We start from the raw sequence: 71,702 nt of genomic DNA on the forward strand, positions 1-71,702 counted from the left end.
GGAAGCCAGCCTTGCCAACTGGGAAACCTTCAAGGAACAGCTTCTGAAGACCTTCACAAACGTCGTGCGAAAGGAGAGAGCCCAGCAGCTGCTACAGTCTCGCATACAACACACACTGGAATGATACGTGGCAATATTATGGCGTTCCTTGCCACTGAGACTTATTTTTATTTCACGAGCTGGCATTCCCAAGGAATACGCTAACTCCAAACTGCTCCAAACCCTTGTTCATGGCGGCGACTCATTTGGCTGAAATATGTTTCAAAGAAAAAACGTATGGTGCAGTTATTTGATCTATCTTTTGTTATCCGCTAGTTATGCACTCCAAAAGGATAGGACACGTCCGAAGACATGTCGCCTTTTTGAGGTGCCACAGGACAGGGTATAGAGCTAACACATGTCTGCGGCCTTTTTGGCAAAAAACCGAATAGGTTAGATCCGTTAGCCATCAACAAAAGGAAGAACCTGTGCATAGCATTCTTTGCCGGTCGCTGAAACCGGAAAAGTGCAGCTGGCCAGAGGAGAGCTTTTTACTCTGACGTTGTTCTTTTTGGTACAATAAAAGCAGAGCTTTTATCGTTTCGTTTCCGCTCAGCAACGCAAGTGAACTGAGAGGACATCCTGTTGTTACTTTTTTAGGTCATTGTACGGTGCGTCCCCAGACACCCTCGATGTGAGAGAGCATTACTTTTAGAATTGTGTGACCCCGCTGTGTCTCGCTCCGAACAGCTGCCTGAGCTTGCTTTCGATCGACGACAAAGAGCCCTTGATCGAGTGAGTGCTTCTAGTTCTGCTGTATTTGCATGGCGACATTTTACGAATGTCAAAATTGAGGGAGCAGGCTTGCTAATGCTGCGTAAAAAGCACGAACAACGAAGCCCTACAGACAAAAAAAAAATCCTCTCAGGACGGTTACCACTTCGTAACGCGTGACTGAGCGATAGCTGTTGGTGTATTTTGCTTTAGCAATTTACTGAGGTAAAGAGTTAGATGGTGGCATGCATAAATGCATGGTTAGAGAGTATGCTTTTTGGTTTTCCACACATCTCATTCTGCGACGATGCCTCTCCGGCGCTCGGCGCCATCGCCGCCGCAAACGGAGCAGTAACCCTCCTCTTTCCCCTGGTTACCACCCCTTGGTTCCACCGAATACTACTACTACTAGTACTCCTCCTACTGCAACTACCATTGCTAATGAAACCACTACTACTGCTTCTATGCTAACCTCTTTACGAGCGGGCCTGTAAAAACTGTAGCGCTCGAGGCAAGGACACAACGAAGACGACAACGCATGCGCTAACATTGAACTGAATCTTTAATATTTATTCATGCTACTTTGAATAAAGATTCAGTTGAAAGTTAGCGCATGTGTTGTCGTCTTCGTTGTGCCCTTGTCTCGAGCGCTACAGTTTTTTCATCATGAGCAACCAACTCGCCCAAACATCCACCCTGATCAAGGGCCTGTAAAGGCTGTCGTTGTGAGAACACAAGATGAGGGCGTCGTAGTATGGCTTCTGAAAGTACGAGTGGTTCTCCCTATTGTAACACAACCATGCGCGTCCGTTCTTTCCTGTCTAGTCATTAGTTTTCTGTGCCTTATGTCTAGCTCGTCACGTTACAAGTTCGAGCCCGATGACGTCTTTGTGTGCAGTTAAATGAACACTACGTGGTCCCCGGGAACAAGACAGGAAACTTACGGGCAGAGGCGGTCGATTTTAGCGTCAGAGGCGGGCTTGTTTTTATGTACGAACTATTAAACAAAGAGAGAAAAACACACTCAGAGAGGTAAAGCAAGATACGAGGCTACAGAGCGCTCTGACACGAGTGTTGCTGGTTCGATTATTAGTACGTTCCTGCATTGTACACCCATTATTCTGCGTACTGAGGGGAGATGTGCTTTGAATGGTCATGCTCACAGAATGCGAATGTTTTCAAGAAACATTCATACCTACGAAATGCCTTTAGATGAGGTAGAAAAGCCACAGCCGGGCATATCGAATGGAAATTTGAGGAGCTTCTGCCTTGAAGGCGATGGGGAAAACCATTGTGTGGCTTCAATTTTCTACCAGTAAACGAAGCTGAAGTGCCTCTAGGTCGTCTCCTGTTTCGGGATGTGTACCAGTTCTCTTCTCCATCGCTATGCTATAAATGCAAACAGGCTGAGTGGTAATTCGCTAGACTAGTGACAACATAAGACAGACCCTACATATCCTTGTAATGTGGAATGCCTTGCGCCGATTGAAAAGAGTCAGGCTTAATCAGTAGTTTCAATTGAGCAGTCCCTTGGTAAGAGGTGAAGTTCAAATATTGAGTTAATTATCTGGCTACTTTCAGATGGTTACAAAAAGTGAATGCCAATGAAGAGTAATTTTGTAAAATTTTCAATCTGTTCAACCTTTCAGAGATTCTCTTAAATTGATTGGGGGTGAGGTTTACCGTAGATATTTCAGTTATTCTGGATGGGCAAGTGGTGATGCCTCATTATTACTTGTAGGGGAACACTGCTAAATCCTACAAGAAGAAACATGAATATCGGAGCACTTTCGAAATAGTACATTGCGCGCACTGAGGCTGGTTAGTTTCTAGCGTGAAACCTGAAGTCTGACTCAGTGATACTGGCCGCAGCACGCAGCAGCGTAGTCCTAAGAATGTCGAGTGATTTTGACCAAGTAGCCCCACTGACTTTGCGCATAATTTATTAATCAGTAGGAAATAATTTCAACATCCTATTGAGCCGTTGCCATGAAACCGACTTTGACCAACGAGGTGGCAAGGTCACCGTAGACACTGTTTGCGTTAAACAGAGGTTTAGGAGGCCTATTTTTCGAAACAAGAGATTGCAAACGAAGTCATTCACTTCATCATCATCAGCCTGACTACGCCCACTACAGAGCAAAGGCCCCTCCCATATGTCTCTCCAATGAACCCTGCCCTTTGCCAGCTGCTGCCACCGTATCGCCGCAAACTTCTTAATCTAATCCGCCCACCTAACTTTCTGCCGCCCCCTGCTACGCTTGCTTGCCTTCTCTTGGAATCCACTCCGTTTCCCTTAAAGACCATCGGTTATCTTGCCTTCGCATTACATGTCCTGCCCAAGCCCATTTCGTCCTCTTGATTTCGACTAAGATGTCATTAACCCGCATTTGTTCCCTCACCCACTCTCCCTCTTTCTATCTCTTAACGCTACACCTATCAATTCTCTTTCCATATCTCGGTGCGTTGTCCTTAAGCTGAACCCTTTTCGTCAGCCTCCACGTTTCTGCCCCATAGGTGAGTACCGGTAAGATACAGTAAGGCTTATTGACGGGCTAGTTGGTACATATTCATATTTAAAAGGCTGTGCGCTAAAAAGACGTTCACAGGAAAAAGGAGACGACAGGAAAGAAGCGCAACTTTCAACTTTAATGACGACAAAAGAAGCCAGGCGCACTTATATATCCGCTGCTAACCGGAGATGATCTGCGTGACGGAGAGGGAACCCAACAACCAAACAAAAGAGAGCGCAAAAAAGCATATCTATGTGACATTAAAAGAAACTCAAGAATGTGTACATATCAAACACCTGCTTAGGTAAGGTAAAAAAGTGGGATCCATATCGGCTGATAACAATGCATAACAACACAGGAAAACAGGTGTTTATGGTGTTATCCTCTTTTTCAGTGTCATCTTTCGTACAGCTCTGTTTTCCCATGTTGTTATGCATTGTTATCAGCCGATATGGATCCCACTTTTTTACCTTACCTCAGCAGGTGTTCAATATGTTCACATTCCTGAGTTTCTTTTAATGTCACTTAGATATGCTTTTTTGCGCTCTCTTTTGTTTGGTTGTTGGGTTCCCGCTCCGTCACGCAGATCATCTCCGGTTAGCAGCGGATATATAAGTGCGCCTGGCTTCTTTTGTCGTCATTAAAGTTGAAAATTACGCTTCTTTCCTGTCGCCTCCTTTTTCCTGTGAACGTCTTTTTAGCGCGCAGCCTTTTAAATATGAGTAAGATACAGCTGTTGTATGCTTTTGTCCTGAGGGATACTGGTAAACTGTCATTCATGATCCGAGAGTACCTGTCATATGCGCTCCACCCATTCTTATTCTTCTAGTTATTGCCCTCACTTAGTGGAATGTTCATAAGCAGAAGAACATCTTTAGGTGAGCTCCAGTGCACTCAATATCCTCTCCTACGCTTAAGGTGAAGAGTTCGCATACAGCGGCTTCTTCCCTTTAGTGTATGTATGCTAGCATACGACATGGAAAGCGCCAAGCAGATGTCGCGGAATTTAGTTAGAGATAACTTTTCAACTTTTTGCCCCCAGGACATCTAAAGAGAACAACATGCAAACAGCACAAACATCGTGCATCAAGCCGCAACGGGCTGACCTCTACGACTCTGAGGTGGACCGCTACGCATCAGATAGTGCTGCCATCTTGGAGGCCTTTCACAAAATGTTCATGCCCTGCAGAGAAGAGGAGTCACAGCAGTTTATAGACGTCGGCTGCGGACCCGGTAGCTTCACGATGAAGTATGTGAACCTCTTCATCTCCCCGCGTTCATCTTGAAGTGTAGCTAAGCCTTGTTAAATCTTGCTGTTGCCGCGAATAGCAGCTATATAAGAGGCAGGCTACGGCGAGAATAGGGCAACTTCCAAAAATATTTAAGGCATAGGTTACGCTCATGTATGCATACAGTGAAAGAGGTGGTACCGAATAGCGCGCCAGATACAATCACCGAGGATCTTACCTGCACTGTTAATTATAGAGAGGTCTCGCTCGATTTTCTAGCTTTTACCTAAAACAAGACAACCTTTGACAACTAAAAATTATATAGCACAGACGAAACAATTGCCGGCAGTTTTATTATGGGGCTAAAAACTTGTTTTTTGATGAAAGGAAATGGCGCAGTAAGTATATCGCATGGTGGATAGCCGAACCGCACTGTAAGGGAAGGGAGGAAGGTGAGAGTCAAAGAAGATAGACAGGAAGAGGTGCTACAGTGGAGGTCTCCGGACGAATTTCGACCACCTGGGAATCGTTAACGTGCACTGACATCGCACAGCACACGGGCGCCTTTTGCTTTTCGCTTCCATCGAAACCCGCCAGCCGTTTAAGCCTCCGCTGCCACCATCAACGTCATTGCGCCTCGCACCACGACCAAAGAACAACAAGAATTTAGTACATTCGCATTCGTAGTGTGTTCATAGTATAAGACAAACGGAGCTACTGTTTGTACCTCCTGCGAATGCATCTGCCAATGCAGTGCGGTTGTTCGACCAGCTGCTTTTTTGCTCTCACAACTGCGGATGGTCAGGGCGTTTCCCCATTCGATGTTGGTCATAAGTTTCACCCACTGGTTAGAGGGAAGTGACGTCACAATAGAGGAAAATTCCCATTGGCTGGAAGAAAATGAAGTCACAAGACCGGAACATTATAATTGGCTAGAGGGAACCGATGTAACCAGGCGGGTGTATTCCCATTGACGGGAGGGAGGGGACGTTAACAGAGGGGTATTCATATCAACTTACCGGAAATGGTGTCACTTCTGTTAAATGCATTAATAATTGCTAATGCTCTCGCAGTGACAACATATAATCGGATTAAGCGTCCCTATGAATTGGCTTAATGCATGAAATGCATCATATATTTTGAGGTTCCCGTTTCCGGTTTCGGCCTCCAGGCACACACTCTCCCTCCGTCCGCTTCCATCCAATCGGCTATCCCAATACGTAAAACGCAATTTTCGTTTACTTTTTTACTTTAATTTGAACGGTATTTGTTCTGGGCTTGTTTTCCTCCCTCCGGGCACAATCACAGGTACACCTCTGTAAACCTTTGCTTCTGTGCTCATCCTATACGCAGACTGCACTTACCTAGATCTGCACGTCTCAGTTCTGCATAAAGGAACAATACACAAGTCTTTATAGGCCCAAGGTGTCTACATCCTTGTGAAATTGGGCTAAGCAACGACACTCAGCAGTTTAGCACAATTCCTCATTGGTTTGCCAAATAAACCAAATAACCCGCAACACCATGACCGTGTCCGTGGCCACCTCTACATGATCGCGTAAGTAGGAGGCTGGGTTACCCAGGTGCCTCTTGAATGCAAAGAGGACAGAGTTGTAGACGTAGTTCAAGAGAGTCTCTATAGAATACGTGGTCTTCAGCGGCAGCCTTCCTCAGACCGATAATAGCTTCTTCCAAGCTCACCTAGATAACAGAGGAGCCCCAGTGTAAGCGCAAGAATACACTGCATATACACGATTCCTGGCATCCAGACGCATCCGGGTGAGCTGAGAACGTTGGGACAAATGAACAAAACCGACCCACCGAAACGGACAACCAGGAACACCACTCGCATTATCAAATTACTTGTTAGTGATACACACGTCCGTCAACAGAATGATCTCCGTGGCGTATCTACTTCACTTGGCGCATGCCTTTACTCGCCGTCTTTAGCGACGCCTTCGAAGGGGACGGCAAAGAAAAGAGTGAATAAATGCACCTTGATTCACACGTCTTGGTGTGTGATCAGCAGCGTAAATCGGCGCATCATTATTCGATCCCGGCCACGGCGGTCGAATTTCGATGGAGGCAAAATTCTTGAGGCCCGTGTACTGTGCTATGTCAGTGCACGTTAAAGAACCCCAGGGGGTCGAAATTTCCGGAGCCCTTCACTACGGCGTCCCTCATAGCCTGAGTCGCTTTGGGACGTTAAACCCCATAAACCAAAACTAAACCAATCATTATATCACTACCACAGCGCAGGAGAAGTATGTACAATTGTACCATGCGCTCTCTGTACATGACCGCGGGTGCAGGAGAGGTTATCCATCTTGTATAGGTACGCTTAAAAAAAAAGACGAAGAAGAGGAAGAGGCAATGCACGAAGATGACAGACTCGCAAAATACATGGGTCTCTACGTCTTCACGAGAACCGAAACGAAACGACAGCCTATTATATAAAATGAAGTACGGCACTTTCCTGGATTATCCTACTCAACCTGGCTTGCACGCAGCAGCCTGTAAGCTTTTAGGACGGGATCTCTTGAACAGTGTTTCGCTTCCTTCAAAGATACCTTTACGATGATGTCGCACAGCACCTAGTGCAGTGTTTCGAAGAGGTTAGAGCACTACGCAGAAACTGCCATTAAAAGGACCGCTTTTCATGATCAAAGACCATGCGCCAAGAGCACAGCCTTCATTTTCTGCTGGTACTTCTGAAGGCAAGTGCGAAACACGTTGACTGCATTTCATTGGATTGTTTACACGCCGAGGCAGCTCAGTGGTTAAGGCGCTCAGCTGCTGACCCGAAAGACACGGGTTGCATGTCGGCGGCGGCTGCAGAATTTCGATGGCAGCGAATTTCTAGAGACCCGTGTACTGTGCGGTGTCAGTGCATGTTAAAGGACCGCAGGTGGTCGAAATTTATGGAACCCTTCACTACGGCGTCTATCATAGCCTGAGTCGCTTTTGAACGTTAAACCTCCGAAAACCATAAAACAAACCATTATACTGTTCCAGCACACCGCGGTTGGCGATCCGCCACAGCTATTCGCTTCCGCAGGAAGTAGTATCTGTGCATATGCAGGTGTCTCCAAAGGGCGTACACCTGCCACTGCGCACGTGAAGCAGGGTCACCGCGTAAGCACAATGCGCTGTGCGGTAGCTCTCTATTCTTTTGGTTCGAACTGACCGCGGCGCAACTGCGTTTCCTGCTTTGATTTTAATGCGAAAGCATTATACCTTTCGTACACAACGAAACCAGGCGTTGTCGTTGACTGCAAAAGTGATCATGAAAAGTTCGAGGTGACGTCACCGTGGTGTCAAAGAAAAAAACATTTCTTCGGAATGTTCAGGGAATTGACCCCAGGACTCCCAGACTGCAAGGTGAGCACGAAACCCCCCAGAGGCCACAAAATCCCGTTGATTCTTAACGAAAAGACATTGATGGAACCGCCATGTTCAGGGGGGTTCGCGGGCCATGGTATCGCCCGACGAGTAACACACCAGAACCAGCACAAAGCACCGTTTCTTACGGGCTATCAAAGCGGCACTAAAATGTACAAAATATGCACATGCACTGCGGTTCAAGCAAGGTACAGCTCTCAAAGTTTTGTCACGGCACAGTAACGTGCGAGCTTTCCAAAGTTACAGTGGTCTGCAATCCGCGCTACATGAAACAGTGCTGACGACGCAGCTACATCCACACGCGTTCTACAACGATCAAAGACTGTTGTACGTTTATGGTGGTTTAACTTCCCAAAACAACTCAGGCTATGAGAGACGCCGTAGTGAAGGGCCCCAGAAGTTTCGCCCACCTGGGGTTCTTTAACGTGCACTGACATCGCACAGAAGACAGGTTTCTAGCATTTCGCCTCCATCGAAATGCGATCACAGCGGCTGGGAAGGAATCGGCGCCTTTCGGGTCAGCAGCCGAACATCATAACCACTGAGCTACAGCGGCGGCAATCAAAGACTACTCGACTACACTGCCAATAACAATTCAATGTTATAGGACACAAGATAAAACAGGGGCGCTGTCCGCTCGAACAAACTTCGTAAAAGATACTCAGCTTTCAACGTTACACAAATAATGGGCTGGCGGCGTTGCTGTCACTCTCGCGGGGCGCCTTCGCCGTGCCGGATCCGGTAAGGAGGCCACTCCCGCAAAGCTCGATCTACGAACGTTTCACAGGCAGCTGGTCCGCGCCGTCTGACCACGAAATGCACAGGCAGCGCTACCGCGCTGATATCCCAAGTGCACTGTGAGCCCGGCCTTATCTAGCCGCTGGCGGGATCACACGCATGCTCGCGGCTTTGCTGACAAAGAACGTGCCGGACATGAGCGGTGGTGTCTCACTCGGGTGCACCCGTTCACACACAAATGACGCAGATGGCATGTGGTGTGGTCGCGCAGTCTTATGCGCCAAGCCCTATGGGAGCCGTGAGCTCCACTAGATGGACCTAGTGTATGTGTCGCCTTACGTCTGTATGATAATGGGTAGGTGTGTCATTAGAAACGAAGAGACAAAAATAAAAAAGCAAATAAACGGGTAACAATTATATGGGCGATGGCGATTCTACATAATCGAAAATCTGAGCACAGCGCTGCCGGTGTCTTGGGCTTTGTTGGCTTATTGTTTTGCTTTTCTGGGTAGTCGACACGTTTGGCGACGAGATTAGTTCGATAGCAGTATTAGTTGAAGACGTCCACGATCTGCAATGCAAAGCGCGCGAGAATGTGCATGTTAGTTTGATAACAGTATCAGTTGAATAAAACGACGACGTGCAATGCGCAGCGCGAGAGAGTTGCATGCAGTTTAACACGAGGAGTGATCGCCTCGTGCGCCTTGGTGCGGGGGTTTTATGCTGCTTACGACCGGCCGTCAGAATGACTGCTGGTTCTTGAAGCATGTGAATCTCTCCCGCAATTTAGGTTTGCAGGTGGAGTGCAGTGTACGAAGACATCAGAATGCGTGTCTGCATTGCGGAATAGTATGTGCGTACGCAAAGCATCTGGTAGCTCAGCGGCATTGATTTCCATGCAAGGAAGAGAAATCGGCGGCGATAGTCTAGTGCTCTAGAACATTGGCCAACAAAGTTGATCTGTTCGCGGTGCAGCGGGTTCGAATCCCAATCACGGTAATGATTATATTTATTTATTTGTAGTTTGGGTCAGTTGCACCATCGGTGACGAGGCGGTTCAACCCACGAACCATCGCTTTAGAGCTGTGGTCTAAAGCAACGCTCACTCACTCAAAGGACCTAAGTACTCTCAAGTGCCTTGCGCAGATTTTTTTGTATCTACAGACATGTTTTCTATTAGATATCCAGCTATGATGACAATATATTGTGCTCGCAAAGCTATCATGGACGCAGGCATCAAACCACTTTATCCTCTTTTTCTACCGTCACAGGTATCTGCTTCCATCACTGCCGCCCTGCCGTAGATTGGTTGCCGTGGACAACTCGGAAGCCATGCTGAAGCTAGCAGCCGAGAAGTACTCGCACCCGAAGATACAGTATCTGAAGCTGAGCATCCTCGGAGACGTGGATGGGTTCGTGCGCCGAGAAGGCCAGTTCCAGCGGCTCTACTCTTTCCTCATGTTGCAGTGGATCAGGGACCAGCGTTTGGCTATGGAGAACATCGAGAAGCTTCTGGCACCCGGAGGGGAGTGTCTGTTGCTCTTCGAGCGGAACCTGCACTTTTTCGATCTCTTCGAAGAAATGCTGAAGTCCTCGAAGTGGTCCAAGTACAGCCACGTAGGTTTCTACGACGCTAGTCCATATTTGACATAGGTGTCATTGCGTTTGATTTTCGGGATTTGAGCTTTTTTATTCAGAGATATGTGTGACAGAAAATGAGCGTTGTGAAAATTTGAGGGGAGACTTAAGTATGACGCGAAAGCCTTGTGCGTTAGTTCCAATATACCGGGTGCTTCAGCGAAAGTTTTCAAACATAGACTTTTTGGTGTAAAGTATGGCTTTTGCGGCATAATATTACCAGTCTTGGCGGGCCCGAGAAAACCGATGAATAGCTTTGAATGGTAAAGAGATTTGTAGGAGGCCGTTAGTACTAGTCATATCAGTTTTTAGAATTTCGAAAACGCAATTACCCTCGCCGCCGTGACTCGACAAAATTTGGCTGCGCCGTGCAAAAATACATGCGCCTTGGAAATCATGCAGGCAAAGCAACCCCTCCAATGTACGTAACCAGTCGAAAAAAAAAACAAATTCTGTCGTGCCACAGCGCCAATGATAAGCGCGTTTTCGAAATTCTTAAAACTGATATGGTTAGTACCAACGACCGGCTACCAATCTCTAATGGCAACTAGGCGTCTAACTCTACTAGTTGAAAAGTTAATTATTAAAGAGTAGCTAAGCAGCTTACTACTTATTAAGACAGTTCACCGGTTTTTCGGTGTCCGCCAACACTGGTAATACTATGCCGCAAAAGCCACATTTTTACCCCAAAAAGCCTATTTTTGAATGACGTCGTAAGGTCACGTGACCTAGGTGGCCCACCTGTCTCCTAATTTGCTCTCTGGGGCACACGCATTAAATAAAGGAAGAAGAAATACAGTGGTGAGAACAGCGCTATATTGCTTTAATGTTTATTTCATCTCTCATTGGATTCCATCATAAGTGTCTTGCTTTTGTGTCGCATCCGCAGGCTTAGGATAATACTATGCCTAAGTTTCGCGGCAATCGCGCCGAATGAAAACTTGCCTCTTTTTAGATTCGTCCGCGTAATCACGCACGGTGGATGCAGCTGCGTATTTAATCGTTTCAAATACTTTGCACAACCTGGCCCTAGGTATAGCGTGAAACATTCCTCTCATTGTACTCTCTTGGAAGCCACTATTGGTAGTGACAAAAAGTCCCACTAAATGACGCCGTGGTTGCAGAGCTTCACATTGGTATATATTTGCGATTGCCTTCTCAATGCACTATATTTCTAGCAGCAGCACCTGATGAGTAAATTAAACAATAAGAGAATTTTATATATTTCTTGATAGAAACCGTTCTAACACGCCGTCTTTTGGGTTTGAATCTCACAAAAGTATGACATGCGCTTCCTGCATCTCAAAATGCCTTTAACGTCTGTATACAGTCGAGCCTACTTTTAACGGCTGCAGATATAACCAACGTTCGCTTATTACGAACGAGTGCGGTGCTACCATAACAGTATGCTTTTGGCGAACGGCAATTCGTCTCAGATACAGCGAGCAACAGTGGCCGCACCATTTAAGTGTAGAAAACTAGGAGGCGCCGTAAACGCCCGCCCAGTTAAAAAACTACCGCTTCTAGCTAAGTCCGGAAAACTAAGAGCGTCTCTCAGACACCTAGAAAACTCCCGGAAAGAACATCTTGACCTAAAAAAGGAAATGGTGGCGGAGAGAAGTGCAGCATCATGAATAACAGGGGTTGGATGCATCAGTTGTTGCCCAGGATTAAGTGGAAGAATTGCGCCCAGCAAAGGCACCAACGCATAACCCGGACTTCGTATAGAAATACCAGGGGACAGTATCCGCTGTTAGACAGTTCAGCGAAGAGAACGGAGTCGTTTCAAGGCAGGTCGGTTCACCGTGGGATAGTATGCACACCATCCTTTCGGCGCCTCCGTTCGACACGGGTGAAGTCTTTTTTTTTTCCCCCACCTTTAACAAGACCCTGGAAAGCTCCGCAGTAGGGTCTCCTTTGATGAAATAGAAGCGGAGGGCGCATTTTCTAGGGAACAAACGCCGGTATTGGCAGATTTAGTATTTCGAGCCGTAATACAGAAAGTTCCCTTACTGTGGACATAGGATACAACGAACGCAAACTGCGTGACCATCAGGTTCGTTATAAGCGGGCTCGACTGTAATCAAACGTCTTGTGCAAGTTCCCTTGTTCTATTCGTAATCAGCAGTGGATAAGGGGTGGTACGAAGGGAGGGGGAGATGGTATTTCGACTGATCGCAGGTTTTGCGGGCAAATATATTAGATGGAACTTGCATTGCCATTCGTGAGGTTCCTGGACGGAAGACAACAAAAGTGAGAGGGGTCAAAGTCAGCGCTGACACTTCTCCGTAAGTACTGGCAATGTCTCTACTGCGTAAACTGGTACTCAGCAGTATGGTTTCACACCGTTTGAACCCATTATCAAGCCTAATGCAATGCTAGTATCTGTAAGTCTGCTGTCGTAAGGAAGTGTCAGAGTGGTGTGAATTATTTTAATGTCGCCAAGAGGTTGGTGAAGGCACGAATTTGACACCTATTTATTTTCTACACCAGGTGCTACAAGACCTCATGCCAGAAACACGAAAAATTAAAGACGCGATTTCTTTGAGGACGTATGCAAGCAATCTCGTTGCTTCATCAAAACTGCTTCCCCTGTCCTGCGAAGTTTTCTCTCAGCCCCCTCTGCGGCAATGGGAAAAGGAGAAAATGATTGGTAAGAACTGTCAACCACTCTACATTTTTACTTCGGTTAAAAATTGACATGCGCAGTTTCTGCGCTGAAAATGGCTTTGCTTTTAAGCAGTGTTTACCAGGCTGTTCCTTCAAAGCCAGAACTGAAAAGAAGAAAATGATAGCAATAAAAGTGTTCACATAAGTGGAAGTGAATTAGCAGCTGAGGCGACAGTTGTATACAACGCAAGTCTGCAGTAAAGCTCGGCCCACAATGATGGCTGCCGCGTACTGTTCTCTTGGGTGAAAGGAACAGTTCGTTGTTAAAGCTCTTCTTGATAACTGAACAAAAAGTTTACGCAAGATGAAATTGCAAGAACGAACATTTTGAAGCCTTTGATATTTAATAGAACGAAGCATTTTTTGTTGATTTTGATTATCATCATCATCAGCCTGACCACGCCCACTGCAGGGCAAATGCCTCTCCCGTGTCTCTCCAATTAACCCTGTCCTCTCATGATCCGGATCAGCTGTCACTACCTGCCCTAAGTAGACATATTCTCTTACTACTTCCAGCACCTCGCTACCAATTGCGAACTGCTGTTCCCTTGCTAGGCTGTTGAACATTACTTTGGTTTTCTGCATGCTAATTCATAGCCCCACCGTTCTGCTCTGCCTGTCTAACTGATTGATCATGCTTTGATCATGATTTTGATTATTGCTTGATCAATTAGCGAAACAATAAAGCACCATGCTGGTAAGGAGCAGTTGTTGGCAACGAATGCTTTTTAATTGTATCCTAAATAGAAGGCACATGAGCGGAAATTCTTTTCAAACTGTTCCCGACATATTGCAGTATAACTACAGAGAGGAAAGAATTCTTATAGTTTAAGAGTTCAGTGCTGCCGTTAATAATGAAACCCTTGGTAAACGCTCACTCACGTTATATTCTCTGCAGCATGCACTAGTTAGAGCAAAGGGTCTTTAGCAGCGCGGCTGTAGGCCGCTCTGATTAATGTCTGATGGGCTGCACCGGCTCACCGCCTTGGCTGTCGCGAAAGCCACATAAAAGTCCTCGAGAGGCTAAGTTGTGCAACAAACTTTCCAAACACTACTTTCATTCAAGCCAGCTGGTGCTGATCCCCCTAGCACATCCGTGTAGCTATCTATCCTGTATTTTTAATGCCTTAGCATTACTACCTTGAGTTTCGTAAAATCTGTGCGTCTGATGCTTTGTGATGCCGCGATCCTCTAGAAGACGTCCGCCCGCTTCCCAGTAGCCTTTGCTCTCTACTCATATCCAAACTCCAAAATTCCTCCACCAAATACCGAACTACCTACCTGCACCCACCACCAACTATTCACTTGTATTCTTCAGAAGGTCTCCACCCACTTTAAACGTCCAGAAGCTGCCAGCCACCACTAACAGCCCACCTCCACCCTCCAGAAGGCCCTACCTACCACCCTCCTACATCCTCCAGACGTTTGCCCCCATGAGAAGCACACACAGCACTGAAACAAAACATCGACGGCGAAATGCAGTTTAGAGGCTCAACGGGAAGGTGACCCCTCGTGAAGCGAAATGTACGACCTGTAACGCAAAATTGATTTGTCGCATCGAATCATACGACAGCCTGAACATTTTTTTTTATCATCGGTTAAAATTTTAATACGATAGCGTTAGAGTTGTCGCACCGTAACTTCCCCTTTAGTGTAATCTTTAGCCGCGTTTACAACGATACGTCAGTGGAACATCGTATTTCGTAGCGTATTGCATTGAGGCGACATGCTACTTTTAACACTTGCCACATCAAGTCAGGCGGGACGGTGGCCTTTCCGCAAGGGCCTGCGGGGGACCGGCCAGCCACTACCATTTTGAGCATTATCGGCTTTTTATCAGACTGAGGAGGTATTGTACAGCCACCCCAGGGAGGAGCAGGTGCGCCCCAAACCTGTTTGCATTAATCCCGGAAGTCGATTTGCCCTTCTCGGAGGGGGAGAGTCGCATTTAGCAATGCAAGGAGGAGTGTTTCCCTCTCTTACCTGGGTGGTGGTGGTGACACTCCACCCCTCCAGGAGGGGCGATGACGTCATTCGCATGCCACGTTTCTGCCGCGCCTGTATGCCATGGCTTTCTGATAAGGGGGGGGGGGGGGGTTCGCACAACGAGCCAAGTATTTCTCTCGCAACAAAACATTTATGACCAAGTGCTGATGGACTGAAGCGTGCAGTCTGTACAATTGTGTTTTTACTATCCGTTCAGGTGAACTGATTTGGGACGAAAAAAAACATCCTCCTTAATTTATTCCTTGAGCTTTGATCATTATAGTGAAGTTAAACCGTTCTTTTTTCAGAGGGATTCGTTTCCTTTAACCCGGTATATCCACTTATCAACGACGACGAAAAGCAGGAGCTGCTCAAGTTTACAAGAGGCTTCACGGAAACTCTCTTCACTAAGAACTCCGATGAAAAGAAGGAAAAAAGAATGTTGCTTCTCATCCACGCGTTCAAGCCCCATCAGTAATGCTCTCACTTTGTAGCTTCAATTTTTGAGAATAAAATGCCACTTTGGCACTTCTCGGTCAAGGAGAGCGCTCATTTTTCAAAGGAAGCACTCTAACAACACTTCTGTTTTGCAGGTGAATTTCGGCAGAACACATCATCATCCTTAGCTTAATTACGTTTACTACAGGACAAGGGCCTCTCCAATATCCTTTGAAACAATGCCGTCCTGTGCCAGGTGCTAAGAATATGGGTGAGGCTGTTTTTACAACAAATCCGACTAGGGCGGGGCCTCGTCTTTTTTCACGTGACTAAACGTCACCAACATGTCATCAACGATCGTGGCTCCTCGTCTTGGCTCGGCTAGCTTGTTCCGTGTTGATGTGGTGCCGGGCGTTGGACTTTCTTGCGCCGATTGTGTGGAACAGCAGCATATCGTACGCTCCTTCTAGCTCCGCGACGTAGCAGCTACAGCATATCGTCAACGATCGTGGCTGCTCGTCTTGGCTCATCCCGTTCATGTGGAGTAGTTTGTACGGCAGGTTGCTCACGTACACGTGCCTTTCTAGAGCGCTTGAACGGCGCACCGAGGGGTCAACTTGCGTCAGCTACGACTGGCCTAGGGCTCGAAACAAGACCGTAATCGTGCATCCTCGGGTCGTGTTTAACTGCACAATAGAGCGCGCCGTACGAGCTGCCTGGACAAGTGTGTGGACTGTACTTTTTTTTTTCGCAGTGAATATAAAATACGGGTATCCAGTGGTCAGCATGTCTTTGAGGAGGATAATGAAACAAGATAAGAAAATTAGTTCTGACGGTTTTTTTTTAATGCAATGATGATTGCCACTACGCTCTGAGTAACCTCTAGCTCCCAGCATCTTTCTACACGGACTACAAATTTGTAACGCGAATTCTGAGATTGAGTCGGTGCAGAAAGTTTTGAAATATTCATATTGTGAAGGTGCACCTTGCAGTGTGTTTGTATCATTGAATTCTGCCTTGTTCAACAGTATTATGTGGTATGCATAATTTGGATTTTTCCACGATAACTTTTGTGGATGCACAGCTCAAATCGTTGGCTTTTCGAAGATAAAAGGCTGGATGGCCTTCAACCTTCAGCATAGTTGCACTAGCAATTAGCGTGCAATCAATTTCCCTGGATATTTTTTGTGCACATTCTTGCTAGTACATCTACGGCGACTTATTCGAATTACACTCATTACAGCCTTCTCAAGCACCACAGATTGCTAGAACAAATCTTGGAAAGCTTGGCTTAGTGACAAGCCTATAACTGGTGAAGCAAAGGAAGGCTAAGCATCCTTTAAGTGCTTAATTGGCCTTGCATTATTTAAGTGCTGATGGTGAAAAGCCCTTGAACTCACTTCAGCCCTTTTTCAGCGTGCAGTCTAGCCAGTTCCTGGCGCATGCTGGGGAACGGTGAATATAAAGTGAATAATATAGGCCTCACGCTAATTTCTTTCCCTGTGCCAGTGCTAGCAAAGTTTTTTTTATGTACCGCATACCTCACTGGCGCCGGGCCAAAAATTTGGCAGAAACTGAGTGAGCAAAGCACAAGTGAAACAGTAAGAAAACTTTATTTTTCATCTCAAAATAAAGAACACGGTGTTAGGCCTTCAGTGAACAATACGATGTCAAGCAACAGATCCAGGGCAATGCACATTGCACTTGGAAGAGTAAACCTGACTGTCACACAGATACCATGTGCTTCACAAAAAAAAAGTCTGTTCAGGGTACCTAACACACATTAGGGAATAGCACACGAAGACTAAAGTAACGTTGACTCATCAATGTTAAAAATTGCCCGGAAATCATGGGATGACAGAGCTGCATACTTTCAAGAGACCACAAAGGTTCCTCTTCAAGCTGACATGGTAGTGGTGGAAAAGGTTTATTTGCTCTATTTTACAGTATTTCTTTGTGGCTTCAGACATGAAAATATTGCCCACTGCTCAAATTTTTAATAGTTGCAACTGACTTTGTGACAAGCAGTGCCAACACGATTACAAGGCGAAGTCAGGCAACCTGTGATTCAAAATTCCGCTGTCAGGGCTTGCGTGTGCTGTTGCCTGCAGCCCATCCTCTGACTGAGACGATGACATTGAGCACCAGCATGGTCACCATCGCTATCACAGTGTGCAGATACAGTGCAAATATATAAATATATAAATTGGATTGATAAAAGACAAAGTGAACTGCTGGATATGCTAGTGCTTGTGGGCAATCTCCTTGTGTGTGGCACACTTTGTAGAACTCGTCAAACAGGCACTTCACAGAACGAGAGAATGAACTCTCCTTGTTCTTCTCAATGCTATGAATGCTTTTGAGCTGTGATTAACATATGTACTAAAGAATATTTTGCACCAACCTACCAATGTGTGAAATGCTTCCACATCACAGATCCTCCTAACTAACCAGGCATGCAATGACTAAAACCATAGGATAAGTGAAAAGGAGCTATAAACTCCAGGCAAAAGCATGTAGTGCAGAGACGGTATGCCATCCCTATTAATGAAGCGTAACTTGACAAGGTAGCCAAGAGCTGAATTTGTCAGAGAAATGTGTTTGGAAGAGAGGCAATTTCAAAACTCATTCGAACACACAGCATGTGACTATGAATGCTACTACAGCACACTGTGATGCATCTAGTCCATGGCAGAAAGAAAGTAGGCAGATGGTTTCTTGACACTCACTCGCAAAGTGAACAAGGGAGGGGAAAGCCTCAGGGTGCTTGCCAGCATTTCCACAAGAGGTCTTGTCTTCGTCTGGGCAAAGCGTTCATCACTGGAGGGGTTTAAATAGGGTCTTCATTCCGAGGAGGAACACTTGGCAAGGGGGGGAGGGGTGAAGTGGAAAGGGTGTTGTAAGAGGAGGGTGAATCTTGTCCAGGCATGATGGTTGCTAAATATGAATAACCAGTTGACCTGCAAAACTGTGAAAAGAAAAAGGCCAGCTCAGAAAAACGGAATCCGGGAGTGTGAGAGATAGTGAACTTGGGCTCCCAAGGCTCTGTGTCGAGCTGCGACAGGTTGCTTGGTATGACTGGCTGCATTGACCTGAAACACTCAAGGAAATAGGGCAAGGCAGAACGAAATATCGAGGGAGGGAGGGGGGGGGGGGCAAAAAGAGAAAATGGGGCAAGTTCAGAGAAAGTGCCTTCTCCTTAAAACAATTACAAGAATTGAGGCACTGTGGAACGAGCACCTTGCTGCCATGGCGGCATTCATGGTGGTTGCCTGTCACCTTTCAGTATGGCTTCCACACTGATCAGCAGCAAACATCAGCCACCTTTTTGTGGCACCTGCAATGCTTAGTTGCAGGGTTTCGAAAATGCTGTGCGATGCACCTACCACAAAAAACACGAAAAGAAGTGTTAGGTAAAAATAAGAGCTCCCGAAAAGAGCCACTGAGGAGAACTCCATCAGATTCCAATTGTTAGTAAAATCTGATATTCGGACTTTTTATGGCTATGCTGGCGTCTGCTCAAAAGCAAACATTTATTTCTGAGAAATTTTGAGTTAAAATAGTTTTGCCATCACTCTGATTCAAACTCGATTAGATCCTTTGACTGCGGCCAGGACAAGGTAAGCAGCGAGTAACTCCAGATATCCAAGCTGAACTCGCGCTTGATGTCAGCACAGTTTACACGCAAAAACAGCATTAGGTGGTAACACCTGTCTTCCATCTTTTGGTCTTTCCTAGCTCATAAAAGCTGTCTTCGGTCAAGTTAGTGCCCATGGGATTGAACGTGGTTGTCATTCAACACAGGCAAACATGAATGTATGCCCAGTGCAATTACAAATTAGGGCAAGCACATAAAAAAATTTCATTTAAGGGTAGTACCAACGGAAGCAAAAAGGCCGAGAGAATGATGACATTAATTTTAATGGTGCAAAGAGCAGCATGGCACCAGGTATTTTTCATCTACACAAGTTGAGGTCAAAGGCCTGTTTTCTAAGCATTTCCTTTTCAATATGGACGTCATGAGTTTGAATACAGCGGTGACGAAATTTTTAAATCCTATTTTCTCAGTGACAAATGTGTCTTGCAGTGGTAAACACAAAGATGTTTTAAAGATTGCATTTGTAATGCCCTAACAAGAACATTACTTTGCAAGAAAGCATTATAAAGAACGTATCCTTCTTATATATTGGCACATAGTGGTGATGGCAGTCAAGGCAGTGAGTAAGAGAGCGAAAGAAGGCTTCCAAAAGAAACTGTTTGTTGGGCTGACCAGTGCCTACAATGAACTGAATGACTTGCTGGCAGTGAAAACAACAAGCATGTTTGCCGGTCGTTGAACCGAATGCCCGCTGCTCTCGGCCGTGCTCAATTTAAAGCTGACAACGAACTTTCGAGATATGGCAAGCAAAGTAACCACAACAGTCGAACAACGTAGAATCAGGTCCGCCTGGGTGCGATCAATCGAGATAAAATCTGGTCGTGTTTTTCATCACAAAAAAAAGCGATAAAGTCGCATGCCGGCAGCTTTGAAGAATGAACAAACATACATTACAAAGCTTTGCGTCAATATCAATGCTACATGTGATGAAAAAAGACAAAGCGGACCAGGGGAGACAAGTGTGCATGGTGACACTAAAACTTACAAAGTTTTGTCCTTACATGCCCAAACTACAGGCTTCAGCTGTGAGGCACCCAAATTGGAACTTTCAGTAGTAAACCTTAAAGAACATCACCCTGGATGGCACCCCTATCGAAACAGTCGAAAACATCAAAGCCATAGGCCTCTGCATTTCCAAGAATGGCACTAACAGCATAAAAGTTATCTGCAAATCTGTGCAGAACATTGCCATCCTAATCAAATGCATCTCTAACTGCCACCAGGGCACGAGAGAGGCGGAGGCGAGCTGCCTCAGTCAAGCCTCATGCCTTGTTGAACTACCTTTCCATCCCCTACTTCTCCCGCTCAGAGACGGAGCAGGTGAGCAGCCTAATATGAGCGGCCTACAAAATGACGCTTCTCCTTCCAAAAACCAGAGCTACTGCCAAACTAATCCAACTGGGGGTACACAATACTCTACAAGAGCTAGTCGAGGCACACTTAATAGCAATACCACTGACTCTCTCTGACGATAACTGGCCAGCAACTCTTAAAGGAGTATAACACCTAACCTCTGGGTACATGCTTTCTTATTTGTAATGGTGCGTAAGGCATTATTATGCATGAATTACCACGTGGTATCCTCCTAAGCCTGCTAGACAATTTATAATTGCAATTCTTTCACGTGTTGTTTCGGTTTCAACAGTTGAACGAACGACGGCTGTGATGTCAAAGAGAGGTTATAGGTCACGTGAGGCATGAAAAAAACTGCAATATAATCAGTGCTTCCACATAGGCTGTCATTCTGGCTCTTGAGGAAGAGCTGGCAAAACAATAAAGCAGCGATTATATCGCAGTTTTCTCATATGACCTATAACCTCTCTTTGACATCAAAACCATCATTCAGCTGTTGAAACCGAGATCAAAACAGCATGACAGAAAAATTTTATTATAAATTATTTAGCGGTTTGTAGCCGAATACCACATGGTGATTCATGCATAGTAGCGTCTCCCCCATCATTATATACAAGAAAACATTCCACCAAAATTTCGTGTCTATACTCATTTAATCTGACTAAAAATTCACCTCCCTGGTCAAATCACCACTCTGTATTCCCTTCCTGAAACCATCAGCACAAATATTTACATCCTGCCACTCCCAAAAAACACTCACCCGGAGTACAATCATGAGCGACGCATTGCCAGACCTAAGGCCCTTCACAAGCGTTACCCCCCATCCATCCCTGCCGTCTATCGGATGCCACTGAATATCCTCAGCAGTCTGCATTCGTGATTGCATTGAGAGACAGTGCTCATAACTTAGTTACCAGTGTCACCATTCGGAACCTGACCCAGACGCCTAATCTTCTACACGCCTAACTTTCTGCCGCCCCCTGTTAGGCTTACCTTCTCTTGGAATCCACTCCGTTGACCTTGAGGACCAGCTATTATCTTGCCTTCGCATTACATGCCCTGCCCAAGCCCACTTGTTCCTCTTGACTTCGACTAGGATGTCATTAACCTGCCTTTTGTTCCCTCACCCAATCTGCCGCTTCCGGTCTCTTAACGTTACACTTATCATTTTTCTTTCCATAGCTCACTGCGTTGTCCTAACTTCGGCTGAACCGTCTTTGTTATCCTCCACGTTTCTGCCCCATATGCGAGTACCGGTAAAATAGAGCTATTGTATACTTTTCTCTTGAAGAACCACTCTGAGAACCATGAGAGCTAAGATTTTGTAAACTAGGGACTGTCTATTTAGTTCTGATGGCTGAGAAGTTTAGGCTTGCTACTATGCCGAGTCGCATAAAAAGTAAGCATGCATAACGAACACTCCGCAATTTCGGCGGCATTCGAGTGATGACCTCAATTATAGTACTATGACAGATACTTCAATTGCACTTTGAAATGCATATTAATATAGCACTTCAGTATTTCCACACATAAATTTTTCCCAAACTGCACAACCCAAGGGAATCATTCTAGCAGAGCCAGCCCCGCCACTGAGATAACTGCAAGGTTAAGAGATGGTTGTGCTATGTTGATCAGACAATGCCAAGAAAAAACATTAAAATTGTTCAATAACGCTTCAAGTGGGCCAGGGGCACAGTTTGAGCACTCGTCCAGCGTCCTCTTTTGTTTTCTTTGGTTTTATGGGGTTAACATCCAAAAGCAGTTCAGGCTCTGAGGAAAGCTGTAGTGGAGGGCTCCGGAAATTTCGACCACCTGGGGTTCTTTAACGTGCACTGACATCGCACAGTACACGGGCCTCCTGAATTTCGCCTCCATCAAAATTCGGCCATTGCAGCCAGGATTCAACCCGCGTCTTTCGGGTCAGCAGCCGAGCGTCGTAATTACTGAGCCACTGCGGTGGACATGTCCTCTTTTGTGCCTGCCTTGTGAGCACACTATACGACTTCCTGAAACATAACAATCCTGTCAAAGGGATTCTTGTAAGTTACACTGCAGCATTTTTAAAGTGTATGCATTTTTTGAGAACTATCTGCAAATTTGTTTCCTCCATGTTGCGATATGTACTGTCACCATGAAATGATTAAGGAACTGGAGTGGACAAAAAATTTTTACGGCGCAGGCACACAATCCAGCCGCCTGAAATGAGTTGGTGCATGGAAGCAAAAGCATGCTCTCTCTACTGGCAACAATACCATGCAACTGGGTCACGAGGTAGAGCCGCAATAATATTTTTTTCCGTGAACATACGTCCCATAATACTTTGGTAGTGACGGTATAATGGGGGGGCAGCTGTGTAGTAGCAGTCGCTCATCACTGCAAGAGTACAAAAAGGAAGGGAAAGATGTTGCCAGCTGCGGCAATTGCTATCGAATCTGTTCAGCACCAGAGCCAGAGCTGCGGCCGGCAAAAATAAAGAAGAATGGAGAGGATAGCAAGGAGAAGTACAGAGGGAAGTGACAGCAAGAAAGGACATTAACCAAAATATTTGTCATCAATTATTTAATTGCAATCTTTTCAAGTTCTCTTGGCAGCAAAAGTCCGTGGGATGCGATTTCTTGGGAAGACGTTCATTGTAGCCTCACCTCGCTATCCAGTCACCTGATAATGTTACCAGTGGAAGGAGCATGTAGGCCCCAGTATTCATACAATTCAGGCTTGCGTGACTGAGTTGTAATAAATTTTTTTCTGCACACCCACGTCCCGTAAACTTATTCTGCCAGGAGTACGGTAACGAAGTATACTTATAGGCCAACTCTGTAGGTTTTCGAAACATTAAGAGTTGATAATTGCATCATATTTCTTGGAGTCCCCTCGCTCTGGTACTAAAAACTGCTTTTCAAGATACCAAGAAATATTCAAACAGACCAAAAACCAGGAAACCAAAAATGTGTTTCGACTAAATGATTACTTCATGACAAACTCTCCGATGATGTCACGGATACTGCTGCAAAATCTATCACGTGCAAGCTGACTAGCTAAACAGGCAACAGCAAGTGAGAGCTTGAGGCCATTATTGTGCTGACCAAAAGCCAGATCAAAATTTTGTCGTTCAGCAAACACAGAGCAAATTTTGACACTTCTGCATCCAGTGACATCACACGCACAAAGCTGCCAGTAGAAATCTCCCCAATTGGGGCCACAAAATGGGTAATTTTAAAATTCATTTCTGCTGCAACAAAACAAAGCCCCGCTGCAAAATTCAAGAAAAAAATGCCAGGGTTGCCCTTTAAATACAATGGGATAGCACTGCCAGGTACCCGACATCAACATCGACACAAATGCTTTATGTTTTCAGATGTGGTTTTAGAAAGCGGTGGCCTTATGGTAGAGCATCCGCCTCGCATACGGGACGCGCTGAGTTCGATCCCTGGTGCCGTCCCACCGGGTACCCACCGGTTTTTAATGGGTACAAGATTTCCCCGGCCAGGTGCTCGGCTTTTCTGGGAGGAAGTACTTGGGAAAAGGGTCTCGGACCAAACCATTGCGCTGACGGGAAAGTGATTTGCTCCGCCGTCAAACAACCCAAAATCCGGCCCGTGCCAGCTTGCCAGCTTGTGGCCCTTTTTTTCTTGCAGACAGACAGCCAGAAGAATCGGACTTGCCGAAGACCACTGTGATACTCTGAAGTTTTTCTCCAGAATGAAGGATCGCTTACAGTAGTGTTTGAACCTGTATGTCTTGAGACACGCTGGTTAGAGCGTACGAGCATTGAGTTGAACTCTTCACTTTGCAGTGAAACACGAACCACCTCTGCACGCTGTGTGTTTGAAACTGGGTTTGCCCCCGAAAGGGAGCAGCGGGGTTCGCGGAGCCTCCTCCAAGCGCACACCCCTGATGAAGACGGGCTGGGGCTGGCTTGTACCCATTTTTACCGGTGGGTTTCGAACCAACCACCTCCCGCAGCTGAAGCGGACGCCACTAGGCCACGACTACGGTACAATCCGGATGTGAGCTGCGATGCAAGACCAGCCTGTTCTTACCCCCTCTTTTTCCCGCTCACACTTGCTTTAACCTTCCTAGGTTTGTCCTTGCAGGGTGGATGTCACCCTACGTCACAGATACAAAACTGCTTGCAAGAACCATACCTGCACAATATACAGCAATTATGTAGCACACTGGATGGCTCAACTGACTGCACATGCTGCGCGTGATGGTTGTTTGCATCTGTTCGCAACACAGGTGCAAAAGAGGCACCTGCAGGGGGCTCTGGAGGTGGTGGCAATGTGCATGCTGGTTGGAATGTCTGAATAAATTAAATATAAAGTATAATATTCCAGGAACAGTTGAGACACTTTCAACTTTAAGAAGTGTGCAATGTGGAGATCAGTCACGTCCAAAGTTGCGTGCAGTATAAACAGAGTGAAAATGACACTAAGTGCGCTACAGCACAAATTCAACAGTTGAGCAGATCACATACATTGAGAATGCCGATGGCCTCCACGAGGGCACGGACATTTGTCATCGGTGCTAGGGGTACCTAATGGCAAGCAGTGGTTCTTTATATTACGAGTTCTTCCCTTTTATTTAACGACACTCTTGAAGTTGGAGATATTTTCCATGTCGGTCAGCCGATCTAGGACTCCTTCCACTGTATCTAGACAAGAGGTGTAATCAATGTTGGCATGGTTTGACTAGCAAGCGTATGAAGAGAACAGAACTTTGGACAAAAGCTTTGCAAGAATAACTGCTCGGGCACCTTGGTAATTAAGTTTTATTCAAAAGAAACAAAAAACACGCTTATACCTCCTCAGCAAAGACGCACGAGCGCCAGTGCGCCGTCGTTTTTCGCCCTCTTTTCACTACGCGCTGCTGAAACAAGACAGGCTTGTTCCTACTAAACAGTTTCGGAAGAACCAGGGACGAAGAAATCGACGACACTGCATAAACAGGGCACGAAAGTGAGCGCAATGAATTTCCTTTCGCAGTGGGCGTACCGCGTAGAGGGGCAGCACTGACAGGGGCAGCAAACTCGACCAAACAGCGCTTCATGACATAACTAGCGCGTACAAATTCTGCCACTAAAGTAAATACCTTACTCACCTTGCGAAGCTTGGCGTTGCGTTTCGAAAAACCCGTGAACACAGCTACAGACAAGCAATATCAAGACCACGACTAGCGAGGCTGCAGAAGACGCAAACAGCGCATTGATACAAATATTTGAAAGTAAACATTGTGATGCTGAGTTTCTCCAAAATTTGTAAATACATGATACAAATTGTTTTTTTTAATTAGCAATGACATGTTTTTTTTTTGCACATAAGCTGTGTGTAGATTCGTTCTCTTCAGTTTGATGGCAAACTCTTTGCTCTCGCGCTGTAATGGCGACGAGTGCAAGAAGGCCATGCCGCCCCTCTCCCGCGCGCGCTGTTTAAACTTGGGTGGCATCAAAAATTTTGTCATTGGCGTCGAAAAGTGTGAAATTCTCTCTCAAACTGGCGCATTTATTATTATGGACACAAAGACAACCGTTCTGCGCCAGATACGCATGACTGTTTTCTACAAAACATCTAATGGACCTTGTAGGCACACAAGCGATTAGGTATAGTCATGGGTATAGTGCACGACGTCCAAGCTTCATGTCCAAGGCAGTACAAGGCCATTTCAGGAGCCGTTGGAATCGTGTGCTTTGCTTCAACATTACATAAAACAACTATGTATATGACTTGTGTGTAAAATTTTGAAGACAGCTATACAGTTTTGGTCTTATAAGCGTATGGTAGGCCAATAGCTTGCAGTTGCTAGGTGCGCCTCTAAGTTTATGGCGAAGAACACCAAGTTTACGTAAAGCTTAGGATTTAATGTGGTCTGTATGGTCATTCCATTTGAGTTGCGAGTTTAGTACAATACCAAGGTACTTATACCTTGGCACTTCTTTAACTGAAAACAATTAATGCAATAGTTGAAAGAAAATGGATTTTTGTTCCTTGTTATCCGCAAGAGCACAGTCTTTTGAGTATTTATTCCCATGCCTCATTTTTCACTCCAGGAAACGACACTAGGCAGAGCATTATCTAAATGTTCCTGGTCAGAAACGAAAGATACGGGAGTATATATCATGCAGTCATCGGCAAACGGAAATTAAAAACGTAGGGGTCCGAGCACACTTCCCTGACGTCTTGCTCCAATTCCGACATACTGTTATTTGCGACTATTATTAGGCTGAAAATAAAGAACTCGCAGAGCTGAGCTAGCTACGCAGCTAAAGTTCATTTACCTGTCTTACAGGGGCTTTCAAGAAGGCAATACTTTATTGACACCTGCTTACTATCAATACTGTTACAAATTTTCCTTGTTGGGAGTGACATATCCTTTGTGTGCAACCTTCTAACTTTTCTATGACCATATCTAAGAAAAAAGTAAGCTGAGATGCATTGTTGTTTCCTTGCAAATGGTCAGACTACACTGAAAACACTAGGAAGTAAGTTTGAAATTTCAACTGCGTATATTCTGTTCAATGTGCACATACAAAATGCAGCCCTTTGCAGACATTGTCACATAGTATATAATTAGGCATGAACATATCTGCTGCATGTATTATACTGCACTCAATATGAGCTGCAACTCACAATATGTGGTAGGATCTCAATTCACAAAGCATGTGCAAACCAGCCATGTTGAAAATTTCTGCATTTACTAGACAATAAAAATAAGTGACATTATAGAATGTGTGGCAAAGTTGGGTGCTTTGTTTTAAGGTACATAGATTTGGTATCAAGTGGGACCTTGGTTCGCTCACTGTGGACACAGTGCAAGTCATATAGAGCGCAACAGTACATAAAAACAGTCACACAAAAACATTACGAACATTAAAAGGAAGCAGAGATACACAACACGTACAGCAAGTGTGTGACAATGTGCCATGATTTATGGACTACAGTCTGCACACAGTGTATTTTTACTAGATTAAGACTGTGCCTGGTACACATTCCACTGGACCCAGCTGTAGGAATATGTTAATTGCATTTGTCCCCAGAAGTGCACATATTGTGGCAAACATGCCTCTTTTTAGAGGCACCACGACTGTTACTACGAGGGGGTACCCAAAAGAAACCGGAATAATTTTTTGAATCGGCACAGCTTCTGTGGTACCGCGTTTTGCGCTAGGAACGCATAGAACGAACATTCCAGAGTCAGTAAGCCGAGTGCCGTCGCTGAAGGAGGTCAGACTAGTTTAGGCAGAGTTTTAGAGTGACGACTGTTTTGCGTGAGTGTCGTTTTTGCAATGGCTGATTTTCGTGAACAGCGTGCGCCGGTGAAATTCTGATTTTTTCTCGGAAAAAGTGGAACGGAAACTCTTGAAATATTCAGAAAGACGTTCAAGGACGATGCTATGGGGACAACTCAAGTGTTCCTGAATTAAATCCTGAATCAAAGCAACAGTCATGCCAATGGAAAACTTCAAATTCACCTCGCTTCAAGAAAGCTCGTCAGGTGAAACCAAACCTCGAAACAATGCTGATTTGTTTTTTCGACGTGAGAGGAGTCGTCCATTCAGAATTTGTTCCGCAGGGTCAGACAGTTAACCAGGCTTTCTGCTTGGATGTTTTGAAAAGATTGGGCAACAGTGCTCAGTGGAAGCGGCCTGATTTGTGGCAGTCGGGTGACTGGTTTTTCCACCATGGCAATGCTCCTGCTCACACAGCCCTGTCTGTACGACAAATTCGGACCAAAAATGGCATGACCTCTGTTCCTCAACCCTCATACTCACCCGACCTTGCCACGTGCTACTTTCTTTGTTTCGTAGAATGAAAAGACAGGTGAATGGAAAGCGTTTCGCTGATGTTGCTGAGGTGAAGAAAAAACGTCGGAGGGACTGTCAAGCACCACAAAAGATTAATTTAAACAATGTTTTGAAAAATGGAATGAAAGATTCGACAAACGTATCATTGTAAGTGGAGAGTACTTTGAAGGAGATTGAAGGTCTGCGCTGAAAAGGTGAACAAATAAGTTCAAACAAAAATAAGTCCGGTTTCTTTTGGGTACCCCCTCGTACACACATATGCTTCACTGCATTCCCTATACTGTGGGACGAGGCTCCCAGCTGTACATACAATGTGGAAGTCAGCTGCCTATGATTGCCTGCATCTGTTATTTTCACTTCAAAAACAAGTCAGCGAAACAATATTCTATAAAATCAAGATTCCAACTAGAGCCACTAAGCAAGCATAAAAACCAGTCAGCTATGCAATGGTGACAGAATTGTAGAGTGAAAGTTTGCCCATAGAAAAAATGCTGCATTATAATGAGGATCATGTTGGACAGTAGGGCAGAACATGCTGTGGGCACTTTTGAAAACAAGAATAATGCATAGTCTGCACCTGTTGATAGTCTATCAAACACAGAATATTAACTCTTAACCTGAATAGATCATAGATTCTATACAAGGAATTATGCTAACTCAGACAACTTTTAACGCCAATAAACATAACATTACATCAGATGTACAATACAACTACAACCAAGAATACAGCACAAAAAGGTTTTTTTTAGAAATGGTACTTAATGCTAAAGTTTTGCAGCACTGTACTATTACAGTGGCGTAGACAGAAATATTTTTCAAGGGGTGTTACATGGCACAAGTAAAGAAATAAAAAAGAAAGCCTGCACCCAAACAATATATTGCTCACTTTTCTGCTTTAATAAAGCCGAAGGGTTAGTGGTTTCGTTAACTGCAATATATACAGAAAAATACGAGTTCACGCAGGACTCTGAGGACTTGATTCACAAAGAACAGCTCTTTTCTCTCTCACACACACACACAAAAAACACGTATGATAAATCGTGGCTATTTAGAATATTTCCACATCATCACCATCATCAGCCTGCCTACGCCCACTGCAGAGCAAAGGCCTCCCCCATGTCTCTCCAATCAACCCTGTCCTTCGCCAGTTGCGGCCACCGTATCCCCGCAGACTTCTTAGTCTCATCCGCCCCCCGCTACGCTTGCCTTCTCATGGAATCCACTCCGTTACCCTTAAGGACCAGCGGTTATCTTGACTTCGCATTACATGCCCTGCCCAAGCCCATTTCTTCCTCTTGATTTCGAGTAGGATGTCATTAACTTGTATTTTTGTATTTGTTGTATAATTTCACATAATATACAACAACCCAAAAGCTTCTGCTCTACAACGAAGTCGGCAACTGCGAACAAATAGCATTTGTCAAAACTTCTACACCATGCATGTGAACCTGTGCCCGGCCGCAGAGGCGGTTTAAAAAGAGCACTTTTTATTTTCGTGATAGTTTATGAAGATCTGAGGACAATGCAAAGGGTGAAAAAGTAGGCTGATGCGAGAAGGCATATTTAATTGGATGAGCTGTGCCTTTAATTAAAAGCAGTGCCATATGTATGTCGTTCGATGGTGAAGGAGAGTGACTCTTTTCTGCAATAATTTCCACTTCTGGTTATAGATCCATGAAAACATCAGTCTTTTCGAGAATAAACTGACACTCTTGTTCTTTTCGTTTTTTCATTTTTGTATAAATAGCATTACGGGCAAAGAAAAGGCCGAAAGGAGGGGTTGAGAGGGGATGCAGCGCTCAGAGAATTTCGGGGGGGGGTGTTCTGTCACCGAAACAACCCCCTGGCTGTGCCCCTGCTATATTATTTCTTTGGTGTGGGAGAGGGAGTGCACATCTATCACCCTAATACCCATGCCGCACGCTCACAAGAAATGGCAGTAAATGCTTAAGGCCTTAAGTTTGTTAATGCCATTATTTTCGGAGTTTGTGCTACACGTCCACATTTAATGCCATTATCGAAAGTGACGATGACGATAACGCTTGCAAGGTAGTTAAAAGCTTCATCTGAATATAAACATTGCTAATGAGCACAATATATGGGAAATGTTGTTCAAATGTAATATAAAATCGAGTTTTCAGAAAATACCGCATTTCCTTCTTTACAAGTAGAAAAAGTAGCCATAGACTCGCATGTCAGCACCCAAGTCGAGAGTACCTGTCAATAAGGCTGATAAAAATGGCGCTCTTCGCATCGAAAATGCAGTATAGTTGTCTCATCTGACTGAAAGTTAAGAATTAACTATTTCCTACTGGTTAGGAAGTCGCTACTAACAAAGCTGCATGCTTTTCTGCGTGTGGAATGGGAACGAGAGTAGGCATTGCACGGGCGAATGAGTTGTGGCGAACTCAGTAGGTCGCGAATGGCAGTAAGGCTAATGCCATTAAATTTGTGCGTGTGGAACCGCACGAATGCCATTAAAACTTAAGGCAGTAAGCACTTAATGGCATTAAATCTGTCCGTGTGGCACGGGTATAAGCCAGTAGGCTGAAATGTCACTCATGCTGCAGGCGCCTTCGTTTTGGGAGGGGTTTTAAGGAAGAGCACCCCTTTGTGGGTGAGCTACGAACATGCACACCAGAACATTGTGGCACACTGCTTGCCAGCCTGGCAAAAGCACTGTCAAGCAGTTCACTAACTTCCGACAGCACTTCGTTGCTGTGGCATTGGAAGAGAATCGAATTGCATTTCTCCCACTTTTCAAGAACATTTCTGTGCAGTGCCGAAGGCATTCTGTTTGTAAGTAACGGCTCAGGCGAGGTCAGGTCCGCAACACTGGCTTCGTGTGTACTGGCATCACTGAAGCTAGCTGTTTCTGTTTGTTGTGTGCCAATGTTATGTGTGTCCAGTGTTATGTGTGGCCCATTAAGATATTCATGAGGCAGTGAGAGGAAAGTTCTTCCTTCAACAAATTTGAAAACTGCACAGAAATGCTTGCAGGGGCACTTGTGCTTGCAAAAATGAAGGCATGTGCATGAGGGCTTGTTGAAGTATACAATGTGAGATGAATCTGTACTCTCAGAGCGAACTGAAAATGTCCCATTGATGGGCAGCTCAGCTACATCAGCACGGGTATATTCCTCTGCATTTACAAGCCTTCTCAGCATGTGCTTAATGAAGATGCGTGGGCGTCCATGCAGATATGCAGGGATATTTTCTTTGTACTGCCTGTATAGCGCTGACTGCCTCATCTCTGACTCTATCAATTTTTTCTCGCCATCTGGCAAGTATGCGTAAACGAGGGCTGTGATAAGGGAGGTAAGAGATCGCTTCCCACTTGCACTCTTCACATAGTGTGCCTTGAGCACTCTGTTCTGAGCCTCGATCCCGTTGTTTGTGGTAGGCACAACATCAAATCCAAGCCGGTAGTACAGAACCCACAGCTCTTTCACAGAGAGCCACACTGTCTGAAAATAAGTTTTGAGCTTTTCATTTCTCCAGTGCTCTGAAGCCATGAGAGCTTCCAATGAGCTCTCAAATTCATCTGTGTTAGAAGCGTTCGCTACTCTCTTCATTAGGTTCAGGGCATCATCGGGGTGTGACACACCATTTTCTTTTCGGCGGAGCCACCTCTGCCATGCCTGGCCCCTGTGGAAATCGCAGATTGATATCTTACTTTCGGGGAACACTTGGCGGATGGCACCCATCTCTGCTTGGCTGTAGTCAACCATCCAGTATTCTGGAGATAGATTTTCGCACCATTTTTGAAACACACTTAAAGCTTCACCTATGCAGCAAACAGTCTCAAACTGCACAATGAACACACCAGCAGTTGCATAGCCTAATGGTGTTTTCACTACCAGCATAAAAAGTGGCAGTGCATAGTCACTGGTCTTATGTGTCGAATCTAAACAAATCACTGCAGTGTCATACTTTGCAAGCATGTGTCTCATAAACTTCGACTGGAAACAAAAAAGCAATGTTTCCTCACACTCACTGGCGACATTCTCTTCCATATCATCAAATGTGCTGCAGCCTGAGTTACTGCTTGCGGCATATGGCCGGTACATTATTGAACTCTCAGGCTGTTCAGAGCGGATTTTTTTTATCAAATTAAGAACATTTGTCTGGTCAACAGTGCTGAACCGGTCTCTTCTGAGAGCAGCTTGGATGTGGTTGCTGATGTCCTTAGAAGTAGGGAAAAATGCCCTGCTGCTGCTGTCTGGTTTTTCAGCACATGGAAACAGTACATCATGTACATGGTAATGCAAACATTTTTTAACATCCGACACGGATGTGATCCCTTCTCTAACCAACAGGGCTATCCGCTCAGCTAAGCTCTTATCCATCGTTTCGCTGAACCCTTCAATGTCGCCAAACCCATGGTTAGTGTGGCTAGTGCTGGCAGCAATGGCAACATAAATTCTCTTCTCGGAGACTGCTGCTTCACTTCCTTGCAGCTGGGTAATCTTTGCTGATTTTAATTTTTGTTCTTTCATTCGCCCACATGGGTGAGGTATGTCCACCTAGAAACAAAGCACCACAATTTCAAATGTGTAGGCATAAATGAAAGCACCAATTTGCTTTTCTTAATAGAATTCACAGCACACAGATCGGCTAAATTGCACCCATTGCCAAGTTGGCTCGAATGGGATAAAACAATGAAATGAGAAGAAAAAACTGTGCTGATATACTGGGAAATGCCAGACTTAACAAATGTACAGCGGGTGTTTTTGGCTAAAAAACAAATGAATTGACTGTCTTTTTGGCTGCAAAGAATATTAGCTATGTGCAAAAAAATGTTTTCTCATGTATACGTAATAAATGCGGTGTTAAAGGTTAAACTGAGATGAAATTGTCCGTGCATAAAAAGTTCTCTGCATTTACACCTGCACACATATATTCACAGAATCAGATTACCAAATTTCAGAATTTGGTAAGCAACCTTAAACAGGTGGCAGTTTGTGCCAAAAAAGGTACCTTAAAAATACTCACTCTGGGTTACCCGAATTCGAACCCAACCGCGGCGGCCGCGTTTTGATGGAGGCGAAACGCAAGAGGCACCCGTGTGCTATGCGATGTCATTGCACGTTAAAGATCCCCAGGTGGTCGAAATTATTCCGAAGACCTACACTAGGGCACCTCTTTCTCTCTTTCACTCCTACCTTCATCCCTTCCCTTAAGGTGTTGTTCAGGTGTCCACTGAGATATGTGAGACAGATACTGCACCATTTCCTTTTCTAAAAAACCAATTTATCAATTTTACGGTCTCTCTTTCTCTCCAAAAAGAGATACCCATGACTGGTACAGGAGTCAGTACTCTCATACAGGGTACGGATTAAACGATTATTGGAGTCTCATTGTCTCCCTCTATCTACACATCCATCTATCTGTAATTACAATTACATATAAGTCTGTAATCGCATAACCAGGCCTGGGGTGTGGCTTGATCGAGGTGTCCAGAACCGACAACACACTCCCTAACCAGAACAGTATTAGGCCACCTTGGTGCAACACACTTGACCACAATCGCTTATCCCAATACACCTATTAACCCTCGGCCTTCAGTCCCAAGCAGGTACGGAGCAAGTGACCAAGGCAGCGGTCAGATTTATGACGCAGAGAAGGGTGCTAAGGAATCTCTCGCTCAAAACAGGCCACCATTGCAAACTGAACCTGGCAATGTTTAATACTAGAACCTTATCCAGTGTGACTAGTCTAGCAGTGCTTTTCAAAGAACTAGCTGGTATTAAATGGGACACCATAGGGCTTAGTGAGGTTAGGAGGACAGATGAGGCATCATCATAATCATCATCATCAGCCTGACTACACCCACTGCAGGGCAAAGGCCACTCCCATGTCTCTCCAATTAATTCTGTCCTTTGCCAGCTGCGCCCACCGTGTCCATGCAAACTTCTAAACCTCATCCGCCCACCTAACTTTCTGCTGCCCCTGCCACGCTTGCCTTCTCTTGGAATCCACTCCGTTACCCTTAAGAACCAGCGGTTATCTTGCCTTCGTATTACATGCCCTGGCCAAGCCCATTTCTTCCTCTTGATTTCAACTAGGATGTCATTAACCCGCGTTTGTTCCCTCACTCACTCCGCCCTCTTCCGGTCTCTTAACGTTACACCTATCATTTCATTTCCATAGCTCGATGCATTGTTCTTAACTTAAGCTCAACCCTCTTTGTTAGCCTCCACGTTTCTGCCCCATAGGTGAGTACCGGTAGGATACAGCTGTTGCATACTTTTCTCTTCAGGGATATTAGTAAGCTACCATTCATGATCTGAGAGAACCTGCCATATGCGCTCCACCCCATTCTTATTCTTCTAGTTATTTCCCTCCCATGATCCGGACCAGCAGCCGCTTACTGCCCTAAGTAGACGTATTCCCTTAGCACTTCCAGCATCTTGTCACCAACTATAAACTGCTGTTCCCTTGCGAGACTTTTGAACATTACTTTGGTTTCCTGCATGTTAATTTTTAGCCCCACCATTCTGCTCTGCCTGTCTAATTCATTGATCATGCTTTGCAGTTCATGTCCTGAGTGACTTAGCAAGGCAATGCTATCAGCGAATCACAGATCACTTAGGTATTCTCCATTAACTCTTATCCCCAGCTGTTCCCATTTCAGGCCCTGGAATACCTCCTGTAAACAGGCAGTGAGTAGCATTGGCGAGATGAGGCATATACAGTGATAAAGGGCGGGTACATCCTATGCTACCATAGATTAGTGGAGAGATGAGAACTAGGTGTGAATTCCTCATCAATCAGGATATAGCGGGCAACATAGAGGAATTCTATAGTGTTAATGAGAGGGTGGCAAGCCCCTTAATTGAGCTTAATATGAGGCAAAAAGTGAGGGTGTTACGGGCCTATGTGCCTACATCCAGCCAAGATGGCCAGATTGTCAAAAGCTTCAATGAAGATGCGGAACCAGCAATGAGCAAAGTAAGAACACAGTACACCGTATTGATATGTGACATCAATGCGGAGGTATAGGCAATGAAGCAGGCTGGAAACAAGGCAGTGGGAGGCTATGGCATAGGCTGTAACAATAGCAGTGGGGAGTTATTAGTAGAGTTTGCAGGGAAAAGGTAATATGTGTACTTGAGGCAGATAGAAACTGGAGATTCAGATCACGAGAGAGAAATAACTAGAACAAAAATGGGATGGAGCGCATTTGGCAGGTTCCCTCAGATCGTGAATGGCAGTTTACCAATATGAGTGAAGAGGAAAGTATCTTACCAGTACTCGCTGATGGGGCTGAATTATGGAGGCTAACGAAAAGGGTTCAACTGAATTGAGGACAACGCAGCGACCTATGGAAAGAAAAATGATAGGTGTAACGTTAAGAGACCGGAAGTGAGCAGAGTGGGTGAGGGAACAAACGCAGGTTAATGACATCCTAGTCGAAGTCAAGACGAAGAAATGGGCTTGGGCAGGGCATGTAATGCGAAGGCAAGATAACCGCTGGTCCTTAGAGAAACGGAGTGGATTCCAGGAGAAGGTAAGCCTAGCAGGGGGCGGCAGAAGGTTAGGCGTGTGGATGAGGTTGAGAAGTTTTTAGGATAAGGTGGCCGTAGCTGGTACAGGAAAGGGTTAATTTGAGAGATTAGGAGAGGCCTTTGTCCTGCAGTGGGCATACTCAAACTGATGCTGCTGCTGCTGATGATGATGATGAAAAATGCATCTAATTACCAGTGAAAAAAGCTGGAGGCACAGAAAGTAGGGGATGTATCTTCAACCGATTCTCAAGGAGTGCTTTAACTTATTTCTTGATGACTTTCAGTCCTTTTTTAATGCTTGTTATTAATCCAGGGTGAGGCTTTGAAAAGTGCATCAGAGAGAAAAGTGCCACCAAACCCTGGAACTGACCCGGCATCTTATTGGCAGCACTGGTACGCACGTTAAGAGAATCCTGGAACAAGGATCCTGCATAAATGTTTACAATGACCAGTGAGTTGTCGAAAACAAAATAGAGAGAGAGAGAGATAAAGAGGAAAAGGGAAAGGTGTTGTGCCTGGCTACCCTGCACTGGGGAGGATGGATGGGGGATTGAAAAGAGAAATGGAGGAGGGGTGCAAAGGTATTGTTGCAGCCTGTGTCCCACTGATTAGCCACATGGGCACCTGGCTTTAGTTAGCAACACTGCACCACGACTCTGAAGACTGGAGGGGAACTTTCATTCTCACTATCCAAACATAACTCAGGAGAAAAAAAAATGTAGTTGTGGAGTGAATAGTCAAAAGCAAGCTTATTTGTACTTGAATTTGAGCTCAAGAATAGTACCTAATTTTCAGAGCTTGATTTTCAGAAAAAAAAGTAGCAACAGTTTTTGTGCAAAAAAAAGAAATAGATGCGAATGGTTACAGAGCTGCTTGGCCCGCATACTGATGTGAGAATGTATTATTAATATAGAAAAACATAGCTGAACTCCTGAAATACCCTTGCTTGTTATGCACACATACCTTAAAATCTGGGAACAGTTCAATCCACTTCAGGCTCAAGGTTGCAGGGCACCCTTTTTTTTTTGGTGCCTTGGACATTCAGCCGCTTTTTTTCAAAGGTCTCCTGTGACCAGTCATTCACAGTAGCTGGAGCCTAAATATAAGAATAAATTACTGAAATCAGTATTGTGTCCCCTGAAAACAATGTACTGGAGGAGACTGCAGTGCCACATCATGCAAGTGCATAACTGTTGTGAGCTGCCAACTGATTAGCAACAATTAAGAAATTACAGAGTAAGAAATTAACTGGAACAGTGTGGCATACAGACAAGAGCGATTTGAGGTTGTGGTGAGTGACCTTCATCCTGTGGATCTCAGATCCACTGTTCCAGATGATGACCAACAAAACACACTTGAGGAAGCACTGGTTCATTGACATTACTCTCACACTGGCAGCATCTAGACAAAATCATTAGGGTTCATGATCTACAGTGAAGCACCACCAGATAGGCCATGTAAGCTGCATGCATGCAGCCTGCACGAGATAGATGTCGCTGTGCTGGCTCCTTTTCATTAGTTACATGGCTGCACCTTTCTGCACGCAGCCATATTTAGTACCACAGGGCTATGGCGGAAGCCATAGCCCTGTGGTAATAAATAGCCTGTTTTTTTTTTGTTTTCCACAGTTTTTCATAATGGTCATTTTTGAATGGTTTTGTGACAAGTGGCGCCATGTATGAGATCATAATTAAGATCCCTTATATAGTTTTCCGCGGTCCCGCGAAAGATCGCGGATTTCTGTGTTAGCAGCCATACTCATTTCTTGATAGGGCAGAACAATGGAAAAATGTCAGTTTAGCTTATTTTCACGACCGAGTGGAAGTGTCGCGAGTGGAAGAAAAAGACGAGGAGTGTTTTTCTTCCACTCGCAACAATATGACGCGAGGGGGTTTTCCCCTTAAAGAAACGCATGCAATCAACGGATGCGTTGATATTATTTGAAAGGCAACGCTTCAGATGCACGGGCCACAGTACGTCGAGCCTTTCTTTGCTTTCCCTGCTACACTCGGTGCCTACACTTTCTCAACTACCTGCGCCTCCTGCTTTCCATCTGTTGCCGCCCGGCCTCTCCTTTGCACTTGCTCTACGCACGCAGACTTTACCCCGAAGCCATTTTTAAGGTTTGGCTTCTCCTGGCGGCTAGTGGCGAAGGTCGCCTTAACTATACCTTCGAACTGACACTAGCAACTACAACAAATTTAAAGGGCATATTGGCGGGCTAGTTGGTTTTCTTGCATGTTTAGGGAACAGTGCAGGTACGAGACACACGGAACATTCAAAGCCACACACGGGCGCTGACTATCAACTCATTGAACCTCTCGCGCGCCACGCGCCGATACTTCTTTGATGTACTCAAAATATTTGGCCTTCTCGGGGGCGTTCTGTGCGTGTCCTGAAGCCTCTCTTGGAGCAATAACACAGCATATCATAGAAATAATAATACACGTAGTACATCGCATATTTTCACGCGCCACAGCGCAACATATCCATGTACCCCGGTAGGGTTGCTTCACCGCACAGCAGCATTGACATGCGGCGAATGAGCACATTACAACGAAGGTGCACCATCATGCAGTGACGCTACTACAATAATAATAACACAGGCAATACCCAAATGAGAAGTGTGTACGTACTGGGTTGTCACTTTTCCAGAATTCTTCTCCAAACATGCAGACCTTTACCGTTTCTTTGGTCACTCTAAACGGTATGTCAAGACCAATTTTGTTCCCGCGGTGAATCATCGAAAAGACGAATCGCGCTGGAAAAGAAAAAGGAGAAGAAAAATGGATTATCTGTATTAATTAACCCGCAACAATAAGCGTCTATGGAGCCGCGAAATAATCTCATCAAAACGCGCGAAAGGCTGAGGCAGCAAATTGTTCCTTAACAAAAGAAAACAAAATTTTGCATTTCAGCACTGCAATGAATCTGCATTAAACAGTCTTTGAGCGATTACAATAGTTACGCCATGTACTATATATACAGATATCAAGAAGCATCCTCACCTTTTGACGCCGCATCGAACTCCCTTGACGTCCGCACAGAGTATTTCTCATGGCGAGCAGCCAGAGACCTCTCAAATTGTAGCAAGTCATTTTCAGATTTTAAATACCCGTGCCAGTAGCCGCCTTCATTGTGCAAATTGCTGAGGTAACGCCGCAGAATGAGCTCCTGTCGTTCAGGAAAGTCGCTCATCGCTGCGCGAAAAGTTGGCAAAACGGAGAGAAAAGTTGCAGACGAGGCTCGTTGCTTGGCAGAACGGCGCGAAAAGTTGCAGACGAGTCTCGTCGCTTCGCAAAATGGCGGGAAAAGTTGCTGACGGGGCGCGTTGCTTTTTATTGCATTTTCTTCAGAAAAACCGTGACGCCACGATCAGGGTTGGTGACGTTTAGTCACGTGAAAAAAGACGAGGCCCCGCCCTAGTCGGATTTGTTGTAAAAACAGCCGTGACCACCCGCCCTCGGTGGCTCTGTTTGAAACAGAAAAGGCGCGAAAGGGACGTGGACAAGAAGGAACGTAATGCAAGAGGATAGGCGCCAAACATGGCTACGAACCAACTAGCCCAAACCAAAGTTTTTCTAGCGCGGTGGTTCAGTGGTTAAGGCGCTCGTCTACCGAGCCGTAGTACCCGGGTTCGAAACCGACGGCGGCGGCCGCGTTTCCATCGAGGTGAAACGCAAAAGGCGCCCGTGCGCTCTGCTATGTCAGTGCACGTTAAAGATCCCCAGGTGGTCGAAATTTCCGGAGCCCTCCACTACGGCACCTCTTTCACTCCTACCTTCCTCCCTTCCCTTACGGCGCGGTTCAGGCGTCCACCGAGGTATGTGCGACAGATAGTGCTTCATTCCCTTTCCTCAAAAACCAATTTGTCTGCGGTGATAGCTTTCACGGGAGTGAGTGAGTGAAAAACATTTATTGCTCCAAAAATCAGGTTTTAGCGGTGGGCCGATGTCTTCATGTCTTCGGCCTCTTCACAAGGTCGGCGCCCCTATTCCAGGGCACCGCTGAGCCTTGCTGCTTCGCAGGCGTGCTGCACCAGTGCCCTTTGGGCCGTGAGCTCGCTGCTGGTCAGGAGGCCCTCCCATTGTTCCGCATTCGGGTCATTTAGCTTGTGAAATGCTCTGTTACGTTCGCATTCCCACGTGATGTGATATAGCGTGGGGGTTGCTCCGCACCACGGACATGTGTCCCTGTATTGTGTAGGGAACATCTTATGTAGTATGTATAAATTGTGGAAAGTCCCTGCTTGCAGTCTCCGCCAGCAGACCGCCTCGTGCTGTGTTAATGATGTGTGGGGTGGTGGGTATTTGAATCTCCGCCCTCTGTGGTAGTTTAATATTTCTGCATACGTTGGTTCCACCGTCATGGGGTCCTCTAGGGTTTCGGACTGCCCTGCTCGGCTCGTGATCTCGCGAACTAGGCTGTCTACCCTCGAGTGACCCTCTATCCCGGTGTGTGCCGGTATCCAGAAAATCCTGTGTCTTAAGGTCTTATTTGGAAGCTTTGCTTCGAGGAGGATTCTCAGCGCTTCCTTGCTTATTTTGCCCTGTATGTAGTTCCTGCATGCTGCTTTGGAGTCTGTTAGGATTATCAAAGACTTGTTCCTACGGTAACCTTCGGCCGCCGCTAGAGCTACGGCAGCTTCCCCCCCCCCTCCGTTACCGTACAGTTTCTTAATGTCGCGCTGCTAATTGGTTCCCCCATGTAATCTATCACTGCTGCCGCGACTCGGAACTTTCTGGTCCTGTGGTCCCATGGATAGAGGGCCGCGTCTGTGTATACTGTGTTTTTCATTGTGGCTAGGTTCCGCTTCACATAGTCTGCCCTGGCCTGCCTTCTAGCGGCATGGAGGTTGGGATCCATGTTTCTCGGCAGAGGGCTGATGTCCAGTGTCTGGCGGACCTCGTCTGGAATGCTAGCTGTTCTATCTACGATCCCTTCTACGTTGTGCCCTAATCTCTTTAGGAGCTTGCGGCCGGTGGCTGTCTGCTGGAGCCTGACTATTTGCGCACTTAGCTGGGCTTCCGGTAGTTCTTCGAATGTGTTGTTTAGGCCCATTTGTAGCAACTTTTCATTTGATGTGTTCCTTGGCAGGTGGAGTGCCGTCTTGTACGCCATTCTTAGCAGCGCCTCCGTCTGTTCTTTGTCTTTCTTGGTCATGCGGTGGTATGGCAACGAGTACGTGACTCTGCTGACTATCAGGCTTCTGACGAGCTTGATCGTGTCGCTTTCTTTCATCCCGCTTCTGTTCTGTGATACCCTCTTTATCATGCGGCTTATTTGTTCTGTTGACATCTTGAGTAGGCTAATTGTGTAGGTACACCTCCTGCTTCCTTGGATCCACATGCCCAGGATGCGTATCATATCCCTTTCTGGTATATTTTGGCCTTCTAACTTCACTGTCAGTTCCTCCTTGGTAGGGTTGGACCCTACCCTAAGAAGTTCCGACTTTTCCGTGGAGCAGGCTAGGCCCCTTTCCCTCACGTACTCTTCTACACACGTTGCTGCTTCTTGCAGTCTCTCTTGCTTTTGTCCTAGCGAGCCTCGATTCACCCAGACCGTAATGTCGTCGGCGTACATCGCGTGCTGGATGCCATCGATCTTGCTGAGTCTTCTGGCCAGTCCGATCATTGCAATGCTGAAAAGCACTGGTGAGATTACGGATCCTTGCGGCGTGCCCTTACGTGGGTGGTAAAGGTGTCGCTTCGCAGGTCTCCCAATCCCACTGTCGCTGTGCGTTCTGACAGGAAGGATCTTACGTAGTCGTGGGTTCTTCTTCCGCAGTTGGCGTTGTTTAGGCCTTCCATAATGGCCTCGTGGCTAACATTGTCGAAGGCCCCTTTGATGTCCAGGGCCATGATAATGTTTTCGCCAGTTCTAGGTGCCGTGTCTATGATCTCTTCCTTGATCTGCAGCAGAACGACTTGCGTCGACAGGTTCGCCCGGAAGCCGAACATGCTGTGCGGGTACTGTTCTTCGTCCTCCAGGTATTGTTGAATTCGCCTGGTGACGATTCTCTCGTACAATTTGCCAAGGCACGACGTGAGGGAAATGGGTCTCAGGTTCTCAATCTGAAGCTTCTTGCCGGGTTTGGGTGTCATAACCACGACAGCGTACTTCCACTCCTTCGGCACCACTCCCTCTTCCCACAGCGTGTTGAGGTATGCCGTGAGGTGGTCGATCGCCTCGTCGCTGAGGTTGCGGATCAAGACGTTCTGGATCTTGTCTGCGCCGGCTGCTGTATTTCGTGTTGTCGCGCTTATCGCCGCCTGGACTTCCTTTCTTGTGATCGGCCTGTCCATTGCGGGATTTTCTGCTCATTGGTACTCCCCGTTGTAGCCCTGGGGGTTGTCCTTGCCGTAGCCTTTGATGCGGACTGCTTCTAGCAGTTCTTCGTCCGATCCTTCGTACTGGTAGGCCAATTTCTGAATTGCCTTGCCACTTTCTGCTTTTGTCTTGGTTGGGTCCATGAGGGCCTTGAGTATGCACCACGTCTTGGCCGTGCTGAGCGTGCCGTTCAGTGAGCTGCTGAACTGCTGCCATCCCTGCCTGGCCAGTTGCGTCGCATACTCCTCTGCCTTCATCGTGATTTCGGCAATCTTCTTTCTGAGTTTTCTGTTTAGCTTTTGTTTTTTCCAGCGTTTGGTGAGCCCGCGTCTTGCTTCCCATAGCCCGAGTAGCCGCCTGTCCACCTCCGGTGCTTGTTCTGTTCTATTTCCTTTGCATAGAGTTCTTTTATTTGTTTCAGCTGTTGGCTCCACTCCTCTATGGAAGTGATTTCCCCTTTTAGCCGTTCGCTGTTCTTGAGGAAGGCGTCCCAGTTGGTAAGGTGGGCCGTTCCGATCTTCTTCTTTACGTTGTCTGCTTCGATTGTCGTTCTTAGAATGTAGTGGTCACTGCCAAGGTCTTCCAGCAGATTTTCCCACTCGGCCTGCTTTGCTCCCTTAATAAAGGTGAGGTCAGGGCAAGTATTTGGACTCACACTGTTACCTCGCCTAGTTGGTTGGTTTTCATCCGTTAGGAGGTCGCAGTCTATGTTTTCCGCCGCTACGCATATCTGCTGCCCCTTTTTCTCAGTTTTTTGGTATCCCCAGCTCGAGCTCCTTGCGTTAAAGTCACCCGCGATTATTATGGTGTTCGTCTTGGCTAGCTTATTCGCCTCCGAAAAAAGCTTGCTAAAATCGCCATCCCTTTGTCTGGGGGGGCTGCAAAGGTTGACTATGAAAGTGCTTTTGGCCTTGTGTTTCTTTTTGGGTATAATCTCTGTTATTACACGTTCTATCTGTGTGCCCTCAATTTCCCTGTGTGCTATGGTGACCAGCTTGTTGCTGATGAGGGTGGCGGTGCGTCCGCTTTCCTGGCATGTATAGCCCCTCAGGGTGAGTGTTATGTTAGTCTCCTGTAACATGATGATGTCTGGTGTTGCGTGTCTAGTGTTAATGAACTGCTGGAGGAGTCCCTGCTTGCGCCGGTATCCCCTGCAGTTCCACTGCCATATGTCTAGTTGGTTCTGTCCTGCCATATTGCGTCACTACTTTTTCCACTTTGGTTTTCTGCTCCGAATCTTCTCTCATTAACAAGCCTGTCTCGGGCGTCATTTGTGGTGTTTTGTGTGTTTTGGCTTTTGACGTATGTTCGGAAGTTCTGATCTTGCAGCGCTACTTTCTGCTGTATGTGTGTCATTTGGTTTTGCATCTGCGTTTGCAGTTGCGTCATTTGATTTTGCATCATACTCATAAAGCTCTCTAATTTGCTTTTTAAGCTCTGTGGTTGTTGTGTATGCTGCTCCAAGGGCGGGCCCGGCGTTCGCGGAGGCGGACTCATTATCCGCGGAGGCGAACCCTGCCTCTGGAGCTGCATCTCCCTTATGAGATCATCTATTCTTTTTTAAGTTGCCGCGTTTCCTCGCGACAAAGTTCGAGCTCTTTTTTTAGTGCCCTGTTCTCCTCAACTAGTTTCTTGTCATTATTTGCCTGATTTTGCTGACCCGAGTGCGGAAAGAGTGATTTGGGAGGGCCTGCTCCCCAGCTCACCTTCACTCCACTCTTGTTCTGTTGTTGTTTTTGTTGTCCCGGGCCTCCGCTTTGCTTTACCAGGGGTGGGTAGGACTCGTCTCTGGTCCAGCTCTGCCCCCGGCTCTGGCTCCGCGACTGGCTCCTGGACTGGCTCGCCTCGTCCCGGGCCTGGCTCCCGGTCTACTCCGAGCTGAACCACCTTGGTCCACGTCCTCCCTTTCGGTTTCGGCTCCGGCTTTGTCGCTGTGAGGGCCCTCCTCGTGGTGGTCCTCCTCGCAGCTCTTCGGCCGTCTTGAGCCGGTGCTTGCACTCTCTCGTGCCGGCTGCGTGATCGCCTCCGCAGACCAGGCACTTGGTTGTGCACGAATGTCCTTCCATTGGGTTCTGCGTTCCGCAGAGCCTGCAGGCCTTGCTCTCCGGGTTGGGGCAGACGTCCGATCTATGCCCTTGTTGGCAGCAGATATAGCAAATCTGCCGCGTTGGGCGGTATGGGTAGCACCACATCTCCCCTCCGTAGTATAGTACTTGTCTTGGGGTGGTGGGTCCGTCGAACGTGATGACGGCTGAGCTTGACTTTCCAAGCATTCGGGCGCTGTGGATCTTGACTCCCTGGGCCCGCACCCTTAAGTTGGCTTTGAGCTCAGCGGATGATGTCCACCGAGGTATCTGCGACAGATAGTGCTTCATTCCCTTTCCTCAAAAACCAATTTGTCTGCGGTGATAGCTTTCACGGGAAGAATTTACTTCTGAAGGCTGCATTTCGGGCTGCTTGGAGAGGCTCTGAAGCGCCGTACTTTCCAAAACTTGCTGCTTAAGTTACTTAAGTTTCAAACTTTCTGCTTAAGTAGGGCCGCATTAACGCTCAAAGCTCATGGGAGCAATTGAAATAATATCGTGGCTGGGCATCTGCTTATTGCCACGTATTTGCGTGAAGAACACTCGACTTCTCGCAGTTAAATCAAGCTATGTACCAGCTACGCATTGAGTAGCTGGCCACCTGGTGGCACCATTAGTTGCTAGCTCAATCAACACGTATTCTTCAATGCCTTCTTGAAGCGCCCGTCCACAGCTTCCGGTGACGCCCCTCATGAGCCAAGAAATGCTTTCGCATTAAAAATATACTAAAGCTCTTAACCGTGCCGTACTGCATGTGGGTGCCACATGATGATGCATTCCTGGTGTCCAGAGTGGATAGTCAGGTGGCGCAGTGCGGTATGGTTGGGAACTTTGAGGGAGGGTTTAGTTACTTACGTCCCCGATAGAACGTGTTCAGCTTGTAACCCATACTACAAGTAGAAGGACCATGCCAGCTTTGTGGTACTCTCTGTTAGTTTTCTTTGAATGCAAAAGCTTTATATGGCCCAGTCGCGTGAGCAAAAACTACCCGCAAAACGTGTCCGCAAATTTTGTCCGCACGATTGCGTCATTCTCTGAAGATAAATGTACGAAAGTGTGATTGCGACAGATAGTGTGCGATAAAATGTTGCCGTGCAAAAAACATTTGGTTGATGAGGTGCAATTAGGTAATTAAACGCAAAATACGCGAAAAATACACTTAGACTTCAAAATCGCCACAGACGTCAATATAGTACATGGACGTCAGGACAACCACAGACGTACATATAGTATGCGGTCGTTTTGCTTTCGCATTGCTGCAGTGCGGGTCGCCGCAGTAATCTCATTTTTTTTGCAATTGGATGACCTCGCTCCCAAAACGTCCTCTTTTTCACCCTGCTCGCGCTTTTACAGCGGCGAATCCAGATTTCTCTCTCTGTGACAAGTGAAGGGAAATACTGCAGCTGACACAATGCAAGGCTTTGATTCGCGACAGCCTTATTAGATGAGGGGGTTTCATAGTACTTCGTGGGCATTTAGTAGAGGCAGTTTTCATCCTTTGCTCCGCTAGAAACACAAGCTTCGTCACCGTCGGGTCCCTTGCCCCTCGATGTACGTATAGCATTATTGCTCACTTCCTATCGATTACCGAACATTTATGAACTCGAAGCTTTAATGGAGAGGTACGGAAGTTAACAAAGGTTTGGAGAATGAGTAAAGCAGGAAGTCACTAGAAGAATTAGTTATATTGAGTTTAATAGAGCAAAAGCAGCTAAGGTTATGATACGTCAAACAAAGGGTCAAAGTGTCTTGTAGGTAAGGTGAAATTTTGAATACCTATAGTTTGTTTAAAATGCTAGCTTCCTTGAGAAACTGAAAAATATGTGAGAAATCAACAAATGCTTGATCACCCTAAGTAACACAGGGTGGAAATTAATGTATTCATGGTTAAATCATGTATAATATTTTTTTTCAGTTCTTCTAGATTTGTACAGAAAATTAAATGTGGTTTACCGGGAGTTCACCACACATTTCGCAGAGAGGTTTGTCTTGTTTTGTTAGTAAGAAGTGTGTATGTAAGGTGTGGGTGTCCGACGTGTAAAACTTCAGAAAGCAGAGATTGTACAGAGTGTTCAGTAAGGACATGTTGCTATGCGTAAGGGATCCGACATGACAAAAAATGCATTAGCAGAAAAGCGGAGGGAAATTGCAAGACGGAAACATGTGCGCCAGCCGAAAACTATTGCCGAGGATTTGTGGTATAAAAATTTCGGATTTGTTTACGAAAAAACTCCCGAGCTTGTAAAGACAGTCAGTGATTTGCATATTGTCACGTAGTGGTTACTGCAGTGCGGCGAGGATGAAGGCAGCGAAAATGACTTCTAAATAAAATTCTTTATTTGGGCACACTTGCGCCCGCAAAGAACTGAATGACTCGGCGGCGGCGAAAGCAACAACGTGTTCGGCAGTCGTCGAACAGAATGCCCGCCGCTCGCAGCCGTGTACAATTTAAAGCTGACAACTCACTTCCGAGATGCGGCGTACAAAATAGCCACAACAGTGTGGGAAAACGTAGAATCACTTCAGCCTGGCTGCAACCTTCGAGATAAATCTGGTCGCGTCTTGCCACAAAAATAAGGCGATAAAGCCGCGTGCCGGCAGCTTTGAAGAATGACCAAACATACAGAACAAAGATTCGCAGCAATATAGACAATATACTCAGTGCCCGCTCCTGTCATCATACATACGGGTCATTATACAAGCCGTTACCTGTGCCATTTTCACAACTGCATCATTTTGAGCCAGTTACGTGTTCACCCCTACAAATAAACAGTAGTTGCCAAAGTACGGGTATATCCCAAAATGAGCGAATCAGGGTAGACAGCGCTCCATAAAAGCGAGTGCGAGGGGGATCTCGGTTGGTGCGTGCTCGAATAAAGGGTGGGGCTCTTTCTCAATTCCGCCGCTGCATCGCGGCCTTTTTTTCCTCCTTTACTACGATAGTGGAACTTCGTGAGGAGCTGGAATCCATGTCAAGCATATCACGAGTAGGGAGAGGAATGACGCAGGCCTTTCTAAAGCAGTCGTTCGGCATGGTAGCGCGGACGTCACGGTCACGAGCCCTAAAGGCAACCGCTAAAGTACAGCGACACCAGAAGCTCCGTAACCTTTGCAATACTCTAGAAGCTGGTTTATTGGTTTATTCGGGTTTAACGTCCCAAAGCGACTGAGGCTATGAGAGAAGCCGTAGTGAAGGGCTCGGGAAATCTCAACCACCTGGGGTTCTTTAACGTGCACTGACATCGCACAGTACACGGGCCTCCAGAGTTTCGCCTGCATAGAAATACGGCTGCCGCGGCCGGGATCGACTTCGCGTCTTTCGGATCAGCAGCCGAGCGCCGTAACCACTGAGCCACCGCGGTCGGGCATACTCTAGAAGCATACCTGAGTTTTATGTCAGAAGCCACAGTACGATGCCGTGTTTTGAGCAGCCGGAAAGTTTAGTGGCGCTTCTTAAAGCTCCGAAAACTGAAAATATGCTGTTTTTCTCGAGCCCAGTAAGCGCATATACCAGATCCTGGCAATCATGCCATCAGTATTTTCGCAGAATAGCGCTTTAAAGACCACTTGGTCGCGATAGATTGGTTGAGAGATGTTTCTAGGAAAGAGCAACATGGGTCTCACGAGCGACGCCGGTGGCTCTGTTTGAAACAGCCATCGGCTGGGGCAGTGGCGCATCGCTTAACCTCTGCACCACTGCGCCAGGAGTTGTATGAGGATCTATGAATGTAGGAAATTACCATTTCCGCATATATGGGGAAACACTGAAGAAATACTATGAACAATGAGTGAAGCCAGCGTTTTTTCTTTTCATGTATTTTTGTGTGTTTGTATCTGTTTGTAAAAGAGGCTTGGTGGTCTGAATATCGTTGCTCTATCTAACCATTTATGTATTTCTAATTTCATGAGCTTTTATATGTATGCAATTAATTTTTGTTATGCCTGCAATTTTCTTTGAAACTGAATTGCATGGATCCCAACTAGCTTTCAGCTAGGGATCCAGATGTTTTCACAAGCATGCCTTGTATGAATGTTGAGGAATAAAAATTGAATCAATCAATCAATCAATTAGTCAATCAATTAGTCAATCAATCAATCAATCAATCAATCAATCAGTCAAAGGCCGAACCTAGGCGAGAGGAGTAGTTCTCGCCCGGGAGGCATCTTTAATGCTAGCTCATTCTACCCTTAAGAGTAGGGTAAGCCTTATTTTATGGTGAAAGAAAGAACAGTACCCGCGTTTGCGAAGAGATACGCATAGAGGACCCCAGGCCGCTGAAGGAAACCATTAAAGTGATAGCTTTAATAGGTTAAGGTGGTGGTTAAGTGTCTCCTCAATTTGTTTTCCTGCTACATACTTCTGGCTAGAAAAATTCCGAAGCGCTTCGAAACCTTCCCGCATCCGGTTCGTCTTCAGTTTCAGCGCCAGCTTCACTGCATATTGCTGACTATGTTCGTCTTAATACGCCGAGAAACACAACTAGAAGAATTTCACGCTTAGAAAGCCCAATTAAAGAACTATTTTGCTGTTTTGCTGGGAAGTAAAAACGGTAGTTTTACCACATAACTTGCTGCGATGCAGTAACACAAGTAAGGTGACTAGTTTCCAGACGAGCGTATACTTTATACGCACCTTTTGAGCCCTAAATAGAAAAAAAAGCGTTACTACTCTGTGACGAGATGTTCAGCGACAGCTGTTTGTAGTGGTGATTATATTACTTATGTACGATTATTAGTCTTCTTTTCTTGTAGTGTGAGCGCGATGTCTATATGCAGTGGCTCGTTACGTCCCTCTACTCGGACCATTGATAACATAATCATTTGCATGGCGCATTACCATGACGTCAGTCGTTTCGTCACTGCGTGGTGCGCTGTTATACCAACGCCGCAGAATGTAGAAACGCGCACTTAACAGCTGTCATTGTACAAGAGTTGGTAGGTGTTCTTTAAGAGGCGCGTTCGGGTTATTCACGCAGCATGTCGAAGGAAAAGAAGACGACTGCAGAGCAAAACCGTTTCTTCAATCCTGGCAGCGCTGAGCTCTACGAAGCTGCAGTGGACCACGGCGCACCTTTAAGCAACCCTTTCTTGGAAGTCTTCAGCAAAACCTTCGCACCCTGCGAACACGATGATCAACAACAGCAACAGTTTATAGAGATCGGCTGCGGACCCGGTAAATTCACGCTGAAGTAAGCGACTCTTTTTTTGACCCTGTATTCTGCCTGCAGTCGCTCTAGGATGTTGTTCCCGTGGTTGATTCAAATTAATTTTTCTAATCATAAACTATATAACGAGAAACTAATTTCCATCTCGAGCTGCGGCTCCATGAGAGGCTTCATCCAATATATTTTTTACACATCTTGTCCTCACTGGTACTGTTTGAAAAACTATGGTCTATTCATTGACCATACTCTCCGAGGAAGACAACTTAGTGTTCTTGTTGTCACACGGCGATACAGCATTATAGATCGGTTTTACCATTGCCCCTGAGATGATAACTTTGGAAAGGCAAAGTTCTTGCTCCAGCGAACCTCTCTTCTTCACAGTCTTTCTGTGAGTATTTTTTTCTGGCAGATGGGCAAATACAAAATCATTTCGTTTTAATGATGGTCACTATTAGGATACAGTCGAAAAGAATCACACATCTTATTTTGCAGTCCTTCACTGCAGCGCCCGAAAGCCGCTTTGCACAAGTCCGTGGGTTGTATGACCAAGCGCAACCCCGTAGGAAGGGGGATAATGATATTCAATCTCAAGATGAGGCACCAAGCACCCCTGTTTTTATTTTTGCTTTGACTTCCCAGTAGCTGATTGTTTTTTTTACTAGTGAAGCAAGGTCGTGAAATGACCGATCCAAAGCGGCGCCAAGCTTTATTTTGAAGTCATCATTTCGTGAGCACGTGTTCGCTATTGATTTTTTCGTATCTAAGAAGTAGGTTTCATAATACAAAAATAGCTTTCATGATGATGCCAGTGCTTCAAAACGCTTGAATGCAGGCTAGCAGAGAATACATTTTGCTTCTTTATTAACCCTGCAGGACTCTTTTTCCAACCCTCCCGCCATGCCGGAGACTGGTAGCTGCGGACAAGTCAGAAGAAATGCTGAATTTGGCAGCCGAGAAGTACTCGCACCCGAAAATAGAATACAAGCAGCTGGACATCCTAGGAGACGTGGAGGAGTTCGTACGCCGAGAAGGCCAATTCCATCGGCTATACTCATTTCACATGCTGCACTGGATCAGGGATCAACGGCTCGTCATGCGAAACTTCGAGAAGCTCCTGGCTCCCGGAGGAGAGTGCCTGGTGATCTTTCTGCGGAGCATGCCGTTTCACGGCCTGTTCGAAGAAATGATGAAATCTCCGCGCTGGTCAAAGTATAGCCAAGTAGGTTTTCATGATCCTGTACAACATACCCAGAAAAGAAATTTTAATTTTGGAAAACTGCAATGTGCCGATATGAAAATATTGATGACAATGGTCCATTGTTCTTATATGTAGCAAAATCTTTCTTTTGTACTGTTTCCATCGCTGGTATCGAGCAGTTAAGGCTGCCATAGAAAACCAAGGGGCAATGCTTTTGGCAATAGCAAAACCGTTAATAGCAAAAAATGAAAGCCTGTCGACAGGAGATTTCCGGATATATTGATTGTTATTGTGAAATCTTACAATATATGAAAAAAAAAACTGCGTTCATAAATTATTTTCCCTTCAAAAATGCTGTTGCTAAGAGTCCTTGGGTATGGTTCACTAAAATGATCTCTATACTTGATGTATTATGTCATTTTCAGGGCGCTTGACGCAACACTGGTCAGGAAGGAGAAAACCACGGAGAGCGAAAGCTAATTTCTACAAATTTAATTTATCGGTTTGATCTACTCCTCCCATGCAAAAATTTCGTGCTGCGTTCGATAAACAATTGATAATTTTAGTCTGAAGTTGAAACCTTTGAAATGAACAGCGTCCCCGTCTTCTTTCTGCATGAATTCGTACTGAAGACCGCTGTGACTAAATGCAGCTCAAAGAGTGTTATTTTCTTTTTAATGTTTGCTGTGTTTAATCTAAATATCATGGTACCCGAGCTGTACATAGAGATTTCAAAGGCTGAGATCATATACGGTGAAAAATGTGCTGCTAACAAGAATCTTGAAGCTTTCCATAAATAATTCCGTATCAGAGTACCTTCTTACTAGTTTACACAAATAGCACATACAGCTGCCATGGTTTGCAGCGGCTAGCTCAAGAAAAGGAATACCACAACCAAGAACATTTCTCAGGAACTTTTAGTGCATCAGCTTTTAGCGATGATATATGATAGATGACATGAAAGGTGGCTGAATTTTCCGCTTTGCAGGAAAGAAGTCGCTAGAAAACACATCGTTGCTTCTAACCAAGTACGATGAGCCTTTTCTCGTCACAAAGCCTGTTTACGTCTACCGGTTATATTAAAAATGCGATATCTTAGACACTTTATTGTGAAAACACTTCTCTACGATCTGATTCGTGGTATAACGGAGAGGGTTATGACGTGTTCTTTCGAGCCTATGTCCAACAACCGCGCTGGACTTGCAACTGATTTGCTTGTGATTGAAACTATAGGATTTTCAAGGATTTACAAACTGACGCAAGCGTGCTATTTGCCTCAGCAATATCGGTCTCGAAGACTTCTCGTGCTAGCAAATGGCGTCGTTGGTGTTGACAGCGCTGTCTTGAAAACGTGGCATATTCGTACAATTTAAGTAATCAGAAGACGCCCTTCACGTAATGCTACGAATATTACGCTTGTGCTTACGAACCTTGCTGCTCAACACCGCTGCCTGCCTAGCAATGGGTAGCATTTTCATATTAGAAGGATTCTGTAGACAGCTTGATACGAAACAATGAGGCGCTCATGATACCAAACAGTTATGGTGCTTTATGGCGCAGACCAAGAAAGTATTACTGGAAGCTTGATAAATTTTGCGAAGTTTACTCAACTCAACTGTGACACTTTAGTACTTGTTTCAAACTTCGTGACACCACGTGAGGTTAGAACACAACTGCTATATTATGCCCTTTTTTTCAATATTCAGGTTGAAATATACTTTTCTAGTTAATCGTCTTGAGGATGCGTTATGCCAGAAAAGCTGTCCTGTCAAGGGATGCTGTCAAAGGTTATTTAACGAAGCTTGACAAACTCCGCCGACACAGCTATTTTTGACTGTGGTAAAGTGACACTCATTTTTATGACATCCACTATCTGGTGGGCAGGTTGCGATGCTGGCTCAAAGTCACGTGACCTAGGTGGCCCTCCTAGGTTCCTTCGAAGATATGTCACTCGCATCGCCGACGAAACCGGGTATTCTACGGAGCAGGATCCTTAACGTTATCACGTTAATAGTGTCCTTGCGCCTTCAAACAAACAAGGTGTCTACTGTGAATAAATAAAGCCATATACTATATTGCTCATCTTTTCTGTAGGCGATATGTGATATGATTTATGACTTTGTGATATGATGGCTTATGACTTATGATGATATGATGATTTATGACTTTTTGATATGACTATGTGATATGGTTTGTGATATGATTTATGACTTTCCATGTGTGAGCAATTTGTTTTACAGCGTCCATTAGAATATGATCATCTGCAAGTTCAGCGCAAGCCGCATCTCTTCTTTCTCACGTCCTTATTTTTTGCACTGAACAAATATTGAAAACTTGAGTCTTTACCATCCACAGTGAAGACCAACAGTTTCGCCGATGGCTGACTGGAACAAAGCGGGCGATGGCGAAGCTGACGCCTATTATTCTCTATTTCTTGTGCACATAATTGTTGTTGGATTTCATAACCATAACGTGGCATTAACAGTTGCATTTCCTGCCAACGTGCCCAAATGCAAGACTCGTGAAATGGTATGTGATGTACGTCCACATGCTTTCTTATGAATTGCAGGTCTTCGTTTTGAGTGCTGTATGGACAAGTAATTCATGCGCCCTCATTGTCACCAACAGATACTGGAAGACAACACGCCAGAAACCTGGAAAATGACAGATTTTATTTCATTGAGGGAGTATACAAGCAAGCTCGTTATTTCATCAAAGTTGATCCCACTGTCTTGCGAGGTGTTTACCGTTCTTGCGCCTGGGGTACAAAGCAAGGAAGGAACGATTGGTAAGGGGAACGTCGAGTACCTTTCTTTTTCACGAACTAGTATTTACAGCTTTTGCAGCTTGATGACAAGGAGGGATGCGTTTCATAAACTTTTTTTTTTTACAGTGCAGCGTGTAAGCGCTTGCTCCTTAGGTTTGGGTGTCGCTGTCGTTGTGGTAGACCGTCGGCATAGCCGGCAGAGCGAGCGTAGGAGAATTACCATGGTAACCAAGAAGGGTACTGTAGAAGGAGGAGGATATGGTGAGGGCAGAGGAATTTGGTTCACTTTGTGTGCTGCGGCTTGTGCGAAACGCTGCGCCTCAAAATCTCAGCGGAGGCGCAGCCGCGCACATCGAGCGGCGACTGGAAAGGAGTTCAGTCGAAGGATGAGTCATCATCATCATAGCCTGACTACGCCCACTGCAGGGCAAAGGCCCCTCCCATGTCTCTCCAATTAACCCTGCCCTTTGCCAGTTACGGCCAACGTATACCCGAAAACTTCTTGATCTCATCCGCCCACCTAACTTTCTGCCGCCACCTGCTACGTTTGCTTTCTCTTGGAATCCACTCCATTACCCTTAAGGACCAGCGGTTATCTTGCCTTCGCATTACATGCCGTGCCCAACCCCATTTATTCCTCCCGATTTCGACTAGGATGTCATAAACGCGCGTTTGTCCCCTCACCCACTCAGCCCGCTTCCGATCTCTTAACATTACACGTATAATTTTTCTTTCCATACATCGCTGCGTTGTACCTCAGCGACATTTTGAGAGCGCATTAGCACTCTCTAAAATAACTTCCCACAAGAAACGTGGCCCCACACGAGCTGTAATGTGAATTCAGGGCGGCTTTCTGTCAAAGGCTGTTAAAAAATCAAAATAAAAGAAATAACGATTACAATCCCCAACACACACGTAAAATAGAGAACTCGTAAAATAGAGAACGCAGGTGCGTCAGCAAGAAAAGCACTGTTCTGCAATGTCAGGAAATAGCGTATCTCAACTTTCAAGACGGCATGGTTGGCCTATTTAAAACCTGCAATACGTTTATTCCAAACTTTAATACCTTATTTTTGATATTTTCAGTGTGCTGATGCTCTCCCAAGTTGTCTGTTTATTGCATGACTTCAATAAATATAATGAGTCGTTGGACAACGCAGTGTCCACAAAATTCTTCGTGCTCGTTTCGTACAAGTTTCTGTGCGTCTAATTTTTTTTAGTATTTAATCAACTTGCGAACGAGTTTTTTGCATCCAGTTTTGAACTGGGTGAGAACCACGGCACCGAACAAGAAAAGAAAACAAAAATGCCTATGGTGCCATATTTAGCCGGAGACTCCTGGGTTGCATACGGGGAGAGTGCAGAGAGAATAAAAACTTTGAGATCATTGCGGCGACCCGCATTGGAGCCATGCGAAAGCAAAACGTCCACACACTATATCGACGTTCGTGGCTATTCTGACGTCCATGCACTATATCGACGTCCATGGCTACTTTGACATCTAAGTGTGTTTTTTCGCGTTTAGTTTTATACATGAATAGACCTCATGCGGCAAATTTTTACACGGCAACATTTTATCACACGCTATCTTCACATCACACTTTCACACATTTATCTTCATCGAACGACGCAATCGTGAGGAAAAAAATTGCGGACGCCTTTCGCTGACGCGACAGAGCCACATAATGCTCTTGCATTAAAAAGGGCATCGCTGCTTATCAATGGTTTCAGTACATATCCCGTTTCAACACAAGAATTTGTCTTGATTCGGTCACGTTTACTGTTTGCGGAACGGCCTCACAAGTTTCCCGCTGAAAATTAAAAGAAGAAGAAAACCTTGTGTAGAGGTGTTCAGGTCAGACATCTTAATCTAATTGGGAAAAGTATATTTCTGCTATTGTGGACCGCTCTCAAAATGCTAATTTATTATTACTGCTTTATTTTTGCAGAGATGCTCCTCTCATTCAATCCTGTGTACACATTGATCAACGACGAGGAAAAGCAGGAGCTACGCCAGTTGACAAGAGACTTCACAGAAGCTGCTTTCGCAAAACGATCCGCTCAGAATTTCGGAGATCCTATGGTGCTGGTCATTCACGCATTCAAGCCACTTAAATAGGGCTTCCACTCTACTCCTTACACTTCTATGAACAGAAGGATTCCTGTACAGGACGATATTTGTTTATATTGGGCATCTGATGGTCCAGGGATATGCTTCTGTGCAGAAGCATGCCAGCATTAAATGGGCCACATGTGGTAATATATCCCCTTATATTGAATTTTCGACCACTAAACACCTTGAAGATGAAGCCTTTGTGGTTGCTGAGTGCCTTTGATGTTCGGCCGTTGATCCCAATGTCATGCACCGAATACTGACCACCTCGGTTGCATCATGGAAGCGAAATGTAAAAGCGCCCATGTGCATTGCGATGTCAGCGCACGTTAATGAACCCCGGATGGCGTAAGACCCGTGCAAAAATTTCTTTCTACAGTCCATAGATTGTCTATAGACTGTAGTCTATGAAGTCTATACGCTTTCTATGCACAAATCCTTTAGAATAGTCTATAGGCAGTGTATATAGATTTATGGCCATCCGCTTTCAGTAGACTTTTTCCCCTATAGACAGTCTATAGAAAAACGTCTAATAGACACAGGTCTATGGTCAGTGTATTCATGATGTTTAGTATTGTGGCCATAAATTTCCTGTAGATTTCTGTATACAGAGTGTATAGACAAAAGTCTACTGGTCCGGCAGACATACTTCTATAGACTGCCTATAGGCATTCGATGGATTTAAAGCCTGGCAATGCTATAGACCTTTGTCTACAGAGAGTCTATATACCCCTCTACTAAACCTTCAGCAGACAAACGTCCCGTGCTCAACCCTATAGCGTTACAAAACATATTTGGTCAAACGTCGCTGTCCACGACGCGTGCTGAGCGAGCATCTACACGTAACAAGCAATGCTCGCCTCTTAATGAACAGCACTTCATCGTCCGGACAGGCGATAACAGAGAGAAAACAATAAACGTAATGCACCCCAAAACTCGAGCGTGTGTTTCCGGAGGCGCCGATTAAATCCAGCTCACACGACGGTAAATAAGGGATAGTTCCACTTCGATCTTCTTTCAAGGGCTAAGCGATATTTCTGGCCGCGCATCTACCTTGCAACACGAAAAAGCCAGTAGACAGCTCGCGAGGAGCGGCTTATCATCACGGGTTTCGCACCGACTGCTTTTCTGCGAGTTAGGAACAGCATGGCGGCACAGACATATGCGGCATTGCTCGAAAGCCCAATTTTCTGCGCTGTTTATAACGCCGATTACGAACGAGAACAGGAAGTTTGTCCCTGCGCAGGTAATCTGTTCTGCACACACAGCTCTGCTTAGGGTGGTTTAGGAGACCATATTAATAAAAAAAATCATGTAGGCTTACCCTGAGTGAACAATAAGTTGAATTTCCTTGACAACAAACCCGCGAGAGAGCACGCAGACGACACTACAGTGTACTAGAATAGGGGCAGTGTGTTCAGGAGCGCTTGCCGCTGAGGCGCTTCATGCAGAAAGCACGAGATGGCGCTACAGGAGCATGGGCTGTACGGAACCAACGGCGCAGCGCTGGCGCTGCGCGTTTTTAGAAGTGTTGTAATCATCCTCCGCCTCGAACAGACGTGCAAATGCTCGGAGGATGTGGAGATGCATGCTTGGAACTGACGTTCACATAAGATATTAATTATATGTGTACTTTAGCGCATCACAACGCTCATTAGACGGATTTATTAACAAACCTGACAGCAAAGGGTTTGGAGACACCGAAATAGTGGGGTAAAACTGTTAAATCTGTTGAGCCACGCTACAACGTAACCAGAAGTTATTCGAACGTAAAAAAAACATTGATTAATGGGTTTAATATCCGCAAGCAACACTCGCGCTTCAAGTAGCACCGTAGTAAAGGGCTTCGATTGAGTTGAAGCAACTCGGATTCCAGGTGCATTTTCTTGCGCAGTTCGCACTCATAAAAATGCAGCCGCTGTTGTAGAAAACACAAAACTGTACACGGCCCAAAGCCAAAGGCCTTCCCTGCTTGGTATTTACCTTCTTTCGCGGTAAACATGGTAAACATTTGTCCCTCGTTCTATCCTTCGGTTTCGCGAATTACCCGCAATGACTGGATTTGCACAGTTTATTCGTGACTTTTATTTACGTCATGAAGAGCTCCCCAACGTCAGGCTCATGTACGAGTCTGAGACACACCAACATCACACATTTGAATGAAAGGAATAAAACAGGTAGGAAAGAGGCCAAGTAAAAGGGATTAAACACAGAAAAAGAGCGAGTACATTCCAATCCAAACAACGGAGACCTACAGCGGAATTAATGTGCTTAAATGAATTCCTTAATTCATTTTTGAATTATATTTACAAAATTGGCTTTGGAATGCACAAAAAAAAGCCGTGTATTTAGATAAAAAAAACGCAAAGGAGCGCCAGCATATGTGTTGCACAAGCCTGCTAAGAACAACGGCTAACTTTCAAGTGCAATTTCCTTTTTCGTCGTGCTTCTCTTGACTGATTAAGACCTTTAACGTAAAAGTGCAGCCTTGTTAAGACATAAAAGCGCACAACTGCTGATGTGAAATCATCAGCATGCAATTTGCACCCTATGGCATAGCCAAACTTGGCTTTCACTAGAATCATGACATCGACTATGCTGTCGCTGCAGAGCTCCTCTTGGCTGAAGAAGATTGTAAATATCCCCTCAAGTTTCTTTACTGCTTCAAAAAGCAACTTGGAGGGATACAGCAAGCCTCCCCTATCACAAATTTCTGTGAATTTTGAGACTCTGCTGCTGACATTTGAGTTCTGCAAAAGAAGAGAGCGGAAGTGCTCACATTTGTTGCGAGTAAGAAATTTCCGCGCAACATACCCTGCCATGTAATGAACGAGGCGGTCATCGCTCTTTTCCTCCACGTAAGCCCGGTGCTCAGCTGGAGTACTGTTTAGCCTTTGTTCTACCACCGTCAGATTTCCAGCTTCAACTAACTCATCAAGAGATGCAACGTTCCCTTCCATATCAGATTTATCAGGTGAGTGAAGTAGCGAGACCAAATCTTCATTGGCCTCAGTGTTGCCTGTTTGCATTGCTTTTGCCAAGTTATAGAAAGACAGGCAGTTGACGACAATCAAGAATTGAGATGGCGTTGGGTGGTCGTTGGATCCACACGACTGCCTCACAATACCAAAGAAGTTCTCCAACTTATCTTGACTTAGTCGAGATGTTAATAGGTATTTAAAACCCTCTCCCCCCAAATACTCTAACAAGGCCAAAGTGCTGCACAGTGTCACACGGAGCTCATCTGCCGTCGACTGGCTCAAGAAGCCGCCAACTCCTTTTGCATGTGATTCCCAGCGAGACAAAAACTCGAGGAATTCCTTCAGAGTCTTCACATTTTCGGATCCTGGACGAAGGGCTTTGGCTGGGAACCGAGAAGTCATGATCTTGATCAGCTTGTTGATAGCCCTGAAACAGTGCGAAGTTCATAAATAGGCTAAAGTTATCATTTATCTGCAACGCTTGTAAGGGAAACTAGGAACACAGTTGATATGCACGTTCCTGAAGGCGGTAATTCTGAACAGCGCTCACCCACCACAGTGGTTCATTGGCTACGGTTTTCTGTTGCTCAACATGAAGTGGTATCCAGCGGCGGTTATATTCTTATGGGGGCACATTGCAAACATCTATGTGCTTATATTGTTGTGTGCAGTTAGGAATCTCAGGTGGACTAAATTATTCCACAATTTTCGATTACGGCGCTCCTCAAAGCCCACTGTGCCACTTCGTGGTGCATAACCCCATCAATCAATCAACGACATTCACAAACACATGGGATCCTCAGTAATGGGCTGTGGTTCGACAAGCATAAGAATGTTTTGCAACGAGCACAGAATATAATTATGCATGAAGTTGAAAGGTTTTCCTATTTTAGACAGAAACATTGCGGTGAAGAAAAGTAAGGACGAGAACATGAACAGACCACATTAAAGAAGAAGCAAAGACAGAATGTCACAATGGTAAAGTGCATCTTTAAAAAATTCACTTGTACTCGCTGCTCACTTGTCCTGAAACGTTAATAGTTATTTCTGCTTACGTGAAAAATGATAACGTTGCATCAATCTTCCCCCACGACGATTCCAACGTGTCTTTGTAGAAATTCAGACCATTCAAAACACGGTCCCCAAACAGCTGAAATGCAAGGGTCACTCGCATTTTCTCAAAGCCATTCGGCTGCAGATGTACCAGCGTGAGGCCGGGCATCGCCTTGAGAGTGATGTTCCCGCTGTCAATTCTGAACGCTTGCCTCAAAGGTTGGATGGAAACCTGAAATTATAGTTGTAAGTAGTAAGAGTTTAATGTATACTCACTCGCTCAGTGCAACTCAACAACATTAATCTGCAGGTTATTATAAGCCATCGACATGAAATCGAATAGCAATTAATAAGGCAATAGTCAGGAACAAACCGAATTTAAGTGACACTTCTTATGAAGACAAAATACTTACCATCCCATTCGGAGTGTTCAGTGGGTGGCTGAGCAATGTATTCCTGACACACTTGATTAAGTGGGGAAAGTCAGACAGAAAATGCAGGTGACGAGCAGGATCTACAGGGTGCTCAGACTTGCAAGTCACCTTTCCTGACTCCACACCAATTCCTAAGATCTTCCACATGCGACGGTTCCATGAGGCTCCATCAGATGTAATAAAATAAACAAGAAGCCCACTGGCTTCAGCAAGTACTGTTGCTTCTATTATTATTTTAGCAAGGAGTTCCGCTTTCGCATTTCCTCGAGTGGCAAAGCAACCAATTATTTGCGTCTACTTCCCAGTAAAGGGGATGAACATTACCACCATCCCGTGGTCGCAGGGAACGCTCTCTCCTCCTTCGGTAAAAGAGCCCATGTCGACAAATCCCTCAATATGCCCGGACGACGTCACGTTCAGGTGCTCCGACAGTTTGAGTTCATCGACCAAGAGCCCTCCACGCCTGCTAAATGTGCTCATGTGTCTTGTTTTCTGCTTCAGTTGTCTCAGTATTTTAGTGCTGAAGCCAAAGCCACTCTTGTACAGCTTCAAGTAACGCTTCAGTGTGCTCTTGCTCGGAAGTGAGAGAATATTGTGCTTACGCAAATGCTCGTAGAGTTTGGCACTCTTCATCTTCATAAGGATACATTCTAAGATCCAATCTTTTGAGTACACATTACCCTTCGCACTTTTCTTCTTGGCAGCTGAAAAGCACTGTCGGACACAATCTTGCTGTTTCAAAGGCAGGGATGCAATCTGTTCCTGTAAAACTTCTTCAGGCTTTAGGGAGTTCTCCTCCTGAATTTGCTTCAACCGGTCTTTTAACCGCGCACAGCGAGAAAACAGTCTCCTATTTTTTTGTGCTGCTGCTCGGAGTCTAGCAGCAGTGGTCCGGGTGCGCTTTCTTATCAATCCCTTCAGCCTTGATTTTCGTGACTGAAGTGCCTTTCTGGTGTACCGGCAGGAGATGCATGCTTGTCCTGCAAAGAGCAAGTGAAACAACACTTTATTCCGGGAATTGAAATTAGTCTGACTTTATAAAAAGTATGGCACACACCATAGTAAATGACTTTGTAAATTATCATGTACTTGCGTGCATTTATATTCTTTACGCACAGAACACAAAAAATCATACCTTCAGATTGTTCCTTTCCTGCGCATTTTTTGCTGTAGTATGCCCCATTACGGATGGTGACCTGCTGCTCTAGGCCTTCTGTTAAGTTGGACTTGGGCATCTGGCTCGTTGGCAAAACACCAAGGCAGACACGATGCGAATCAGTTCTAAAAAGAACGTCCGCTGCTTGTTCACGACTCAGAATGGTTCCCTTTTCGACGATGCTGCCGTAGAGATGCGCCGTGTACTTGACTTCAGGCCCGTCGTGCTCTGTAAATATAACCACCCTTTCACAGACAACTCTTCGGACTTGCACATTATGAGCTTGCAGTATAAAAATCCATTATGGCCCGGCACGTTGTGTGAACTCCAGTACACCGAAGGCACATAGAGAGAGCGAAGGCCTAACACAGAGGTTGCCTCAAACAGCTGCGGTTCAAGTGCGTCGCCTTGCAAATATGGCGTGTCAAGTGAAGCGAGTTCCTTTACAGCGTCATTGTGACTGTTTTGTTCAGTACAAGGCCTCTTGGGATCAGCAGAACACACCGTAGGGCTCTTCCGCTTTCTTGGCGCCCGAGGCGTCGGCGTCTTCTTCGATAAATAGCCCGGCGTGTTTGGTAGGAGCGTAGGTACGGCATCCGGCAGCAACTCTGGCTTTCCTCGCGGAATGCGTACCTCTTTCCCCTCTATAATGTGGACGTAATCCCGTAGGATACAAGAAGGATCGAAATGACGCTCGCAGACCGAGCAACTTTCATCAAGGACCTTATCTTTTCGATGCAGGTTTCGTTCCCAAACCTTTCTTTTTCCTTCATCTTTCGGCACGGCGAAGAGGGAAGGCTGCTCGCCTTGGGCCCACTTGTAGCCGGTGTCGCACCCCGGCGCAAAGCAATGACGTTGCCGTCGGTGATTAGGCATTGGCTCTCACTCGCGAACACCGCAGCAAAACATCACACTGCTAGCACTGCCCGTGCGGCCGAAACACCCCGTTTCTTCACAAGCAAGGTGGAGCTCAAGAAGCACGCTGCAACCCGCCGCAACACACGGAGAACGCGTCCGTACAGCCGGTGCGACTGCAGCGCCACCACATACATCCGGGACCTGTCTACGCTGCCGGCTTCACGACGGTGCGTGGCGCGCTCCGCCGCCTGAACACACTGCCCCTATTCTAGTACACTGTAACGACAACAAAATATCAGCGCACACAGTTGTTAGCAGCTTGAATTATTTTCCGCCGTTTCGCGGTAAAATGGGCAAAACGTGAAACAGAAACCCATTTAACGGTTGTATCTTTACCATTCGCACAGTTGCCGTGTGTAGCTTGATGTGGTGTCCAAGACCACAGAGGGCAATTGGTTTATAGACTTAAATTCTCTACTCGCGCTTTAACAACAATATTGTTCTCGCGAAAACCAAACCTTATTGGTTTGTTCAAACGCGCTGCGTCTCCCACCAAATAGGATGTGGTACACGTTTTGACTTTCCGTCACTCTTTCTTGGCCAAAAGACGCAGAGACGCAATGGTAAGCATTTGAAATTCTATGTTCTATAGAGAAAAGAAAATTAAGGCTGCTATAGACTTTAGTCTATAGATAGTCTATAGACTGCCTATAGACAGAAGGAAATTAAGACGGTTATAGACTGTTTAACCTACATATAGTGTATAGACTGGCTATAGACAAAAGAAAAAGTATAAAACATGGTTAGTCTTTTAAAAAGTCTATAGAAAGCCTGTACACCATTCTATAAGGGGATAATCCAAATCTCCCCTCTCGGGCGTCCCTCATAGCTTAGGCGTCTCTTCGATACGTTGTAGCCCAAGCTCCGAATACCTACCCCGAGGACCTTTGCCACCAGTGACAAGAGCCAAAGGTTACTTGTGAGGCCGCTGACATTTTGTCCGGGACCACATATTGTAATGACGTTTTTTCATGCGAACGACAACTGTAAGGTACCGCTGGAAGAAGGGCGAAGCAAGCGGTTTAAGCATAATAGAGTACACAGCAAAGGTGCACGACAATGCAGTGCAGTGAACCGATCTGTACGACCATGTTACTTGGCTGAACATTTGGGGTGATACCGTGAAGTTGAGAGACGTGTAGAACGTGTTAGCAACCACTACAATCTCGAAAAACGTATTATTATTGCGAAGCAATTTTACTCTCACTTTCAGCTCCTCGCGTGGCGCGGCCGCGGTAGCTACAATTGACCTTGAGCGGCGCGCCTAGCGGTGTGACGTCACAGCTGCAAGAGCAGGGCTCCAACTTGTGCCGTCGCGAGGCGAGGCCGCGCGTGGTGGCTGCTGCCTAACTCCTGCGCCCGCCGCGCGCGGCGCGGATTGCATTGGATTGGATTGGATTAGATAAGATTAGATTAGATTGGATTGCATAGGATTGGATTGGATTGTATAACCGATGCATCACCACAAGCCTAACCACAAGTACCACCACCAGTTACACTACCAGCTGAACCATGGCGTAGCTACGGATATTGCTTTCGCAATTACCGGGCTTAACCAAGCTAAGCCACAGCCATTTTTAGCGGCGCATGGCACCGCTCATTGAAGATAGAATCTGATAAATCTGGCCGCAACTCGCGTCAGAAACAAGGCAATAAAGCTGCGTACCAGCGGCTTTGAACATAACAAACTTTACAAACAGTCACGGCTCTATCACATGCTCATCCCGACATTATAATAAGCCTATGTGCGTACACTGCTAGAGGAAGGCCTCTCCAACAGAGCTTCAATTAGCCCTCCAGTGCTCGTACTGCGGGCCGCCAGTTCCTGGAAATGTACCTATTTAATGTGCTATGAAGGTCTGTGAGCAAACTTCCTTCGTAATTTGCTTTAATTACACGGCGGTCAGGCGTCGTCCTTAAAATATGCCGCGGTAAAATTGTTTTGGAGACTTATAACAGTGTAGCTGTAGTAGTCCCAATCTAACGATTTCTGCATGCTTCCCTCTCTCGTGCCTTGTCTGTGCAAGTTTTTCTCCTCAGTCTGGAGACAGGCCTTTGGAAGCGAAGCCTACACTTCTCTGCTTTTCTGAGGAGGCACGGAGTAAGTCAGATAAAGATATCAACGCTGCATATTGCCAGGTATTTTAGTAGCTCTTTGCTACCTGGCGTATTTGCAGCTGCGCTTTCATGCGCTAGTCGTCACGCTATGGGCAAAACATGATTGTCAGAATATGAAGGTGATAGCTAGGAAACATGTGAGACGCTTTCTGTTGAGACGGTGCGGTAAAATGGGAGGAAATGAATGAGATAAGCGATCAACAAATGGCGGGCTGCCGACACCACGCAGAGGCATGAACAGATTAGGGCCAGAAACTAAATTGCAGTTTTTCTTTCTTTTTTTTGTACGAAATCAACCGCGAGACGAAAAAAAGAAAACAAGAGCTACTAGCACACTACGAGACTTCAACCGCCATTCAATAATAAATTGAAATCGATGCAGCAAAGAAATGCACAATGACTCTCCCATTTCAGACGCACCTTGAACGGCTGAGTGGAGGACGACGGGACAAGCTTTTCGAGGGTGAGGCTTTTTTCAAAATATCCGCTATGCCAAGTGAAGAACGCACAGCTGCGAAATTGTAACGTAATGTGCATAAGCATGGAAAATATATACAGTGAAAAGGACCGCCAAAAGCGCAACCAAAAACCGCTGCTGCAAGCAGCGTCTAGCTCGAGCAGCCACTTCATCATGCTGTTCTTTCTCCAAACCTTGTTCGTGGCAGTATTTTGCGGAATAGATCACAACGGTTGGAAATATGCTACAGACTTGCTTATCTGATATGCTCAAGCATCGGCAGTGGCTCTTTAGTACTGCATATCACAGATATGACCAACGCCGTGGCATGTTGCTCCGTAGACGCTGGCGACTGCGCGTCCGGGTTAATCATATGGATATTTTTGGAAGCGCTGCCAAAGTATTGGCTAGTTCCGTGTATACACCTACCAAATCGTGAAAACGAGGTGAAATTATTTAAGAGAGATTTTTGCTGGGGATCAAGCTCGCGTGAATTATCTTCATGACCAGCAATAAACGTGTCACCTTTGAGCCGAACTGGTTTATCGTTCAGTGTACCAAAGCTTCTCAGGCTACGAGGGACGCCGCTGAGAAGGGCTCCGGAAATTTCGACCACCTGGGGTTCTTTAGCGTGCACTGACATCGCACAGCACACGGACTTCTAACATTTCGCCTCCATAGAAATTCCACCGCGGCGGCCGGGATCGAAGCCGTGTCTTTCGGGTCAGCAGCCGAGCGCCATAACCACTGAGCCACCGAGGCGGCTTTAGAGCCGAACTGGGAGTCCGTCTAAATGTGCCCCTATTCAAGGAAACGACTACACAGCCGGCTACGCGTCGAGCAACTGGCCGCCGAAGTGGCCGCGAACAGATGGTTGAGGTTTGGTTTATCGGGTTTAACGTCCCAAAGCGACCCAGGCTATGAGGGACGCCGTAGTGGAGGGCTCCGGAAATTTCGACCACCTGGGGTTCTTGATGAATACTGCACAAGAAGCATTGTGCAGATATACACTTACTTGCTTGACTGTATAAACATCTTTCTTTTTCTTTTTAATCTAGGCAATTACAGCAGATTTTGCTCACAACATAATTTTTTTTTATTTACATAATACTGCAGACCTCATGTGGTCCAAGCAGGAAGGGCAGATAAGGCATAATTACAAACGCCATATAGTTATTACATAGGCAAAAGGTTTACACATGACACAAATGAGGAAATACACAATTCAAAGGAAATACATTACACATCAACCTGCACACAAGAATTCATTTCTAAGATTATTTTCAAAATTATCACTTGATGCAATCTGTTCGGGCAGTGCATTCCAATTGTTTATTGTGCGCGGAAAGTAAGAGTCACCTAATTATGCTTGTATCCGTAAATTAACGCCTTGTAAGCGCACAGATACTAATCTAATCAAAATGGAGCCTTCGTAAACTAGGAAATGATAAAATGGAGCAGCGGGATCGTCCCCATGGGTAATTTTCAGAAATGAACTGGGTGACTGCGACGAAGTTGATAACATGGGTCCCTAAGGCCGTACACCTCAGCTATCCGCCCATGGCATGACAGGCATTCTCTTTCAGGCTTGAACTTAGCGCCAATGTCGAGAAAACTTGCCAGTCCACGTTTCTTACTGATAAATCCATATTTTGATGCCGAAACACCATCAACATAGCCATGGGAAGCCACAAAATCGATTTTCAATCTATAGACTGTCTGTTATAGGCAAATCCTATAAAGGCAATACAAATGCTATAGACAGTTTATAGGCAATCTATATATTTATGGCCATACACTTTTAGTAGGCTTTTGTCTATAGACTGCGAATAGACAAAAACAATTACCTATAGAAAGGCAATAGAGTCTATACGAAGTGTACAGGCTGTCTATAGACCGTTTTTATAAGGTTAGTATGTTTCGTTTCAGAGTGCACAAGCTGCTATTGTTGATTTAAGTACATTTTTTTCCATTTTCCAATCCATTCTTGCTTCTGGTAGGCTAGATAGATATCCTTCGTGTGTCCTCGCTTGAAACAATAGAATGAGCTGGACAACATGAATAGAGCACGGAAATGGAACATTTTACCCAAGCTATAGCGATCCCAAATTGAAGTTTGACGCTTTCCGAGATAGAATTTTTTTAGTGAGCGATCCAGTTGCCTCGTGCTCCATTTCGAGTTTACAGCCTCACACTACGGCGAACTGTGCTACATTTTATGACAGGCAAGACAGCTATGAAGGCCGGGTCTTTGAACTGCTCAGACCGCACATGGAACGTGAGCGAATACGGGTCACAGGACCTGACACTTTGTCTGGAGGAACATATTTTAGCGTCATAAAACACCACATAAAGAAAAGGCTGTTACAACTTCAGGCGTCATCGGTACATTGGAGCAAGCGTCTATGCAGTTCACGAGGGCCGTCTTGTTGTCCTAATTCTTTTTTTTTGATCTGGCGTTATTCATGCCCCAGGTGAAAAATACACAAAAAAAAGGAAATGATAATTGATGAAGATGGTGTCAGGATCGGAGACTGAAACGGAAACTTTGTCTTGTCAGTAGATAAATCTGGAATGCATGACAGTTAGCCTGTAGTCATAGAAAAAATATAACGCACAAGAAAATACTGACACGGAATGGAGAAAACGGCGCAAGTGTAACTTAACTGTTGCAACGTTGTCTGGTTTCTGGATGTTGCCTGGCAATGCGACTAAATTCCTTAAATATACCTCCTCGTTCGACGGCCCGCTTTGCCTCATTTTATGGCAGGCATGACACTTACGAACTGCGGTTCTTAAAGGGTGTTTCGTTGGATATTAGTTGTGAATTTACCGTAATTAGTTACTCGCGCTCGTGGCCAAATAGCTATAGTGTTAAACTGCTTAGCTCGAGGTCGCGAGGTCGAATCCCGGCCGTGAATGGAGGCCAAGTGCAAAACGGCCCGTGTGCTGTGAAATGTTAGCACGCGTTAGAGCACCCCAGATGTTCAAATTTATCTGAAGCCTTCTCCTACAGCTTCTCTCACAGCCTATGTGCAGTTATAGAAGGTTAAACCCCATATTAAATCATAATTTTTTCTCGATGTAAGTATAAAGAAGTTATTATGAAGTGAGAAATGTGCTGAGTATGATCACGGTTTCTGAGAATAGCCGGATACAACCAAGGAAGTTATGATGCAACGCAACTCTGAAGTGAAGCTCCGCCCACAGTCAGAACCGCGGAAGTGTAATCCTGCGTGACAAAAAGTAGACCATTATTAAATATTTTCTTGCTAGCTAAAGTGGAAGCTAGTCATGGGGACGAAATTATAAGCTCCAAAATTTTTGAGGCCTCTGGCTTGCTTAATACACCAAACATTAAACAGCTCGTTTTGTTCACTGTTGGCATCTGTCGGCGAAATAACACAGGACGCCGCGCTGCGTACCCCGTTGTTACCGACTGCTCTTCCTTTTTAAGTTGTATCCTGCTATAGTCCCATATAGTTAGTGTGCAAGCTTCAAGTTTATGAACAATAGTAACAAAATATCTCGCATACTTAACAAGTCTGAATTGCAATAATATATCTTGATTCGGAGGCAAAAGAAAGGCATAATGAACTACAGCAACAAAATGTCTTTTGAATATTCGAGAAAGCTAGACAGCAATATCTTTATTCGGAAGCATAAAAAAAGGCATTCTCTCACCAACGAGAAATGGATAGCAAGTAAGAACAGGTGAACCTGCTTGTCTATTTGCGGAGCACGCATGAACATGCGCTTGACTATAGTTCCGCTACGCATTTTATCCAGAAACATGGTAGGGTCATTGGAGGCTCGCCTGTAGATGGGAGGCAGCGGGTTCAATGTCCCAGATGCCGGTGGCAAACGCTGTCCAGGTTGGCCTGCCCAAGCGGGGACTGCGGATATTCGGCGTAGCGGTGACAATTGATGTCTTCCTTCGGACGAATGAACCTTTCATCGCATCGACCGGTTTCGGATGCCATTTTGCCGATAGAACTGGCGATGTGGACGCCGCACGCACTGTCCCAAGGCACAGAGGTGATGATGAATGTTTATGACGAAAGGGCATCTGTGGCCAAAGAGCGCCACGGAGTAAGGTGTTTGTGTGTACTCGAGGTGAGGTCAAAGACCCATTACTGAAGCATTTCATCCCGAAGAAACGGAGCACCCGGCCAGGGGAAAGCTTGTACCCGCTGCATGACCTGTGGCTACCCGGCGGCATCATAAACCGTAAACAAACCACTCTTCATTCCCATGCAAAAAAAATTACCGCGAAGCAAAAGCAAACCATGGAGATGCACAAAGGTGTATAAAGGATCACTTCCAGGGCCCCAGTATGAATTCGCCACTCTCCAACAGCCACTGCAGACCAATAACGTGTCTATTAGTCACAAGCGCTACTGCCACTGTGCAGCAAATTTACAGAGTGGTTATTTGTACTCTGAGACGGGTGAATGGGTACTTCTACAAATAGTCGCTGACGGTTGTGTACATAGCTTCTAACTGTCTCTACGGTCGCGTAAATACGCATAACGTAGGAATGCCGCTGAAGCATATCCATCAAACACCCGCGAAAAATGGTGGCCATTGCGCTCTATTAGGTAGAAGTATTGATCACGGCACAACGCTTCCCTCTCCCTTTCGGTACTGCTACCTGCCACCTATTGACACTGAACGCATTGGGACATTACAGCTGATAAGAGAAGATAGACATCACCTGTAGCTATGACGTCAAAGCGCGGTGTAATGCACGTGCTACATTGAAATTCCTCCAGGTACTTGCTTCTTACTGAGGCTTAGCACTTATTGAACGCCCGTTCTAACTTTTTAGGAAATTGTGCATTGCTTACGAATATGGGTGTCTAAATGAAACCAGTGGTCGTGGTTTTGCAGCGGCGTTTTAGATGGTGCCAAATTAGGATGCGCTACTCTCTCAACTCGGACATAAATTGAGTTCTTATAATTAAAGCTGGACTTTTGCCTATGAGGAAAGCCGGTGCGGTGGACAGAGAATTAACTTCAGCAACCTGGGGTTCGATAACACGTGTTGATATATCAGCATATTATCGCTTTCTGGTTTCGCCCCCACCGAAACGCGGTCGCCGTTGTGGGATATAGACATTGCCACTGTTTTGGATTGTCGTTTTTCTTTCCACTTGGAGAGAGACTTGTCATCTTTTCTTTGTAGTATTTTTTCCACTCCTGTAAACGCCCTTACTTGGGATGACAATATGAACAAACAAACAAACAAACAAACAAACAAACAAACAAACAAACAAACAAACAAACAAACAAACAAACAAACAAACAAACAAACAAACAAACAAACAAACGCGATTTGGTGCTACCTTACGGTATGCTGTAAGAACTAATGTAGTGCGGTGAATTGGAACGTGGTTCGGTTACTGTGCTTAAACATTATAAATGCGAAACAGCACGTGGGGGCTTAAACGAACACAGACAAAGTGTAATCCAGGACAAACAACACTAGTTAACTCTCCAATTTTCTATGCTAGCTCGCGCTATCCATGTACCATCTGTTAACGAAAACAGACAGTCTTGCCTATAGCTTTTTCCGAGATCAGCAAGTAAAAGACTCAGGTGAGCACTACTTTGTTCTCTGCTCCTATTTTTTTTGTTTTTTGTTTTTTTTTTCTGACGCACGACGCGTCTGAGAGGACACCCTTTCAACTTTTCAGATACATGTGCTAGTCTCGTCATTGCGCCTAAACCTGCTTTTTCGGTCAGGTCAGCGGACGCTAAGTAGCACACCTGACAAACGGGCAGGATTTTTCATCCCAGCAGCCTTCTCTCCTCGCCGGGGTTGCCCTCACTTCGTACACGCGCAGTTTGGACAGGATTCCTCATCTGCTACGGTACAAACACAAGTGTTGGCCACTTCGTGTCGCTTGCCCGTCGATGTACGTATACCACTGCGCACGGCGTAGCAATCGCAGAGAATTTTTTTAATGCAAAAGGTTTAATCGAGAGACTTAAAAATTCAGAACACGTTCAGAATAAAAGACTGCTAAAAGTTAGAAAAATTTTCCCAGGGAAATTTATTACCCGTTGTAATACCCTTGATTAATAACCATATTAGCAATCCACGGCTACTAATAATGGTAGGCGCAGCGGCAAGATATTAACAACAGCATATTTATTCCTCTTGCGATTCAGTTTCCTCTTCTGATTCACATAATTGTTGGATATTCTCGGACCAGAATTAATCGGAGCTCTAATGAGACTCCATCATGAGAGCAGACGTGTACCCCAGAGGTGTAAGCGCTGTTAAGGCATGCCAAGGATGTTTGTGATAGTTTTTCAGCTGAATAAAAACAGAAACAAAAATCTGTGCCTCGTTAAGGCTGACAATGAAAGGAAGCTGTTGACAACAAAAAGTAGTTTTGATAGCGTATTTAGCATTGTAATGCGGAGCCATGGAAAATATGGTATAATAGTTACGGAATCCTAGGATCTAACTATCGTATAATTTCCATTTCAGGAATGCAAAAAAAAAAAATCTATTTTATACGACCGAAATGTTGCGTTTTTTATTTACACTATTGGGCTGATTACTTAACAATTAAGGAAGATAAAAATTCGCGCATATAAGCAGAAGCAAAAGTCAGAACGGTTTAATAGCCTGCTAATGCAGCATTACGCCAATAGGAACTTTTGGTTGTTCAGCTCTTAGGGTGGGCGTCTTGTATTTTTTTAGCTTTTCTAAAGCTCTATTCTCGTCTGGCAGTTGATAAAGACTGATTTATTTAATATTCTGGGAAATGTTACACCAGCCATACTGTTCGCAATTCACTTAGTTTTGTGAGAACTCAAAATTACCCATATCTTGTCTCTCCGTATCACAAGTGGTACGCTGGGAATTGCACGATTAAAATCTCGGCATTAGTGCTCTGCGGAAAGGAATGCAATTTGAGAAACAAATATTACGTCGGAGCTTAGTGGAGAAAAAAATCCCAGTGGAAAACGGTACGTTAAAGGTAACCTTTCCAATGGAAGCCCGGCGTAGGAATTTGCATTGGTGCTAGAGAAAGTTTCTCGTCTTCTCGATTTTTCCGGAAGCGAGTCGTCTGTGTTTAAGAAAGCAATAAGCTCTATGCACAATGCTCCTGAAAGGACTGATGCAAGGGACCTAAAGTACAATTCATTACCTGTAGAAAATATCCAGCTGCATTGTTGCAAGATAGCATCATGCTCCCTCATTTGTATAGGCTTGGCAT

General features: G+C 45.4%; 3 protein-coding genes and 1 long non-coding RNA gene across 4 annotated transcripts; 2 read left to right on the forward strand and 2 right to left on the reverse strand.

Moving 5' to 3' along the window:
• The first annotated feature begins 677 nt into the window (after positions 1–677).
• LOC149347083 (4-vinylphenol methyltransferase 2-like) lies at positions 678–13,855 on the forward strand. Its single transcript, XM_089541483.1, has 5 exons — positions 678–774; positions 4,309–4,515; positions 9,907–10,252; positions 12,767–12,926; positions 13,842–13,855. The coding sequence occupies exons 2-5, from the start codon at positions 4,328–4,330 to the stop codon at positions 13,853–13,855; spliced, it is 708 nt and encodes a 235-aa protein (XP_089397609.1). The 5' UTR covers positions 678–774; positions 4,309–4,327.
• A 3,106-nt stretch (positions 13,856–16,961) lies between these two features.
• On the reverse strand, positions 16,962–25,848 carry LOC149347084 (uncharacterized). The gene is made up of 2 exons (XR_016292496.1): positions 25,479–25,848; positions 16,962–18,459 (listed from the first exon to the last, which is right to left on the reverse strand). It is a non-coding gene; the product is annotated as an uncharacterized LOC149347084 (long non-coding RNA).
• Positions 25,849–30,734: 4,886 nt separating this feature from the next.
• Positions 30,735–36,731, reverse strand: LOC149347085 (uncharacterized). The gene is made up of 2 exons (XM_089541484.1): positions 36,654–36,731; positions 30,735–32,705 (listed from the first exon to the last, which is right to left on the reverse strand). The coding sequence occupies exons 1-2, from the start codon at positions 36,729–36,731 to the stop codon at positions 30,735–30,737; spliced, it is 2,049 nt and encodes a 682-aa protein (XP_089397610.1).
• A 12,350-nt stretch (positions 36,732–49,081) lies between these two features.
• On the forward strand, positions 49,082–50,901 carry LOC149347086 (4-vinylphenol methyltransferase 2-like). The gene is made up of 3 exons (XM_089541485.1): positions 49,082–49,293; positions 50,143–50,506; positions 50,893–50,901. The coding sequence occupies exons 1-3, from the start codon at positions 49,082–49,084 to the stop codon at positions 50,899–50,901; spliced, it is 585 nt and encodes a 194-aa protein (XP_089397611.1).
• Positions 50,902–71,702: the final 20,801 nt, after the last annotated feature.

The sequence above is a fragment of the Amblyomma mixtum genome, chromosome 4 (genome assembly GCF_055824585.1).
Source record: "Amblyomma mixtum isolate Tamu chromosome 4, ASM5582458v1, whole genome shotgun sequence".
Lineage (NCBI taxonomy): Eukaryota > Metazoa > Arthropoda > Arachnida > Ixodida > Ixodidae > Amblyomma > Amblyomma mixtum.

What these genes read in the sequence shown, in the direction of transcription:
- LOC149347086 (XM_089541485.1), top strand. Translation starts at nt 49,082, where the DNA reads ATGTCGAAGGAAAAGAAGACGACTGCAGAGCAAAACCGTTTCTTCAAT. An exon ending in CCCGGTAAATTCACGCTGAA is followed by an intron (nt 49,294 to 50,142) that starts GTAAGCGACTCT and finishes TTAACCCTGCAG; the next exon opens with GACTCTTTTTCCAACCCTCC.
- LOC149347085 (XM_089541484.1), bottom strand. Translation starts at nt 36,731, where the DNA reads ATGTCCAAGGCACCAAAAAAAAAAGGGTGCCCTGCAACCTTGAGCCTG. An exon ending in AACTGTTCCCAGATTTTAAG is followed by an intron (nt 32,706 to 36,653) that starts GTATGTGTGCAT and finishes CTTTGTTTCTAG; the next exon opens with GTGGACATACCTCACCCATG.
- LOC149347083 (XM_089541483.1), top strand. Translation starts at nt 4,328, where the DNA reads ATGCAAACAGCACAAACATCGTGCATCAAGCCGCAACGGGCTGACCTC. An exon ending in CCCGGTAGCTTCACGATGAA is followed by an intron (nt 4,516 to 9,906) that starts GTATGTGAACCT and finishes CTACCGTCACAG; the next exon opens with GTATCTGCTTCCATCACTGC. An exon ending in AGTGGTCCAAGTACAGCCAC is followed by an intron (nt 10,253 to 12,766) that starts GTAGGTTTCTAC and finishes TTTCTACACCAG; the next exon opens with GTGCTACAAGACCTCATGCC.